The sequence below is a fragment of the Rhinoraja longicauda genome, chromosome 29 (assembly GCF_053455715.1).
Source record: "Rhinoraja longicauda isolate Sanriku21f chromosome 29, sRhiLon1.1, whole genome shotgun sequence".
NCBI classification, from domain to species: Eukaryota; Metazoa; Chordata; class Chondrichthyes; order Rajiformes; family Arhynchobatidae; genus Rhinoraja; species Rhinoraja longicauda.
In genome coordinates, this window is record NC_135981.1 from 23,810,814 (window position 1) to 23,882,902 (window position 72,089).

Here is a 72,089-nt window from a genome sequence, read left to right on the forward strand (position 1 = left end):
ACTTCGGTCCACATCGTCTGCTCCTTAATCTCAAGGCATAAACTTTTTCCTGGATCTTATTCTTAAGGCCTGCCATTGTTGTGCTGTTCTCAACAAGAAATCAGCACTTTTCTGGATAACGTTCGATAACTTGAGGATCTGGCTTTTCATTGACATAGTAACAATGAGGAGCTCCACAGAAAAGAAAAAACAAATTCAAATCTGCACTATGTTCCAAGGAACAATCGTACCTAGAAACATTTGGAAAATCATTTTCTGCTTCCATTTTAACAGCTGAAGAGCAATTTTTGAGCCATTGGCGTTTTCTTGTTCCCATTTTATCTGGTTTGGTCTGTATCATTATTGAACTTTTATTGTGAGCAATTTAACTTTATCTTTAATTTTTCTCATCGCTTTGAATGGTTTTAACAACTTACAATATACATTAATGACTGGATGAAGGGATGAAAAGTAACATTAGCAAATTTGCAGATGACACAAAGCTGGGGGGCAGTGTCAAATGTGAGGAAGATGCTATGAGGTTGCAAGGTGACTTGGACAGGTTGTGTGAGTGGGTGGATGCTTGGCAGATGCAGTTTAATGTGGATAAATGTGAGGTTATCCACTTTGGTGGTAAAAATAGGAAGGCAGATTATTATCGGAATGGTGTCAAGTCAGGAAAAGGGGAAGTACAACGAGATCTGGGTTCATCAGTCACTGAAAGTAAGCATGCAGGTACAGCAGGCAGTGAAGAAAGCCAATGGAATGTTGGCCTTCATAACAAGAGGAGTTAAGTATAGGAGCAAAGAGGTCCCTCTGCAGTTGTACAGGGCCCTAGTGAGACCACACCTGGAGTATTGTGTGCAGTTTTGGTCTCCAAATTTGAGGAAGGACATTCTTGCTATTGATGGAGTGCAGTGTAGGTTCACAAGGTTAATTCCCGGAATGGCGGGACTGTCGTACGTTGAACGACTGGAGCGACTGGGCTTGTATACACTGGAATTTAGAAAGATGAGAGGGGATCTTATTGAAACATATAAGATTATTAAGGGATTGGACACGCTAGAGGCAGGAAACATGTTCCCGATGTTGGGGGAGTCCAGAACCAGGGGCCACAGTTTAAGAATAAGGGGTAGGCCATTTAGAGATCTAAATGCCTGACCCGCAGAGTTACTCCAGCATTTTGTGTCTATCTCTGGAGAACATGAATAGGTGACATTTCAGGATGGGACCCTTCCTCAGGGGGTGGAAGAAAGTTGAAAAGAGGAGAGGGAGGACAAAGTGGGGTAGGTAATAGATCAACACAGGGAATAAAGACTAAAGCAACAGCACCATCATGTGGTTAGAATTGTTTAGGGCACATGCTGTGGTGATCCTAACTACCACAACTACTGTTGTTTGCTTGCTTCTAGCAGTCTGTGTTGGACGTCCATTACCAACTACGTATGTCTTAAATTGAAAACATCCATTTGTGTGGGTATAAAATAGATTGAAAAAAACAGTATACTAGAGGTATGCTGGTGAGGAGGAACTGGTGTAGGGCAGGGGGGGCACCTTGAGGGAGGGGAAAGAACAATGGGGACCTGGCGTGGGGGGAGGGGGAAGAACAATGGACAATGGGGACCCAGTGTGGGGGACTGCCATGAAGGAGGGGGGATGGGGGGAGAACAAAAGGGGACCTGGCGAGTGGAATTTCTAACTTTGTAAGCGCCCTTTAAGGGGGACGCACGCAAAGGATTTCACTGTAACTTGTCACATGTGACAAAGTATTCAATTCGATTCAATTCAATTCGAGAAGAGGTTGAAAGGATTTTGTGCTTGGATGGAAACCTTGATTTGATGTTGCAGTCAGATCAGTCATGATATTACGAAACGACAGAGCAGGTTAAAGAGGCCAACTTCTAATTCGTGTGCTTCAGAAAATCATCGTTTCATAAATATTGGAAACTGCAGGCAAAAACTGAATAGCTGAGATTAATTGAGCGCATATCTTTATTTAGAAAAAGACAATCCAGTCTGAAAGAGTAATCACATCATAAGCAATCATCGAAAATTATTTATTATCGAGGTGATGTCTACATCTCCATTGTAAATTTCCCCGGTGTGAGACGAATAAAGGAATATATTTTTATTATCCCATTACATTTCAGAAAATGTACACAATATTTGAATATAAAAGGGAAAATGATTAACTGTACAATTTCACCAGAGCTTGTCCACATATAGAACAATTCTAAATGAACCTTTTCAAAAAGGCATATTGTCTTTTGTTTTTATTATGCTTTTCTTTCATTGTATGAACAGTCTAAAAGTGCCCAATCCAAGTCCAGGAAGTAATTCCTGCCTTACCTATAATCGAATAAGTGGTGAAAATTGTAATAACTCAATTAAAATGTAAATGTGTCAAAATATGGATATTTAAAAACGTGGGATGTATCATCAAAGCAATTTAATGGAATGGAATCGATGCTAAAATTGAGCAGTGTAAGCACGTCACAAAATAAGACACACACAAAAGATTCAGGCACCTTCACTCATAATTATTGTTATTAAAAGATCATATTTCCCTTGGTTAAAATTCTCGAGAGAACAAGAAATTGCATTAATTTTGAACTCAGCCACTTATATAAAACATAAATCAGCATTTCAATGTAAAGGAAAAGCCTCTTAAAGTCTGAAGGATAGAGTCTCTGAAGCATCTTGTAATGAAATGGTTGCTAACCACTCAGAATTATATTGATGGAGGGGTGGTGGGAGAGGTTGGCCCTTTTCACAATGGACAGGCGAGGATTGGAAAGCTTGAGACACCAGACCCTCACCTGTTGAGAATATGAGAGTTTTAGTTTTAAGGAAATTTGGGAACATCCAGAATCCCACTCTGAAGAGGAAAGTCCCAATCTCCAAAAAGTACATAGAGCTCTGTTTCATAATAAGTCATATATGTCATAGGAGCAGATTTGGTCATTCTGCCCATCGAGTTTACCCTGTCATTCATTCAAGGGTGGCACGGTAGCGCAGCGGTAGAGTTGCTGCTTTACAGCGAATGCAGCGCCGGAGACTCAGGTTCGATCCTGACTATGGGTGCTGCACTGTAAGGAGTTTGTACGTTCTCCCCGTGACCTGCGTGGGTTTTCTCCGAGATCTTCGGTTTCCTCCCACACTCCAAAAGACGTACAGGTATGTAGGTTAATTGGCTGGGTAAATGTAAAAAAAAAATAAAAAAATTGTCCCTAGTGGGTGTAGGTTAGTGTTAATGTTACGGGGATCGCTGGGCGGCACGGACTTGGTGGGCCGAAAAGGCCTGTTTCCGGCTGTATATATATGATATGATGATATCTATCTTTCTCTCTCAACCCCATTCTCCTGGCCTCTCCCCATCACCCTGACACCCTTGCTAATCAAGAAACTGTCAATCTTCACCTTAAAAATACCCACCTCCATCCAAGGACCCAAACAATCTTTCCAGGTGAGGCAGAGGTTAACCTGCACCTCCTCCAACCTCATCTATTGTATTGCTGTTCCAGATGTCAACTTCTCTACATCGGCGAAACCAAACGCAGGCTCGGCGATCGTTTCCCTCAACACTTTCGCTCAGGCTGCCTTAACCAACCAGATCTCCCGGTGGCTGAGCACTTCAACTGCCCCTCCCACTCCCAGTCTGACCATTCTGTCATGGGCCTCCTCCATTGTCATAGTGAGGCCCATCGCAAATTGGAGGAACAGCATCTCATATTTCACTTGGGCAGTTTACACCCCAGCGGTACATTGATTTCTCTAACTTCAGATAGTTCCTCTGTCCCTCTCTTTCCCCTCCCCTTCCCAGTTCTCCCACTGTCTTCCTGTCTCCAACTACATCCTATCTTTGTCCCACCCCCTCCCCTGACATCAGTCTGAAGAAGGGTCTCGACCCGAAATGTCACCCATTCCTTCTCTCCTGAGATGCTGCCTGACCCGCTGTGTTACTCCAGTATTTTGTGATACCTTCGAGCTGCCAGAGGGGGTAGTTGAGGCAGTTATTATAACATTTAAAAGAGGGATATGGGCCAAACGTGGGCAGGTGGAACTAGTGTAGATAGGGTACCTTGGTCGGCATGGTCAAGTTGGGCCGAAGGGCTCGTTTACATGCTGTAATACTCTACGACCCTATGACTAACCTACAATAATTCACATTTCCTCCTCATCTCTTCTGTTACCTGGTTTGATCTCTTTTCCCCCTCCCACTGCCTTTACTTTACTTTAGAGATACAGCACGGAAACAGGCCCTTCAGCCCGCCGAGACCGCACCGACTAGCGATCACCCCGTACACCCGCACTATCCTGCACACTCGGGACAATTTTCAATTTTACCAAAACCAATTAACGTCGTTGGAGTGTGGGGGGAAGCCGGATCACCCGGAGTAAACCTACAGGGTCACGGGGAGAACATTCGAACATTAGAGACAGCGCCCATAGTGAGGATCGGAACGGGATCTCTGGCGCTGTAAGGCAGCAACTCTACCGCTGCGCCACTGTGCTGTCCCATTGCATTCAGATAACATGATCGACCTGCAGCTTCACACATAAATATTCATGTCATTCTGTATTGTTGTTTCTTGGTGTTATTGTTTGCTATGTGCAGTGACCACAGGTATGAAACAGAGCAAAATGGAAAAAGAAATTCAACAGTACTCCCATCTCCTGACTTTGTAGTTTGTTCGCTCACCTCTGACCCGCCAGAAATACTCACTCCACTATCACGTCCACTCCCTACAAATATTAGGGCGCAGGAAAAAAACCATATTAGCTCACGTAAAAACAAAATAATAGTTTGCAGGGATGTAATTAGTTTGAGAGGAAAGGTTAGTAATGTGACAGCAATGCTCCCATGGAGACAACTGCAGACGCATGGAGCAAACTGCAGATGCTGGTGTCTGCAGCAAAAGCAGATTGCAGGAGGGACTCAGTGGAACAGTCAGCATCCGTGAAAAGAAATGGACAGATGACATTTTGAGTCAGGACCCATCTTCAATCTCATGAAGGGTTTCCAACTTGAAACGTCGTCTGTCCATTTCCTCCACACACTGTATGCCGTCTGATCTGCTGAGTTGCTCCCACAATCTGTTTTTCGTTCATGATCGCTGTTGGTTTAGTTAGTTGCAGCTAGAGTACTACTATCATAGAAAATGGAATCAGAATGGGCAACGAGATTTTAAATGTGTTAAATGGAACAAACGATGAATGTCTCACTAGTATAACATTCTGGGATCTTGGGCAGAGAGTGTAAAGTTGTACTATTGTCATCCAGTCTATTATCTTTTACTTAAACATGGGTACGTCAGTCTGTATTTTGATAAATATGTTGCCATGGCAACGGCGTGACTTCATTTAGTCCCTGGTACTGGGATGTTATTGTGTGTTGACAATTGTACAACTTTGAAACTCACTACCCCTCCCTTTTGGCTTTCACCAAATCACAAAGGAACATAAGTAGGACAACGTTGACAGGTTTTGTTGTTTCTTAAGTTGTAATGAGTTAATGGTTATGTCCTGAATTAGTTTGGGGTCCTTAGGATGGCATTGGTATCTCATCATAAACGTCCTTCCCACTCTGCTCATCAAATGTAGCTTCCACTTCGTCGCTATCCAGCTTCATAACAAAAATAAAAACATTGTTACTTCACTGCATTTCTGAACCTGTATAAACCCCACCAGCTTGGTGATGGTGGTAAATTGGAGGTATCATAGAACATCGCACGGTACAGCACAGGAGCAGGCCCTTCAGCCCACAACGTCTGTGCCGAACATGACCCCACGTTAAACTAGTCTCCTCAGTCTGCACGTGATCCATATCCCACCGTTCTCTGCAAACAAAATCGGTACTGATAGTACAGCGGGAAGAAATCTAATCTTCCAGACTGTGAAAATTGGGGGCTCTGTGAAAAGCAGGGCTCCAGGGAAGATACAGGAGAGTATAGGATGGGGAAGAATAGACTGGGAGATGGCATTAGACCCATTGCACACGTCAATAATAGGCCAACAACACATGTGAGGATTCTCCCCAGTTGTTGTAAGACTATCAGAACTAGTTGTATTCTGGAAAATACTTGCAATTTAGAATGTACATGGGACATTGTTGATTGCTTTGTATTTTTCTTCAGCTAACAGTTGCATCCTGAATAAGTTTGAAGTCCTTACGATATCATTGGTATCTCATCGTAAACATCTTGTCTTTTCTTCATGTGTAAAGGGACAATTGAAGTTGTCATCAAAAATAAATTATCAATTAATGTTTACCTAGATGTAAAGCTAGAAGGAACATGTTGTCCATGTGCTTATTGGTGGGAAACTTCTACTAGAGTGGCAACCTTCACCCCAAAATCACCTTTTCACTCTTTTCCATCAGAGTTGAACCGAATGGGAAAAGGGAGAAGAGAAAATGGCGATGTCTTCTCAATCTCAGCACTGAAAGAACAATCCTTTATTTTGAAACAGTGATTCCCGATTCTAGACACCTCAGTCAGGAGAAATTTATGTTTAAGCCATTTTAAGAATTTTGAGTGTATCAATGAAATCATCTCTCATTCCTCTAAATTCTAGGCAGCTGAGGCTTCTGATAGATTCTAACATGGTATTATAAGAAAATAACTGCAGATGCTGATACAAATCGAAGGTATTTATTCACAAAATGCTGGAGTAACTCAGCAGGTCAGGCAGCATCTCAGGAGAGAAGGAATGGGTGACGTTTCGGGTCGAGACCCTTCTTCCGACTGAAGAAGGGTCTCGACCCGAAACATCACCCATTCCTTCTCTCCTGAGATGCTGCCTGACCTGCTGAGTTACTCCAGCATTTTGTGAATAAATGCCTTCGATTCTAACATGGTGCACGGTTCCAAATAGAAATGCAGCAGACTTTGTTTAGCTAAGTAGAGAAATCTTGTCTGTCAATGAAACAGCTTTTTCTCCATCTCTTATACTTCTATAACTAACAGTCAAAGTTCAAAGATAACTGACATTTTAATGCCCTATTCTTTTTCCCTTGGTTATTCAAAGCAGAATACTTTAATACCTATAATAATTTAACTCCTCAGATGTCTAAGGAAATTCAGCAATAACTCTTACCGATAAGTCTTACCAATGTCTACAGATGCACTCGGGAAAGCTCCTTATTGGGATGCATCACAGCTTGGTTTAGCAACTAGTCTGTACGAGGCCATAAGTTGTGAATTTATCAGTCAATCGCACAAACCAACCTCACCCCCCCCCATCCACCAATTGACTTCATCTGCACTTCACGATGCCTCAGGAAAGCAGCCAACATCATCAAGGGCCACTCACACCCAGCCATTCCCTCTCCTCCCCTCTCCCATTGAGCAGAAGATACAGCAGTATAGCATATATCACCAGATTAGAGAACAGCATCTTCCCTGCTGTTATCAGACTGTTGAATGGCCCTGTTAGAAGATGCTGGATTCCAAGTCCACCAACCTACCTTGTTGTGGTCTACACTTTTAAAATATCTGCACTTTCTCTCCAGCTGTCGCACAGTATTTTGCATTCTATTTCCTTCATCATATTGCGCCACATACAGTTTGATTGTATGTATGATTTGATTTGCCTGGATTCACGAAGCAAAGATTTTCACTGTATCTCCAGACACGTGATAATAATCACCCAATACCAATAATGGCGGTTGAGGATCATACCCTGGTCTGGATAACAAAGTGCCTTCACCATAGAGATTAGCATGGAAATCAACATCTTTTAAAGAAGAAAAGTTTGGAAATATTTCTTCCTCGCGCATTTGGATACTTACACTTTTCATCTCCACTGGTGAGAAAATCATGCGCAGTGCAAACATTCTGAGGGGGACGGTAAGAATGAGCAAGAAGGGAAAAGCCAGTGAGAGCCTAGATTTGTTGACCACCCACAGAATCACAATGCAGAGTAGCTGGATTACCGTAAAGATGTGCATGCGTCGGGTGCGCACCTAGGTAAAAGAGAGACACAGAAACATTCAAAAATTGTGATTTGGAATGATGAAAGAAACATACAATCCCGAAAGAAATAATCCAACATAACATTGTGACGGCATAGTGGCACAGCGGTAGATTTGCTGTCTTAAAGCGGCAGAGACCCGGCTTTGATCCTGACTACGAATGCTGTCTGTACAGTGTTTGTACATTTCCCCCTGACCGCGTGCGTTTTCTCTGGGTGCTCCGGTTTCCTCCCACCCTCCAAAGGTTTACAGGTTAATTGTCTTCGGTAAATATTGTAAACTTGTCTCGAGTGTGTAGAACAATGCTAGTGGAGGGGGCTGGCTGTTCGGTGCAGACTCGGTGGGCCCACTTTTGAAGTAATTTAAAATATTAAAGCAAACACAATTAAACAGTTATAACTTGCATTGTTGTTCCTTTCTACCCGGCAGCTGTACACTCTTCATTCAAATGCAAGAGCTTGTAGATCCTGGGCCAAGATCCCAGAACGATTCCCCATTGCAAGCGTCAGGAAGTTTCAGTCTGCTCTTGTTCCACTGTTGGTTTTCATGCCCAGTCCAATGGCAGAATGTAGCCAAGGAACATTCAGAACCATTTAAAACTTGACCGCTCAATCAGGTGTCAGCAGCTTTTGGGGCAGTGTTGGAGAGCAATTTCTTTCCCATTGCATTCAATGCAGCTTTGCCACTGCAGTGCATCCTACCAGTTGGCCTTCAGAGTGCATTGAGCCCACAGCCCTTCCTCACCCACATTTGGTAAGATGGGGCAAAAGGTGATAGCGTGCCTCAATTGTAGACAGTGAACCCTGGAGCGACTAGGAGCGACTAGGACAGACTGGAGCGACTAGGCCTATATACACTGGAATTTAGAAGGATGAGAGGGGATCTTATCGAAACGTATAAGATTATTAAGGGGTTGGACACGTTAGAGGCAGGAAACATGTTCCCAATGTTGGGGGAGTCCAGAACCAGGGGCCACAGTTTAAGAGTAAGGGGTAGGCCATTTAGAACGGAGATGAGGAAAAACTTTTTCAGTCAGAGAGTTGTGAATCTGTGGAATTCGCTGCCTCAGAAGGCAGTGGAGGCCAATTCTCTGAATGCATTCAAGAGAGAGCTAGATAGAGCTCTTATGGATAGCGGAGTCAGGGGGTATGGGGAGAAGGCAGGAACGGGGTACTGATTGAGAATGATCAGCCATGATCACATTGAATGGCGGTGCTGGCTCGAAGGGCCGAATGGCCTACTCCTGCACCTATTGTTTATTGTCTATAACCCGTGGAAGCGAAATCTGGGCTAATGTAGATTTCAAGCAAATAATACACAGAAATTGAAACAAAATGAGAGAAAAAAATAAATTTTAAAAAGAAATGGAGATAAGGGACTGAAAGACAGAATAAAAAGAATTGCAGCTACTTTTTCAAAGTCTTCATTATTACCATCAGAAGGAATGAAGTTCATTTTCATTTCACTACACATTTATGTGTATGTGACAAATAAATGACTATCGACTATTGACTATTGATAACGTGAAGGTTAATTTTCAGTGTTGGAGAGGTTTTATGGCAATAAGTAAAGCTTTACAGCATTAAAAAAAATTGTAGCAGTGGAATGAACAGGCCCTTGCATTTAATGATGCTTCTATTAAATATCTATCACCTCCTTATGTTATATAATGCCAGCCCCATGTTTTTCAGCTGAGCTTTTTGGTAAGATGCTTTTAGCCCAACATCTAAAGAGTAAGGCATCTTGGATCAGAAAGTCCTAATTTCTGCATGTTAGTGCATAAGTGCAGTTGCTGCCCAATGCAGTCTTTAATACTGATAAACACTGAAAGTATTTGTACTTTGGCTAGACAATAATCTGTCCCATTGTGAATAGTAACAGACATATTTAAGACAAGCACTTACCTTGCGTACATAGCCAAGGTCTGGGTGATACTTAGGTGGAATGAAAAACAGTAGCAAACGATCAAACAGCTGGATTCCATTCAAAGATGTCACTCCCATGTACAAAAAGATTCCAAACAGGACAGCGAGCGGGATATTGCGGAGGACATTTCCAATCAGAATGGACAGACCTGGAAAAGGAATCCATTTACAACATTGAGTTCCAGCGGCTGACTAGCAGTCTGTCCGTCTTTTTTTTGTTGAGTGTCGGTGTTGGGATGATTTTTATATATATTTTTTTGGTTGTGTATGTGTGGGAGGGGGTGGTGGTGTGTGGGTGGGTGGGTGTGGGGAACTTTTCTCTTCCTCACGGCGCGGGGTGCGGCTCGGCTGCGGGGCCTAACATCCCCCGGTGCGGCTCGGCCGCTGGACTTTACATCCCGGTGCGGCTTGGCCGCTGGACTTTACATCCCGGTGCGGCTTGGCCGCTGGACTTACATCGCCCGGTGCAGCTCGGCTGCGGGGCTTAACACCGCCCGGTGCAACTCGGCTGCGGGACTTTACATCGCCCGGTGCAGCTCGGCTGCGGGGCTTAACACCGCCCGGTGCAACTCGGCTGTGGGGCTTAACACCGCCCGGTGCAACTCGGCTGCGGGACTTTACATCGCCCGGTGCAGCTCGGCTGCGGGGCTTAACACCGCCCGGTGCAGCTCGGCTGTGGGGCTTAACACCGCCCGGTGCAACTCGGCTGCGGGACTTAACACCGCCCGGTGCGGCTCGGCTGCGGGACTTTTCACCGCTGGTGCGGCTCGGCTGCGGGACTTAACACCGCCCGGTGCGGCTCGGCTGCGGGACTTTTCACCTGGTGCGGCTCGGCTGCGGGACTTAGCTGCGCAAGGCTTGGTCGCGGGGCCTTTCATCGCCCGGTTCGGCCGCGAGACGTTTCAGCGCCCGGTGCGGGGACTGTGCGGGTCGGTCGGGGACGAGCTGTCTGTCCGTGGGCGTGGGGAAGAGAGGGGAAGTTTTGTTGCCTCCATCACAGTGAGGGGGTGTTTGGAGTCACTGTGATGGACGTTTGTGTTGGGGTCATGTGTCTTGTGTTCTTTTTTTTTTCTATGACTGCTATGTAGTTTCGTTCGGTACTTCGGTACCGAACGACAAATAAAGCTCTGTTATACTGTTATACTGTTATATATTGACACCCTGCACTCATAATATGTTTCCATGAATACCTCAGATCGGATTATTTTTACGCTTTCCATGTAGTGTTCCAAGTGTAGACATAGAGTCACCTGCTCAAGGGCAACTAGGATGGCAAACAAAGTTAACTAAGCTAGTGAAGAAGACACAAGGGTTAGAGTAACAGCAGGCCAGGTAGCATCACTGGAGAACATGGATGGGTGACGTTTCGGGGTGAGACCCTGCTTCGGACTCACCACGCTGGTAATGCCAAGACCTGACGAGGTTTAATGTATTAGCCACATATTTTATAGGAAGGAAGAGTAACTAAATATCCATTTCAATTCTGCCAACCTTTCCATTTTTGCTCACCGATTAGAATGGCAACAATAAATCCAGTTATCCTTTGTTCCTTAACTTCTTGAATCTGGGGCTTGTGGCCTGGGGGAACAGATTTGCTCATCACAGTCAGGGCATTGCAGTGAGTGACAGTCCTCACAGTGGCAGCACTCAGGCAAGGCACTCCGAAAAGAGCAGCAATTCCACCCATCAGCACAATCAGTAGCAAGTCCAAGTGAAACCCAGAGCCTTTCACCATTTTTCGATCCGGCTTACTAACAATGAGCCTGTGAGAAACAAAGAACAGATGAGATTGATAGCAACGTCAACACAAAGTCATTATTTGCTGCATTGTTTTCCTTATATTAAACTTTAACTTAGAAAACAGATGCAAGGTGGCGTAGTGGTAGAGTTGCTGCCTTACAGTGCCAGGGAACCAGGTTCAATCCCGACTTATGGGTGCTGTCTGTAATGAGTTTGTACATTCTTCCCGTGTCCTGCATGGGTTTCTCTGAATTTTTTTTTAGTTTAGTTTAGAGATACAGTGCGGAAACAGGCCCTTTGGCCCACTGGGTCTGCGCCGACCAACGATCCCCGCACATTAACACTATCCTACACCCACGAGGAACCATTTTTACATTTACCAAGCCAATTAACCTACAGGTTTGCAGGTTAATTGGCTTGGTATAAATGTAAATTGTCCTCTGTGTGTGTAGGATGGAGTTAATGTCTGGGGAACGTTGGTCGTTGCATACCTTGATGGGCCGAAGGGCCTGTTTCCGCACTGTATCTCTAAACTACAAAAACACAAATCCCTTGGTGCTCAGTTAAAACCTTATCTTGGCCAAAGATAGATTCTAAGACAAAGTGAAATGGGTTCAAAAGCTTCTTCAACTAAGTTAGATTCTGAAAACTCCTTATATTGTGAGGAGAAAGTGATCAAAGGATTTAATGAGCAAATTCCACATGATGGTGCCTGGATTACTGAAGACCATTAATTCCTTGGCTCATAGCTTTCCTTGTGATGGTGTCTGCTGGTACGGTTATACCGGCACCTCTAACGAGTTTCAAACTGGATTTTCAATTTAAAAATTTTTTTTAATATGACAAGAGGATTACTAAAGTTTAAAAAATGAAATGTATTAATTAACTTTAAGTGGTCAGGCCCTTCAAGAGCCTAAGCATCTTCAAGGACAACAATCCACTGTGGACACCCATAGCAAGGAACAATATGAGTACCAGCACCTTTTTATTTACAGAGAAAACTGCATAGACTTTAGACTTTAGCCTTTAGAGATACAGCACAGAAACAAGCCCTCCACCCCATCGAGTCCGCGCCGACCAGCGATCGCCTTTGTACACCAGCACTATCCTACACACCAGGGACAATTTACACTTTTTATCAAAGCCATTTATCCTACAAATCTGTATGTCTTTGGAGTGTGAGAGGAAACTGGAGCAGCCGAGAAAACCCATGCAGTCACAGAGAGAACGTACAAACACCATACAGACAACACCCATAGTCAGGATTGAACCCGGGTCTCCGGCGCTGTAAGGCAGATATCTACCGCTACATGACTGCGTTGCCTCATAGGATAGAGGGTGGAGGGGGTGTTGGGGTGAGGGTGCAAGGTGTTGCAGATGGAACAGAGGCAAAGGAGCAGAGATTGCAGGGCTGGGCATGATTAAATCTCTGGGGCCTTGCAGAGGTGGACGAAGTACAAGACAATGAGGGAGTTTAAACAGGTTAAGTTTATAAAGGGTAGAGAATGAAAGACCAGACAAACACTTTCACAAATACTGTCGAAATTACTGAGCGTTTCCAACAGATTCTACTTTTAGTTCAGATTTCGAGCTCCTGCAGTTGTTGTAATTTTCATTTACAAGAGATTTAGTTTAGTGTATTGCCACATGTACCGAGGTACAGTGAAAAGCTTTTTGTTGCGTGCTAACCAGTCAGCGGAAAGACCAGACATGATTACAATCAGTGCGCCATCTTGACGTTCGGTCAGGAAATAACAAAAGGATGGATGAGAGAACGTAAATTTATAACAGCAATGGGGAATAGCTGGATAACAATATATGCTCCATTGATTACGAACTTCAATCTAAATTACCAATCAATAAAATCAGTATTGACCAATAAATAATATAGTGACACAAGAAACTGCTGATGCTGGAACTTGAACAAAACACAAAGGAGCTCTCAATGGACCAGACAGCATCTGGGGAGGGACAACAAATAAAATCTTTGAATTTCTGACCTCTACATGTAATTCTACAAACAGTTGGGAGGATAAGCAAAACTCACAAAGCAACCCTTAAGGTGTTCAAATAAGAAGTTTGAAAGTTAACTAATTTCTTGAATAGATTGATGAATTCATTAAATGCTGGAGTAACTCAGCGGGACAGGCAGTATCACTGGAGAGAAGAAATGGGCGACGTTTCAGGTCAAAAGCCTTCTTCAGACCCTTCTTCAGATGTTTCCTGAATAATTGCACTTCTCTGTGTGGCTTTCAGTCAGAGAAAACGCTCCAATGCATTTGACGGCGATATTTTAGGCTGGGATTCAGCATTACTTCCCAGTCCCTCAGGCCTCAGATATTTTGATGAAAACACTTACGTTGTGATCTGAGATTCCATGAAGATAAGGATGATAATTAGCATGGCGGGAACAACTGAGGCGGGCATCATCCAATAGGGAACTCCTTTAAGAGGGTGGATAAACCAAGTTCTATTTTGGTAGTTTGTCACCTGAAGACCATCTGGAACGTTGAGTTTCTATAATGAAAAGAGTTAGGTTGCATGTAATGAGAGTACACTAACCACCATTATTGACTACGTAGACACAAACAGCTGGAGTAACTCAATGGGTCGGACAGCATCTATGGAGAAAAGGAATAGGTGACGTTTCGTATCGAGACCCTTCTTCAAACTGAGAGTCAGGGAAACTAGAGATACAGACAGTGATTTCGAGAGAATTAGAACAAATGAATGAAAGATATGCAAAAAAGTAACAATGATAAAGGGAACAGGTCATTTGTCGCTGCGGGCTAGGTGAAAACGAGTTACAGATAATGAAACTCACCAGGATGACAGTGAAACTAGTACAATGACTAGGGTGGAGGAGGGACTGAGAGAGAGGGTTGCAAGGGTTACTTGAAGTTAGAGAAATCAATATTCATACCGCTGGATTGTAAGCTGCCCAAGCAAAATATGAGGTGCCATTCCTCCAATTGGCATTTGACCTCACTCTGACAATGGAGGAGGCCCAAGACGGAAAGGTCAGTGTGGGAATGGGAAGGGGAATTAAAGTGTTTGCCAACCAGGAGATCAGGTAGGTTTAGGCGGACTGAGCGAAGGTGTTCAGCGAAACGGTCGCCCAGTCTACAGCTGGTCTCGCCGATGTATAAGAGTCCACACCTGGAACAACGGATACAGTAGATGAGGTTGGAGGAGGTGCAAGTGAACCTCTGCCTAACCTTAAAGGACTGTTGGGGTCTAACTGGACAGAGTTGAGGGAGGAGGCATAGGGACAGATGTTGCATCTCCTGCAGTAGCAGGGGAAGGTACCTGGGGAGAGGGGGGTTTGGGTGGGAAGGGATGAGTTAATTAGGGAGTTGCGGAGGGAACGGCCTCTGCAGAAGGCAGAAAGGGGTGGAGGTGGGAAGATGTGGCTAGTGGGGGGATCCCATTGGAGGTGGCAAAAACGTCAGAGGCTGTTGGGGTGGAAGGTAAGGACTGGGGGACTCTGTCCCTGTTGCGACTAGGGGGAGGGGGAGCAAGGGCAGAGCTGTGGGGTACTGCGGAGCCACGTGTGAGGGCCTCATCTATGATAGAAGAGGGGAACCCCTGTTCCCTAAAGAATGAGGACATCTCAGATGTCCTGGTATGGAACACCTCATCTTGGGCGCAGATGCAGCGTAGACAGAGGAATAAAGTCTTTGCTCGAGGCAGGGAGGGAAGAAGTGTAGTCTAAATAGTTGTGGGAATCAGTGGGTTCATAATAAACCAAAAGACTATTTTCAGTTTAGTTTAGTTTAGTGTGGTTTAGTTTAGTGTGGTTTAGTTTAGTGTGGTTTAGTTTAGTGTGGTTTAGTTTAGTGTGGTTTAGTTTAGTGTGGTTTAGTTTAGTGTAGTTTAGTTTACAGATAGAGCACAGAAACAGGCCCTTGGGCTCACGGAGTCCGGGCCAACTACTAACACTATCCTACACACACTAGGGACAATTTAGAATTATACTTAGCCAATTAACCTACAAACCTGTATGTCTTCGGAGTGTGGGAGGAAACCGGAGCACGCCAAGAAAACCCACAGGGAGAATCGTACAAACAGCACCCATACTCAGGATCAAACCCGGGTCTCTGGCACTGTAAGGCAGCACCTCTACCGCCTGGCTACTGTGCTGCCCGACAGGAAGGAAGGTGGAGGGGGTGTTGGGGTGAGGGTGCAAGGTGCTACAAATGGAACAGAGGCAAAGGAGCAGAGATTGCAGGGCTGGGCATGTTTAAATCTCTGGGACTTTGCAGAGGTGGACGAAGTACAAGACAATGAGGGAGTTTAAACAGGTTAAGTTTATAAAGGGTAGAGAATGAAAGACCAGACAAACACTTTCACAAATACTGTCGGAATTGCTGAGTGTTTCCAGCAGTTTCTGTTTTTAGTTCAGATTCCGATCATCTGCAGTCATTTTGATTATCATTTGCATGAGATAGGTGGAATAGTTTTGGTTTTGAGTTTTAGTTTGGCACATTGTCACCTGTACCGAGGTACAGCGAAAAGCTGGTGAGCTGCATGGGAGCACGGGAACTGGGGTCCTGGCGAATTGGATGGGGGAGGACGAACTGGGGTCTTGGTGAGTGGAATAGGAGGGGGGGTCTGGGTTCTGGCAGGTTGGGAGGCAGCACTGGAACCTAATCCCAAGTCAGAAGGTCCGGCAGAAATGGGGCCCCACAGGTGAATGGATGCGTGTGAGTTCGGAAGGGAGCGCTGCAAATATTACCTGGTGAGTCACGCGCCCTACTATTGGGATGTCTGATCGTGAGTTATCGGAATTATAACACAGCTGCCTCAATAGAGCTGACTGTAAATTTTTCCATGTAAGTACAAAGAAATGATGAAGAGTAACTAAGATTCTGAGCTTTAAACTGCTAATTCGGCTGGGTAAATTCTAATATCGAGACCAATCATATTTGTTGATCCAGCTGAGAAGGCCGCAGCCACCTGCCATGAATCTAACCTTCCAATTGGTGCCAATTGACATCAAATCTGATCAGTCACGTATACCAGAGTTTTGTCAGTGTTCCTGCTATCTGAAGGCTTTACAGAACCAAGCTAGCATTCACTCCAATGAGACATTTTGGAGATGACGACTCCAGAAACACTTGCTTATTGCTACTCCCCAAAAGAACCACATTCTTCTCCCCCCCCCCCCCCAACCTGACACTTCATTTAAGCAAGAGAACCTTTATCAAGTGGATGATTATCAGTGAGTCTATTAACCTGGGTATAGGTCTCCTTCAAGAGGTAGTCCACCGACACCATGGTCAGGATGGCAATGGGAACGCCAAAATCACCGATCATACGGCGGAACTGAAAGAAGGAAAAGAGAGGTGCATTAACAATAAAACTTAAACCAATGATAAAATGCCAGGTAAGCAAGCAATTGGCTAGGTGTTGTCTGAGTTTTGGTTGCAGATATGGGATTAGTTTAGTTTAGTTTAGAGATACAGCGTGGAAACAGGCCCTTTGGCCCACGGAGTCCACGCCGACCAGCGATGAGCATTATCCTACACACCAGGCCAATTTACCTACAAGTCTGCACGTCTTTGAAATTTGGGAGCAAACCGGAGCACCTGGAGAAAACCCAATAGGGTCACAGGGAGAACGTACAAACTCCTTACAGACAGCACCCATAGTCAGGATCGAACTCGGGTCTCCAGCGCTGTAAGTCAGCAACTCTACTGCTGTACCACTGTGCTGCCCCCTCAACCAAAGTTGCTCAATCAAAGTTTTCTCAATGAACTGTTAAAGGCTGGGGAGATGGCCGGTCCTTACCAAACTTAGGCAGTAAAGAAGTAATTAATGAATAACCTGAATCTTCATTCTATCAATGCAAAGCAAAACTACTATGTAGCAAAGTTCTCATCATCTGCTATTGGAGCAAATATTTCTATTAATTCCATAGTCATATGTAAACACACAGTCTCTTGCTCTGGAGTAGGGGAATCAAGAACCAAAGGACATAGGTTTAAGGTGAGAGGGGAAAGACTTAATAGGAACCTGAGGGGTAACTTTTTTACACAAAGTATGGTGGGTGTATGGAACGAGCTGCCAGAGGAGATAGTTTGAGTTGTTTGAGTTGGCCCAGAGAGGATTATTTGGCTGGTTGGGTTTGAGGAGATCTGGAAGACTGATCAACAAAAATAAATGTTGCGTATCTGATCTGCTTGGGATGGAGCAGCAAGGCTCATGAGATGGGTGATGTTGGACGTCAAGGCCTGGAGAGATGGTTTAGGTTAAGAAGCCTGGACATATGATTGGGGGAAGGGCAATCTTTATGTGTGTGAAGCACCAAAGAAATACAAAATTTAAAGATTTTCTGTTAATATGGATGATATTCATCAGCATCTCATTTGAACAAACATGATTTGTCTGGTTTTACTGACTATTTCAACAGACCTTGACCATAGAACTGCACAGTGGCGCAGCGGTAGAGTTGCTGCCTCATAGCGCCAGAGACCTCAGTTAGGTCCTGACTACGGGTGCTATCTGTACAGAGTTTATACATTCTCCCCATGACCTGCGTGTGTTTTCTCCAGGTGCTCCGGTTTCCTCCCACACTCCAAAGACGTATGGGTTTATCGGTTAATTGGCTTGGTAACATTGTAAATTATCACTAGTATGTGTAGGAAAGCGTTAATGTGCGGGGATCGCTGGTCGGCGCGGACTCAGTGGGCCGAAGGACGTGTTTCCATGCTGTATCTCTAAAACTAAAAACTCACATTTCGGAGGACCTAACAAGGTCCAATAACACTGCTGCGCTGGTCAAGAAGGCACAGCAATGACTGTTCTACCTAAGAACACTGAAAAAGTCTGGTCTACCCCAACAGCTGCTGACGACCTTCTACCGCTGCACCATAGAGAGCATCCTAACACATGGCATCCCTGTGTGGTACCTCAGCTGCACGGAGGCAGAAAGGAAAGCTCTTCAGCGGGTAGTCCATAGAGCTCAGAGGACCATCGGAACACAGCTACCAGCCTTGGAGGGCATCTACAACACACAATGCCTCAGAATAGCCACCAACATCCGCAAAGACTCTTCGCTCCCCTGCAACAGTCTGTTCGAACTCCTTCCATCGGGCAGACGATACAAGGCCTTCTACGCCCGCACCTCCAGACTCAGGAACAGCTTCATCCCCAGGGCCATAGCTGCTATGAACCGGTCCTGCTGAGCCGGATGGTCACATCGCACAGTGATCCGGCACAGATCTACTTGCACTTTATTTTGTCTTAAAACTGTTACAATTTGTTTCTTTGGGTTGTTGTTGTTTAAATTAATTAAATTATTGCATCGTATGGGAGGCGCATTCCCAATCTCGTTGTACCCCTGTACAATGACAATAAAGATATATTGTATTGTATTGTATTGTATTAAAACTGATATACGGACACAAACCGTTCATGAAACATTCGTGGCATGTTCAGCAAGTACCATTTTAACATTCTCAGCAGTAGAATTACTCACCACTCCTGGAAGAAACTGACTGTTTTTCAACTGCCTTAGGAAAATGGCAATGAAGAAGGTTCCGAACATCAGCACAAGGGACAGCAGCGCTGTGTTGGGATGTGGTGGCAGGTCAGCGTCTGCAGTTGGACCACTCGTACTTGTGTTGTAATGCTCAATCAGAGGGTGAGCTTTGAAAATCTGGGTTTGAAAATAAAATTGCAGCAGTGAGTGAAGAAAAGCTGGCGGCCATGTTGCTTCTTTCCTGAACGAAAACTGAGCCACCAATTCACTAACTTTTCATATCAACTGCTGAAAAGAGGACGGGCAGATCATTTGTGTAGGAAACATAGAAACATAGAAACATAAAAAATAGGTGCAGGAGTAGGCCATTCGGCCCTTCGAGCCTGCACCGCCATTCAATATGATCATGGCTGATCATCCAGCTCAGTAACCTGTACCCTGCCTCTCCATACCCCCTGATCCCTTTAGCCACAAGGGCCACATCTAACTCCCTCTTAAATATAGCCAATGAACTGGTCTCAACTACCTTCTGTGGCAGAGAATTCCACAGACTCACCACTCTCTGTGTGAAGAAATGTTTTCTCATCTCGGTCCTAAAAAACTTCCCCCTTATCCTTAAGCTGTGACCCCTGGTTCTGGACTTCCCCTACATCGGGAACAATCTTCCTGCATCTAGCCTCTCCAACCCCTTAAGAATTTTATATGTTTCTATAAGATCCCCCTTCAGTCTTCTAAATTCCAGCGAGTATAAGCCTAGTCTATCCAGTCTTTCTTCATATGAAAGTCCTGCCATCCCAGGGATCAATCTGGTGAACCTTCTCTGTACTCCCTCTAAGGCTAGAATGTCTTTCCTCAGATTAGGAGACCAAAACTGTACACAATACTCCAGGTGTGGTCTCACCAAGGCCCTGTACAACTGCAGCGGAACCTCCCTGCTCCTATACTCAAATCCTCTTGCTATGAATGGTAACATACCATTCGCGGTATGTTAGATGCTGGTTTAAACTGAAGATAGACACAAAATGCTGGAGTAACTCAGCGGGACAGGCAACATCTCTGGAGAGAAGGAATGGGTAACGTTTCAGGTCAGAAACCTTCTTCTTTCTGAAGAAGGGTCTTGACCCAAAACGTCACCCATTCCTTCTCTCCATAGATGCTGCCTGTCCCTCTGAGTTACTCCAGCATTTTGTGTCTATGAGCAGATCATTTGCTGATTTATTTCCTCTGCATCTTTGGGCTCCCTCCTTGCCATTGTCCCTCTAAGGCTCACTGTGCCTGGCTCACTGTTGTCTCACACGATAGAGTTTGTATGTACCCACCTTAAATAGCTTGTTGAAGGTTTCGTAGATGAAAATGAGGGAGATTAAGATGGAGAATATTTCCTGTGTAAAACGAGAAATGAATCGAACCAGGAAGCTGCCTTCAAAGGCGACAAGAAGAATCACAATAATAATCATCCAGAATCCAACCCATACGCGGGTACCCAGGTAGTCCACTTCGATCAATTCACAGAACTGTAAAACAAAAGGGTGACGTTAAAGATTTATTCAAAATCTTGCATGACAGTAGCCTCTTATAATCTGCTCCATTATAATCTGTATTTTGTTTTTTGGACATCTTTGGTGATACTCCATGTTGCATTCATGTGGAGTGCAGGAGGACTCCTGCTTTAGGAGCTTTTTTTTAAAGATACAGCATGGAAAGAGGCCCTTCAGCCCATCAAGCCCACGCTGACCATCGACCATCCATTCACACTAATTCCATGCTTTCCACTTTTTCATCCACGCTTTACACACTTGGGGCAATTTACAGAGACCAATTAACTCCAAAACCTGCACATCTTCGGGATGTGGGAAGAAACCTGAGCACCCGATGAAATCCATGTGGTCACTCATGAGGGAGAACGTGCAAACTCCACGCCGACAGCACCAGAGGTCAGGATTGAAGCAGCGTCTCTGGTGCTCGGCCAGCTCCCGCACAGTGCCATCCTTATTAACAATTTTCTTATTAACAATTCTTCATGCTGTGATGATCTTGGAGTAACACGTATTGACCGTAACATCTGTTAAATTCAGTGACTTTGTGATGAAGACTCATTCTCCTGTAACATCGATACTTTATGTAATTTGTCAGCAACACTTCCTCAGTTTTTATGGTGAATGCAAATCGGTGCAAATTTTGCTCAAGTGGTTTTGATATTTAAGTATTTACTGGACCAAGTGGACCCGTTGGGCCCAAACCTCTCCTCCATTGGTGCAGCACCCTCTCCTACCCCCCCCCCCTCCCCTCCCCCTCCCCTCCCCACTTCCCCTTCCCCCTCAACCCCCTCCCTCCCCCCCACCTCCCTCCCCCCACCTCCCCCCCCACCTCCCTCCCCCTCCCTCCCCCTCCCTCCCCCTCCCTCCCTCCCCCCCCCACCTCCCTCCCTCCATAGGAGATAGATTTAAACTTTAAAATGTGAATAACAAAAAATATAACACGGATTTCAATAAAACTACTTGCTTTACCATTAAAGTGACAACGGTGAGTAAGGTGGGCCTGAAATTGTCACGCTATCGTATTTTGGCTGTAGTTCGATCACAAATAAACAAATAAACAAACAAACGAGAGTTTTAGTATATAGATTGCGCTCTGCTGGGGCTTATAAATTAAAGCATTACATGTCAGAGAGGTGGTTGATACTGTGTAGGTAAGAACTGCAGATGCTGGTTTAAACTGAAGATAGACACAAAATGCTGGAGTAACTCAGTGGGACAGACAGCATCTCTGTTTAGAAGGAACGGGTGACGTTTCAGGTTGAGATCATTCTGCAGACTGAAGAAGGGTCTTGACCAGAAACGTCACCCGTTCCTTCTAACCAGAGATGCTGCCTGTCCCGCTGAGTTACTCCAGCATTTTGTGTCAATCTTAGGTGGCTGATACTGTCAGGAGCAACCAGTTTGCATATATCTGCACTGTGCAACAATCTAAGCCACAATGAAGTTTAAAATTCAACCTTTATAGTGGCGCTTCCAATGTGCATTCATCTGGATCTTTGGTCCGACATATAGTTGGTGGGTAGTAACAGGGAACTGCAAGTGCTGGTTTATACCAATAAAGACACAAAGCGCTGGAGTAACTCCCCAAAGATAGACACAAAATGCTGCAAGGTCAGGCAGCATCTCTGGAGAAAAGGAACATGTGACGTTTCAGATTGAGACCCTTCTTCAGACTGAGTAACTCAGTGGGTCAGGCAGTATCTCTGGAGACATCTATAGGTGACGTTTCGTGTCAGGACCCTTCTTCAGACATTCAATCTGAGGAAGGTCTGGACCCGTAATGTCATTTGTTCACAGAGTTGGTTGGGATCTGATGCTCACGATTAATCGAACTAAGTTATTAATGTTGTCCCATGGTCCTACAACACTGGGCAGCTGACAACGTACAGTTCAGAAGGTTCGATCTGGCTGTGACACTCAAACCTGTTCATAAACTGGGCTTGAATCTTACAGAAATAAATACTCTTACACTTACCTCAAAGTAGGCTTCCTCAAACACCAAGAGTGGACCAGTGAAACCCAAAATAAGCAAGGGTTGAGCACCAATTAGGCAGAAGATGAATCCTTGAATTGCTGTTGAAACAATCAGCTCCGAAACCCCCATACTACCTCTGGTCTTCTCCTCTGCAATCAAGATGATGATCAGTTAGGCATCGGCACATTGAGAGAGTGCAAACCAAAATTGTATTATCCAACTTCTGAAGATGGTGTCAACACAAGTAGATATCACCAAAGATCTTAAGTGATAGGAGTAGAATTAGGCCATTCGGACCATCAAGTCTACTCTGGCATTCAATCATGGCTGATCTATCTCTCCTTCCTAACCCCATTCTCCTGCCGTCTCCCCATAATTGTGATAATAGCTTCATACCGAGGAGCCCTCCAAAGGTGATGGCGGGGGTCAAGGCAGCAAAATAAATGAAGATGACTGCAGCCAGACATTGAGTGTTCAGGGCGTCCTTGATGTCACTCAGGTATCTGGGGTAGCGACGCTTGATATCTCGAATAAAACCTCCAAACGGTCTCCCTGTTCTTTTGAGGGGGTCATCGTCTTCGGGGGTTGTTGTTTTCCCTGGGGCTGGAATGACAGAAACATTTTTTTAGGAAAGAACTGCAGATGCTGGTTTAAATTGAAGATCGACACAAAATGCTGGCGTAACTCAGCGGGACAGGCAGCATCTCTGGAGGGAAGGAATGGGTGACGTTTCAGGTCGAGGCCCCTTCTTCAGTGTGAAGAAGGCTCTCGACCCGAAACGTCATCCGTTCCTTCTCTCCAGAGATGCTGCCTGTCCCGCTGAGTTACTCCAGCATTTTGTGTCGACCCATGATAGAAACATTGTCATCCCCTAAACTGGACATGATACCTCAGTCAACCTGCAGATGAGATTATTTTGATGAGCTCTTGGGGTCAACTATAATTTTAACGCTGGTCTTTTTCTTCCAGTTTACATTTAATCAGAGTTTGATCGTAACCCCTGATGCACAGTTTATTTTGTCTCTCACTTTTGAAGGGTTACTTTCCCTTGTTTCCTGGTGAAAGCTCACTTCACTGACGGTCATTTGCACCAGTGCTGCTAGAGCCGCTACCTCACAGCACCAGAGGCCTGGGTTCAATCCTGACTTTGGGTGCTGTCTGCGTGGAGCTTGCACATTCTCCCCGTGATCACGTGGGTTTCCTCTGGGTGCTCCAGATTCCTCCGACATCCCAAAGACGTGCGGGTTTGTAGCTTAATTAAAGTTAGATGGAGCTCCAGGGGCTAGTGAAATCAAGGGATATGGGGAGAAGGCAGGCACAAAATACTGATTGTGGATGATCAGCCATGATCACAATGAATGGCGGTGCTGGCTCGAAGGGCCAAATGGCCTCCTCCTGCACCTATTTTCTATGTTTCTATGTTTCAATGTTTAATCGGCGCTGTCAATTGCACCTGGTATGTAGGGTTGAGAAAGTAGGATAACATAGAACTAGTGTTAACGGGTGAGCAATGGTCAGCGTGGACTCGATGGGCCGAAGGGCCTGTTTCCATCTGTTTCTCTGAACTAAACCAAACTGGACTAAGCTATCCACAAATAAAAAGTCACCATCCTGTTATTCACAACTCTTTGTCATGACAATTTTTTGTTCATATCAGGCTAAAAGAAATGACTTTTTCCACATTTGTATTATCATTTACTTGGCATTATTTACAGAGCTTAGTTTGCCAGTATCCATTTCACCTGATTGTCATGCTATTTGGTATTTTCGATGACTGATCCTTCCATTTTCTAATACTTATAACAGCCGCCAGTCATTATTAAATGGCCGATATTGAGTATTTCAAATTCTTTTTGGCAAATATATAAAGAATCACAGAAAGTTCACAGTAACTGTGAAAAGGCAGGAATGTCATAAAAGCCCATCTGGTCATTGGTTCAGGGAAAGAGGTCAGTCATTCATAGCCAGTTTGCTCCATCAGTTACTTCAGACCCACTGAGATTGTTGACTCTTATCTGTCCCCTCAGTTCAAGGGTAATTGGGGAAGTTTAATAAAAGCCACCATGGCCAGAGCCTGCTTTCACCTAAATACGTTAATGTAAAGGGATGTGCAAGAAGGAGCTGCAGATGCTGGTTTACACTGAAGATAGACACAAAATGCTGGAGTAAGTCAACGGTTCAGGCAGCATCTCTGGAGAAAAGGAATAGGTGACGAAACGTCAGGTGAATAGGTTGCAAAAAGGCAGAGATTCTGCCTGACCCCGCTGAATTACTCCAGCATTTTGTGTCTATCTTTAATGTAAAGGGTGCCTGACTTACCGATTTGTAATGGTGCAGGTGTCTTTCCCGAATTTTTATCGATCTTTTTCTTCCTCTCCAACAGCATTTCATGCTGGAATGGGATGACAGTCCGCAGTAGTTCCTCATCATGAACTTCCGTTGGGGAAATGACAATGCTGTAGTCGAGAACCTCACGGATACCAGTCAGCAGATCGCAGGGACTGTTTGCTTCATATGCCACCTGGTGGAAAACCTGGGAAAAAAGAACATCATTAAACCTCCTCATTTAGATTTCAGAATATATATACAATGCTGTATATGGGTGTCAGGGGCTATGGGGAGAAGGCAGGAGAATGAGGTTAAGATAGATAAGCCATGATTGAATGTAGAGTATGAGTGATGGGCCAAATGGCCTGATTCTGTTCCTATCACTTATGAACTTACAGTATGATTGCCTTTCTCCGGACATCCTCAGTATTAAGCAGTGTGTGGGAGGGATCTGCAGATGCTGGTTTTAACCGAAGATAGACACAAAACGCTGGAGTAACTCAGCGGGACAGGCAGCATCTCTCATCCCGAAACGTCACCCATTCCTTCTCTCCATAGATGCTGCCTGACCCGCTGAGTTGCTCCAGCATTTTGTGTCTATTCTCAATATTAAGTAGCTGAGAGGGCCACTAGGGATGGGAATGGCAGACCTATTCAGTTCAAATATGTGATTACTATCTATAAGCATCTACAACGTTTAATATGAGGTTTTAGTGGCAGCCAAGGTTCTCAATGTTATCATCTGGGGATTGAATTATGAAACTAGACTTTTGACATGCACAGTGACTATTTGTGATTTCAGTACATCAAATGATGTTTAATCTTGTCAAGCAAATTCCAAGGAGTCAGTAGGAACAGTAGATAGAGCAAAGCTGAAAATTCCCATTTGCATGAAAGCTTTTACGGCACAATTCTTAATCCAGAAGATGCAGGATCAGTTCAGTCCAAATAGGAAGAAAGATTCTAAAGGGAGTAAGAGGCAACCGTGGCTGACAAGGGAAGTTAGAGTTGCAATAAAACTAAAAGAAAAGATGTATAAGATAGCAAAGAGTAGTGGAAAGAACAACAGAAGATAGCAAAAGGGGCAATACGGGCTGAAAAAAAAGAGGTACGAAGCGAAGCTGACCAAGAATATGAAGGACAGTAAAAGCTTCTTTACGTGTGTTAAGAGAAAACGATTAGTGAAGACAAATGTGGATCCCTTGAAGGCAGAAACGGGTGAAATTATTATGGGTAACAAGGAAATGGCAGAAGAGTTGAACAGGTACTTCACTAAGGAAGACACAAACAATTTCCCAGATGTACTAGTGGACAGAGGATCAAGGGAGACAGAGGAACTGAAAGAAATTTGCATTGGCGAGAAATAGTCTTGGGTAGACTGATGGGACTGAAGGCTGATAAATCCCCAGGGCCTGATGGTCTGCATCCCAAGGTACTCAAGGAGGTGGCTCAAGAAATCGTGGATGCATTGGTGATCATTTTCCATTGTTCAATAGATTCCAGATCAGTTCCTGTAGATTGGAGGGTAGGTAATGTTATCCCACTTTTCAAAAAAGGAGCGAGAGAGAAAACGGGGAATTATAGACCAGTTAGCCTGACATCAGTGGTGGGGAAGATGCTGGAGTCAATTATTAAAGAGGTAATAACGGCACATTTGGAGAGTAGTAAAAGGATTGGTCCAAGTCAGCATGGATTTATGAAGGGGAAATCCTGCTTGACTAATCTTCTGGAATTTTTTTAGCATGTGACAAGTAAAATGGATGAAGGGGAGCCAGTGGATGTAATGTATCTAGACTTTCAGAAAACCTTTGATAAGGTACCACATGGGAGATTAGTGAGCAAAATTAGAGCACATGGTATTGGGGTAGGGTATTGACATGGATTGAGAATTGGTTGGCAGAGAGGAAGCAAAGAGTAGGAATAAATTGGTCCTTTTCCGAATGGCAGGCAGTGGAGAGTAGAGTGTCGCAAGGCTCGGTGTTGGGGCCACAACTATTTACAATGATTTGGATGATGGAATTAGAAGTAACACTAGCAAGTTTGCGGATGACACAAAGCTGGGTGGCAGTGTGAACTGCGAAGAGGATGTTAGGAGGTTACATGGTGACTTGGACAGGTTGAGTGAGTGGGCAGATGCATGGTAGATGCAGTATAATGTGGATAAATGTGAGGTTATCCACTTTGGCGGCAAAAAAAAGGAGGGCAGATTAATTTCTCAATGGCGTTGGATTAGGTAAAGGGGAAGTGCAACGAGACCTGGGTGTCCTTGTACACCAGTCACTGAAAGTAAGCATGCAGGTACAGCAGGCAGAGAAGAAAGCTAATGGCATGTTGGCCTTCATAACGTGAGGATTTGAGTACAGGAGCAAAGAAGTCCTTATGCAGTTGTATACGGCCCTGGTGAGACCACATCTGGAGTATTGTGTGCAGTTTTGGTCTCCTAATTTGAGGAAGGACATCCTTGCTATTGAGGCAGTGCAGCGTAGGTTCACTAGGTTAATCCCTTGGATGGAGGGACTGTAGTATGAGGAAAGATTGGAAAGACTGGTCTTGTATTCACTGGAGTTTAAAAGGATGGGAGGGGATCTTATAGAGACGTATAAAATCATAAAAGGACTAGACAAGTTAGATGTAGGAAAACTGTTCCCAATGTTGGTGGAGTCCAGAACCAGGGGACACAGTCTAAGAATAAAGGGGAGGCCATTTAAAACTGAGGTGAGAAGAAACTTTTTCACCCAGAGAGTTGTGAATTTGTGCAATTCTCTGCCATAGAAGGCAGTGGAGGCAAATTCACTGGATGAATTTAAAAGAGAGTTAGATAGAGCTCTAGGGGCTAGTGGAATCAAGAGATATGGGGAGAAGGCAGGCACAGGTTACTGATTGTAGATGATGGCTCGAAGAGCCAAATGGCCTCCTCCTGCACCTATTTTCTATGTTTCTGTGTTTCTACGTGACAACTTTTGATTCGGGGGAAGCCCCATTATTGTGAATAAATGAGTTTCTATATAATGGAACATCCATCCAGCGAAGAAATGCTTTGCCAAGTTCCGGGTGTTTAATGCAGTGTGAGAATTCAATGTGTAGAGTTTATCAAAGTTCCACAAAGGTTCCTTACCTTGTCTGACATTAAAGTTGAAAGTGAGCGTCCGATTTCATGGTAGTTCAGGTTAGGGGTGCTGGGTCCTAGGAATACAGCTATAAATCTGGTGGGGATGGGAATCCCGAGCACTGACTCCAAATACACAGCCCGTTCCAATCGCACAAAGGCCATTGCTGGAAAAGCCATTGACTCCACACAACCTACAAGGGAAGGCATTGAGGTTTCACATTTGGCATCACATTCACATCTACTTTTGTGTTCATAATTTAAGATAAATCGTGGCAATGTCGGATCCGAGAATAAAGCCTTCAAATTATTCAGTTCAATCATTTATACTACAACGCCAACATAACTTAATGGTATGTATGTATATCTTTCTTCATTAAATACGTCTTTTTTAAAAATAAGTTCCTACCAATTCTTATGGAATTGAGAAAATGAGTAACAACAGTGAATGGTTTACAGAGTCATGGAGTCATACAGCACGAAAACAGGCCCTTTGGTCCAATTTGCCGATGCCAACCAAGATGCCCCATCTATGCTAGTCCCTCCTGCCCGCATTTGTCCCATATCCATCTAAATCTTTTCTATCCATATACCTGTCGAAATGTCTTTTAAATTTTGTTATTGTACCTGCTTCGACTACCCCCTCTTCCAATATCTTACTTCTCTTTGAATGGTACCCACTTAATTTAGTTTTTAGTTTAGAGATACAGCGCAGAAACAGGCCCTTCGGCCCACTGAGTCCATGCCGACCAGCAATCCCAGCACATAAAAACACTATCCTTCACTCGGGACATTTTACATTTTGTATTAAGCCAATTAGCCTACAAACCTGTGCACCTTTGGAGTGTGGGAGGAAATCGAAGAACTCGGAGAAAACCCACGCAGGTCATGGGGAGAACGTACAAACTCCGCACAGACAACACAGATCGAACCAGGATGTAAGGCAGCAACTCTACCACTGCACCATCCAATGTTCATCCAAAGCCACAGATAACCGAAAGGCACCCACCAGCAAACTAAGACATGGCATGAGCATAATCTGCATTTTAGACAATAGACAATAGACAATAGACAATAGGTGCAGGAGTAGGCCATTCGGCCCTTCGAGGCAGCACCGCCATTCACCGTGATCATGGCTGATCATGCACAATCAATACCCCGTTCCTGCCTTCTCTCCATAATCCCTTGACTCAGGGCCATTTTTACAGCATTATGGGCCCCCGGGCAAAGCAGTGTACTGGGGCCCCTACCGTTACTCTCCCCCACCCCCCTTTCCCTACCAGCCCCCCCCTATCGTGCCGGCGAAAAGCACTTACCGAAAAGCACTTAGCGATGGACTTAGGGTGCTACATTGTTGCGAAAAGCACTTACAGATCGCTGTGAGAAGCACTTAGTGACCGAAAATGTTGCGAAAAAACCACTTATTGAACCTACATTTTTAAAGTAGTATTTATTTATTGCAAGTCACTTAACATACACAGATCAGCATGGGGCCCCTATGCTCGTGGGCCCCCGGGCAAGTGCCCATCAGGCCCATGCGTTAAGACGGCCCTGCCTTGACTCCGCTATCATTAAGAGCTCTATTAAGAGCTCCTGACTGCAGGAGAAGACGGCAGGAGAAGGGAAAGACCTTGTGGCCTTCCATCACAGTGAGGAGAGGACTGGAGGAGACTCACTGTGATGGATGTTTCTTTTTTTGTGTGTTTTTGGGGTTGTGTAATTTTAATGCCTATTTAATGCTTTTATTGTTGGACTGTGGGTGACTGAATTTCGTCCAATTTGGATGACAAATAAAGCTATCTTGAATCTTGAATCTTGAATCTTGATAAAGTTTGTTACTTTATCAAGATGTTTCTACAGTTTCCTCCTTTCCAGCTTCCTGCATCTGGCCGATGTGAGTCACAGTGAAACCAGCCAAACTAACCCACCTACATTTCCCACCTTCACCACAAATGCCCCGCAAGGACAGAAGAGTGTTCTAGTTCGAACTATCATTTTTGTTTCCACTTTCATTCCAAAGCACAAAGGGGGCATGCCACACTTACCAACAAGAACCAGGGTGGCTTCTGTGTCTTCTGGAACTTTGTCCATTATTTCCGAGTGACGCCTGGTCTCGTGCCCCTTTCCACAAATAACAAAACATTGTAATTTACTGAAATGCAAACATTTTTTTGCAAACCCCTTTTAAATAACACAGGGTGGAATAATTACGAATGGATGCTTGCTGACAAATTTTACTCAATGTAGGAATGTAGGATGTGAGTGGAATAGAAAGAAAGCTAACAAAGTACAACAAGAAAGCTCATGCTTTGAAGAACAACCAAAGGAAAGCTTGTAGAGCTTTGTGCCAAACGTTTGATTCCAGTTAAATTGCAAGTTCCTTGCGTACTCCTTTTGTCGTTTAAACTTGTTGAACTAAGTATCGTGTATCCATTTATGGGAAAGAATGGGCAAACAGAAGGTAAACCTGTGCGATTTACTGAGTGGCTTGGATTAGAACCTTTGCTATTTGTGCTGTGAAATAGGACTGATCAAAACAAAGTCATTAAGTGAGATTTCATTTTCCACACATTTTGGTGAGTTTCTGGTGAGAAAGGAATGAGCATGCTCGGATTTGAACAAGTTTCAATGACAGGTGCCCAGTGGCAGAATCAAGCACTCTCACGCTTAATACTGAAATGAATTTAGTCCCATTTCAGGCTGAAGTATACAAATGGATGGCAAGAAGTGATTGTTACCTGCGCTTATTTTCCCAAACTGCCTCAGGCATGCAAGGCTTTGTCCAAGGCTGATAATGTCCAGTCTTATTTTGCACAGATATGACTTTGACAACACAATAAAGCTATTATGTACAATTAGCATAATAACACAATCTTCATCTTGTTGATGAAGATTACTCCTCATTAGGAGGCAGTACACATTTCCAACACAACTGCTGAATTGTTGACTTACCTCTTTAAGCTTTGTTTCAATATCCCGATGAAAGCTATCATCTTCATCAAATTGGTGCCTGTAGTGAATAAAAATACAGATTGTTGACTCTATATTTATGTATGACACTGCATTGAAGGAAGAGAACATTCCCTGAATTGATGCATCTGTAATTGTTCAGCTATTCCTGTTTTCTGTTAGTGTATTATGGTAGATAAATTCACTGGATCTGATCAAGTGTATCCAAGGATATGGTGGGAAGCTAGTGAAGTGGGGGTCTCTGGCAGAGATATGTGTGTCATCTCTGGGCTGGATGGGGGTCTAATGCTGTGCCTCTATTGAATTTAGTTTAGAGATACAGCATGGAAACGGGCCATTCAGCCCATGAGTCCAGGCCGACCATCAATCCCATTCCTTCTAGATCTATGTTTCCCCACTTTCAGATCCACTCTCTACAGATTAGGGGGCAATTTGCAGAGGTGAAGTAACCTACAAACCCACACGTTTTGGGGATGTGGGAGAAAACCTGGAGGAAACTTATGCAATCACATGAAGAATGTGCAAACTCCACACAGACAGCACCTGAGGTCAGGATTGAACCCGGATCTCTGGTGCTGTGAGACAGTGGCTCTACCAGCTGCGCCACTGTGAAAATCTTGAGAAAGGCTGCAAAGAAAAACCTGTGAATTACAGGCTGATGAACCTTTATATTGGGTTTTGTAGGTTATTGGAGTGAATTCTGGTAAATAGGATCTACATGCATTTGGAAAGGCAAGGACTGATTAGGAAAAGCTCAAGGGTCTGCGATTGTCTCATGAATTTGATTGATTTTGGTGACCACAAAGATTGATGAGGGTAGTGTGGTAGACATTATCTACATGGACTTTCTCAAAGCTTTAGACAAGGTACCTCTTGGTTGGCTGGTCTAGAAATTCTCACATGTGATGTAGAGAATTTGGAGGTGTATTGGCCAACATTTTAGCGGTTAGGCCAATTGGATATTAAAAAAATTGGTTTGGTGGAAGGAGGCAAAGAGTGGTGATAGAGGGTTATTTTTTCAGACTGGAGGCTGTACCACAGGGGACTGATACTGGGTCCACTGTTATTGATTATTGATTATTGATTTATTAAAGGTTTGGATGTGAATGTAGGTGCCACGGTTAGAAGGTTTGTGGATGACATTAAAATTGGTGGTACAGTTACAATGATGAAGATCATCTATAGTAACATTGGGATCTTAATCAATTGGGCGATAGCCCAAGGAATGGCAGATGGATTTTAATTCAATTGTTATACTTTGCTTGGACAAAACCAGGCAGTACTTGCATAGTAAATGGTAGGGCCCTGGGAGTGCTGTAGAACAGAGAAACCTAGGGATGCAGATACATTGTTCCATGAAGGAGGTTAGGTCACCTTAGATAATCCTACATGATATCACATAGAGAGTGATAGAGTCATACAACACAGAAATAGTCCCTTCGGCCCAACTAGCCCATGCTGACCAAAATGCCCCATCTACACTAGAGTCCCACCTGCCCCCATTTGGGTCGCATCCCTCTAAACCTTTCCAATCCATGTACCTGTCCAAATGTATTTTAAATCATAAGAGATTTTCAGGCAAAGTTACCCAATGAAGAGGTTTTTATCGAAGAGACCCTTATCATTCCTATAGGATTTTGCAAAAATGGGTCCACCAGCAATTTCCTGTGCCAAACATATGACTGTCTGAAGGAACTTTAAATCAGCTGTGAAGTGATGGCCATTTTACCTGTGTTTTAAGAGCAAGGTATTCAATATGGTGATTCTCATTTGTGCTCTGATCAGATCTTTGGCGATCATCTCTTCGACAATGTGAACACTAATCGCAGACATCGTGGTTTCCTTCAAGTCAAACAGGACAGCACCTGAGAGAGAAAAATAAATCTGTTTTTAACCGCCATTTGTAAACAGGTTTAGTTTAGTTTAGTTTAGTTTAGTTGAGATTAGTTTAGGGATACAGCTTGGAAACAGACCTTCAGACCCACCAAATCCATGCCGACCATTGATCACCTGTTCACACAAGTTTGATGTTATCCCACTTTCTCAAGCATTCCACACGAGGGGCAATTTCACAGATGCCTACAAACCTGCACGTGCTTGGGATGTGAGAGGAAACCAGAGCACCCGAAGGAACCCCAGGCGGTTACAGGGAGAACGTGCAAACTCCACATTGACCAGCGCCCGAGGTCAGGATCGAACCCGGGTCTCCGGCGCTGTGAGGCAGCAACTCTACCAGCTGTGCCACTGTTGCATCGAGTAAATTCATCAGAAATGCATTACTTTTACATATTGAGGTTGGACTCAGGGAAACTATTTGCAGCAGCACATTTTGAGAAGGGTTAAAACAGATAACAGATGCAATAGCAAGAAACTGCAGATGCTGGTTTATACCAAAGATAGATACAAAGAGTTGGAGTAACTCAACAGGTCAGGCAGCATCCCTGAAGAACATGGATGGGTGACGTTTTGGGTCGGGACCCTTCTTCAGGCTGACTCTAGATATTTTCAGTAGACACTATACGTACCATTGTTGATGGCCCTTTGTACTTCCAGCAGACACCTGAAGCTGAGACAAGGGACATGTGGTTTACTCCAGCGGTCTGTCTCCTCCACGAGATTCTCCTCATACATTATCCATCGCGCACGTTCCTTCCAGTAAGATTTCTCCCCATCCTTCGTGAGTTCATTCATTTCAACAAATACCTGAGGCAAGGCCTAGAAGAAGGAGATAAAATGACTGTACAATCTATAGAATTTAACATTAAAATGTATTAATCACAACAATAAAACTAGCAGTAACTATATAATAATAATGCACTTCTACACACAATTTTTAAATAGTGTGAGTAAAACCAAATATGGAGGTTCGAATTTGAAAATAAAGGATTTTGAAATCACCTCACCAAGACTCTCGATGTGAGGTAAAAAATAAATTACATTCAACACTGTTGACTTGTGGCTTTCATGGGGAAATAAATAGAACAAAGTAATGCTTTCCCAGAAGTTTAAGTAGAAGTCCCTTGGACTGTTTTATACTTCACTCCACACTTGTGAAGATCTGAAGGTCTGGTGAACACCTCAGGCAAAACCACCTTAAGCTGATGGAACTCTTTAATCTTTGCAACACTTTTCAGAAACAAGCTTAAGAAACAGCGAATTACTGTGATTAAGTCACTGATGTTAAATTAAGTTAGTTATCAAATAATTAATAGTTGCTTGGAAGTCAATGTCCTCCATCTTCCATTCCTCAAGTACTTTTATCACACATTTGAATTCAATTTTTAGAGCAGTTATGACGAGACTTTATGTTCCCATAACTGTAAAACTGTACCTTATGGAAAGTATCCTCTCCAAAGTTTTTGTGATATGTGTCAGACTGAAGTGGGAGAATTCCTGGGCGACCTATTCACAAACAGAATGATTTTTGGTAGAACAACTTCAAACACATTTATTATTACTGGAATAATATTATAATTTTTAATTTACATTTTATTTCCGCATTGATAGCCAGACCTCTGGCCACACTGTCCTCTTCATAACATGACTGTGTTGCCAAAAATGATTTTTATATCATTATCTACCCCATAATACACCACAGTCCACACTGGGAGGTGATTCAGGTTAGGGTTCAGGTGATAGTAGACGCCATCATTTGGATCGGAAAAACTAGAAATAATTCAACTTTCAGGGTCGGCACAGTGGCGCAGCGGTATAATTGCTGCCTTACAGCACTTGCAGCACCAGAGACCCGGGTTCGATCCCGACTACGGGTGTCGTCTGTACGGAGTTTGTACGTTCTCCCCGTGACCGTGTGGGTTTTCTCCGACGTCTTTGCTTTCCTCCCACACTCCAAAGACGCACAGGTTTGTGAGTTAATTGGCTTGGTATAAATGTAAATTGTCCCTTGTGTGCGTTAGTGTGCGGGGATCGCTGGCTGGTGAGGACTCGGTGGGCCGAAGGGCCAGTTTATGCGCTGTATCTCTAAACTAAACTAAACTAAACTAAACTAAACTAAACTAAACTAAACTAAACTAAACTAAACTAAACTAAACTAAACTAAACTAAACTAAACTAAACTAAACTAAACTAAACTACTGGATAATCAGTTAAATTATAAAGTGCTTTTTTGTTATTGGGCATCTAATATGAATGGAGCCAATGGGTGAAGTGATTTGTTCCTGTTCCTATAATTCATTTATTCTTAAAACATTTCTTACAATTATTAGGTATTCCATGTATGTCTGTGTTTCCAGCTCCATTGCTATCTATTTAAAGTATTCTAAATGGATTATTTTAAAACACAATCCTCCTTTAATCATATTCTCCCAGATGTAAGTTGCCAATCTGCATTTCCTCAATTACAAACACTGCAATCTTTAACGTTTTTAGTCCAGTTTATATCTTTCCTCATAATTTGTTATCTTTCTCACCAGCTAGCTACTGGGGTTGCTTTCTCTTATTTTGAGATCCTCCTTGGATTTTTCTGTATTCTTTTCACTAATAAATCATCTGCCCGCTCTACATTAACCGCCAATGGCAAGGCCTTTAACAGCATTGATGTGCAGAGGGATCTTGGGGTCCAAGTCCATAACTCCATGTAAGTGTCAGCACAAATAGAGAGAGTGGTAAAGAGAGCATATGGTATGCTTGCCTTCATTAGTTGTGGTATTGAGTATGGGGCAGGAATTCACGATGCAGCTTTATCGGACTTTAGTTCGGCTGCATTTGGAGCATTCCGTGCAGTTCTGGTCCCCCATTACAAGAAGGATGTGGAGGCTTTTGAAAGGGTGCGGAGGAGCTTTACCGGAATAGACAATAGACAATAGGTGCAGGAGGAGGCCATTCGGCCCTTCGAGCCAGCACCGCCATTCAATGTGATCATGGCTGATCATTCTCAATCAGTACCCCATTCCTGCCTTCTCCCCATACCCCCTGCAATAATGCATGTGTTAGGGGGTATTAGCTACAGGGAGAGGTTGGACAGGTTTTGATTTTTTTTCTTCTGGAATCCAGAGGTTGAGGGGAGACCTGATAGAAGTGCATCAAATTATTAGAAACATAGATAGGGGTAGACGCTCAGAACCTTTATCCCAGGTAGAACTATCTAATATTAGAGGGCTTAACTTTTAGGTGAGCGTGGCAACATTTAAGAGAGATGTGCAGGGCAAGTTTTTTTACACAGAGGGAGATGGGTGCCTGAACGTGCCGCCTGGAGTAATGGTGGAGGTAGATACAAAAGTGGTGTTTAAGAAGCTTTTGAATAGGCACATGGATATATGCAAGGCATGCAGGGGTATGGCTCAGGTGCAGGCAGTCAAGAGTTGGTCTCGGCATCACGTTCGGCACAGAAATTGTGAGCTGATGGACCTATTCCTGTGCTGTACTGTTCTGTACTCTGTGTCATCTCCAATAAATTACCAGTACTAATCTTAAGTATCACAAAATGCTGGAGTAACTCAATGGGTCAGGCAGCATCTCAGTGGAGAAGGAATGGGTGACGTTTTGGGTCGAGACCCTTCTTCAGTCCGAAGAAGGGTCTCTACCCGAAATGTCACACATTCCTTCTCTCCTGAGATGCCGCCTGACCCGTTGAGTTACTCTAGCATTTGTGATACCTTCGATTTGAACCAGCATCTGCATTATTTTCCTAGCACTAATCTTGTTACTTAAAAATCTCTAAGTCTATAAGAAATCTGGCTTTAAATTGTACAGTGAACACATCCTTGATTCTCAAGATCTGTCAAAGATCAATATTTCAAATCAACTCTTAGACAAGCTTTTACTAACTTTATTTTACAATTCTGATGACATTACCTATCACCTCTTTTATAAAAAGCCTCAGCATGGCGGTGAAAAGTTACTTTTTGGTGCTTTATCGGCAAGAACATTTGAAGTGATTGACTTGTTACTAACTTTAGATATAAACATTTGAGATGACCTACTTACTCTTTTGGAAAATCATTTTGCCTTTGCTACAAAACAAAAGTAAAAACAGCATTAGAATACAGCTTTGGGTATAATACAAATCTTATACAGTCCAAAGGCGAGGAACTCTCTCAAGAGAGGAATAGATCAGGTAGACGCATAGAGTCTCTTATAGACAATAGACAATAGACAATAGGTGCAGGAGGAGGTCATTCGTCCCTTCGAGCCAGCACCGCTATTCAATGTGATCATGGCTGATCATTCTCAATCAGTACCCCGTTCCTGCCTTCTCCCCATACCCCCTGACTCCGCTATCCTTAAGAGCTCTATCCAGCTCTCTCTTGAATGCATTCATGCACTCTCTTGACCAGAGTAGGGGAATCGAGAACCAGACATAGGTTTAAGGTGAGGGGAGGGGTGGGGGGAAATTTAATAGGAAGCTGAGGAACAACTTTTTCACACAGATATTGTTTGAGCTACTTTCACTTTCAAGCATTGGATTTCTTGAATTGTTCATGTATCTAAAGGAATTTGCAAAATACAAGAATTATATTAAATCAATCAGATGATTGTGCAGGAGGTTAACTTTCACTGTTGGATGCGTGAACCAAACTCAAGCCATGTCTACTTGTAATGAGCAGACCATGCAGTGTGAACAGACAAAATGGTGAGGCATGAAAAGACCAGTTGGTCGATCAATCACACGCCACCCTTGTATGGTGTGGAGAATGGTGGGTAATCATGGCCAGAGAATTCTCACTCCCCCTCTCATCCTCACGCATGGGGGTTAAAAAACGCCTGGTCCATAAGGGAGAAAATCCAGTTGTAAGAAAGCCCCAAACTGACATCTACCCACAACTTCTCATTACGCTCAGGTAAAGACGCTTTGAGGTGTCACGTACCTGGGGTCTGCAGCTTCCGGTATGAACCTCGAGTGAGGCTTGGGACTCTCCTCACCTAGAGCCAGCTGAATAGAGAAAGAAAATTGGGGGGAAAAATGACAACTTATCAATTCTGACAGAATTGGTACAAACTATTTACGAGTTACAGGTACCACAGCCCCAATTACCAAGTGGTCACCAATCCAAGGTATCAAGATCACATGAACCTCTTTACTCCCATGGTTTTACAACCTGTTTTTGTATATTGAACAGATTGATTCATTTAGCCACAAAAGGACCCGTCCCATTACCACCACCACCATTGGTAATCCATTTCTCTTAAAGGAAATACTAATGTATACACCATTAAAAACACACACACATATATATCCTCCCATAGTAGGATGCCACTATATATCAACCAACAATCAAATAATATACTCATTACTTAACACTAACTATAAATTCATTGAATCTCAAAGCAGACCATTTAACATGTAAGCTTAGGTAGACACAAAATGCTGGAGTAACTCAGCGGGACAGACTGAAGAAGGTTCTCGACCTGAAATGTTACCCATTCCTTCTCTCTCAGCCTGTCCCGCTGTTACTCCAGCATTTTGTGTCTATCTTCGATTTAAACCAGCATCTGCAGTTCTTTCCGACACATAACATGTAAGCTAAGCCAGGTCATTAGATTTTTTTTATAGCCCTTGTAAAACCTTTGTATTTATCCACAGGACAAGCACCACCAATCCTGCCTCTGCAAAGTCCTCCAAATTCAGAGGAAGGAAAGGTATCCTCTCTCAGGCCAATATGCCAGGTATTGATGACCCAGTAAGACTTGGTCAGCTACATTGGGCAGGACATGCCATTCAAACAGTCAACACCAGACGTCTGAAACAGACACTCTATTCTGAGCGCCGCCATGGTGAGACAGTGTACATGGACAGTGTACAAGGATTCAAGGACGGGCTCAAAGTCCCCTTGAAGAACTGCAACATCCCACTGACTCCTGGGGACCTCTAGCTCATGACCATTCAACGTGGTGTAGGAGCATTCAGGTGGAAGTGAGAACTGCAAGTCCATGCTTCAAGAGCATACCTGAAGTCCTGCAGAAGAAGTGCCCCACCTCAAAAACTATCCAACCATCTGCTCCATCAGCCACCATCAGCTCACCTACTGAAGAGTCTACAGTACCCACATTGCCCTCCTTAACCACCTCAGAACCCACAAAACTGGAGTGGATATTAATCACTCTTGATCTTGAGAGATTGCCTGAGGGGAGAAGAAGAAGATACATGTATTAATTAATAACGCATCATTGCTACCCAAGTGTTTTTGGGAGATTAGTTGAAGAAGGTTCTATCAATCTGCGTTCATTAGCTATGCATCCAACTCTTTTTACTTCTGCACTTAGTGTGACAAATGACCGTATTTTCTTCAGATGCTCAATGTCTCCACTTTGTCTTGGACGATGCAAACCTTGGTGACTTTGCATGGACCAGTCGCGATACCTTTGCCCGGAGATTACTTATCAAAAGTATGCTGTTTGGTAACAGAGTCACCAGGAGAACCAGCAAATGCTCCCTCACTTTACTGCAGTATGTAGTCATGGATCATGATATTGTCATGGTAAAGGTGGATGGTTAATGGACGGAGACAGCGTGACTGTGTGAGAAAATGTAGAAAGGGTCTGAATGAGGTTAACATTGTAAGTAGGTTGGACTGGGTGGGTGAGATTTAGTTTAGTTTATTATTGTCACGTGTACCGAGCGAGGTGCAGTGAAATGTTGAGTGTTATCCAGCCCGCGAAAAGACTATACATGATGACAATGAAGCCGCCCACAGTGTACAGATACAGGACAAAGGAAATAATGTTTAATTACGTAAAATTGGAGAATTCGATGTTCGTACGGTTTGTTTGTAAGCTACCCAAGCAAAATATGAGGATCTATTCCTCAAAATTGCAGTGGAGGACCGAACAGGACAGAAAGGTCAGTACGTGAATGGGGAGGGGAGTTGAAATGGTTGGCAACTGGGAGATCCACTAGGCCTTGGCCAAGCGTTAGTGTTCAGCGAAACGGTCGGTGAGTCTACTCTTGGTTTCACTTCTGTACAGAAGCTCACATCTGGAACACCTGGATACTGTAGATGAGGTTTGAAGAGGTGCATGTGAATCTCTGCCTCACCTGGAAGGACCATTGGGGTCCCTGGATGGAGTAGAGGGTTTAAGGACAGGTGTTGCATCTTCTGTGGTTGCAGAAGAAAGTACCCTGGTGAGGGAGGGGGGGGGGTATCACAGCAGGGCATGTTGTTTCAATGCAGAATAATTTAATGATAAAATCATTGCTGAGATGCAGCCTGACTCGTTGAGTTATTCCAGCACTTTGAGTATTTTTCTGTAAACCAGTATCTGCAGTTCCTTCATCCAAATAACTTAACGAGGTAGGTTGAGTGGGAATGAAGATAAGTGTGCACACCACACCCTGATGAACATGTCACCTCAACCTTCTCAATCCTACTCCAGCACATCGCTCCCAAACAGCGCCCACCCCATCCTCGTAAGTACCTAGGTCCCCTGCAGGACCTATACATCAGGAGGTGCAGATCCAGAGCCAGCAACGTTATGGGGGACCCCTGCCACCCCAGCAACGGACTGTTCCAGCTGCTACAGTCAGGCAAACGCCTCCGCTGTCACGCTGTGAAAACTGAGGAAGAGACGGAGTTTCTTCCCACAGGCCATCAGGACTGTTAACTCTCATATCACCAGGGACTAATTTAATTTACCGTATTCATTTATTTTTTGTGTTAAAATTTTTTTCTATTCTGTTTTGTAGTTTAGCACAATCTGCAGGCATTGCCACTTTCATTTCACTGCACATCTTGTATATGTATGTGACAAATAAAGTTGACTTGACTTGACTTGACTTCCTCAAATCCTCATTTGCTCATCCGACATTGACATTCACCCGTACACAACGTCACGCCTCTCTCTCACACGTCAACTCAACATTTGCTTCCCATCCATCCAGCGCAGTTACTCACATCTCTCTTCCTTCCCCTCCAGAGAACAAGGTGAAGGAGTAAAGAAGTAGAGGGGGGTCTCCATTGATTAGCTGTGGAGGACTTCAATAGACCCTCAATATGCTTGGCCTTTAGATTTTAGATTTTTAGAGACACAGCGCGGAAACAGGCCCTTCGGCCCACCGGGTCCGCACCGCCCAGCGATCCCCGCACATTAACACTATCCTACACACACTAGGGACAATTTATTTTTACATTTGCCCAGCCAATTAACCTACATACCTGTACGTCTTTGGAGTGTGGGAGGAAACCGAAGATCTCGGAGAAAACCCACGCAGGTCACGGGGAGAACGTACAAACTCCGTACAGACGGCGCCCGTAGTCAGGATCGAACCTGAGTCTCCGGCGCTGCATTCGCTGTAAGGCAGCAACTCTACCGCTGCGCCACCATGCCACCGTTACAAGTGGGGGCTGTGGACATTCAGTGACAGAATGTTTAGTTTAGGTTTTTTTAAAAACTAATGAAATACATGAGCCCACGACTAAACTGCAAAGGTCACGTCACTGCCACTAATTGATTTTGAAATTGACAATCAACAAAAAGTGGTCAAATTGATGAACTGGAAGAGTATAAATTCCTCTGCTTCTAACCCCTCCAGCCCAAACCCACACGGTTTTGCAGCTTAAAATTATATTCCAGTCATTCAACTCGTACAAGATGCTTACAAATAAATCTAGTAAGAAAGTAAGAAGATAGACCTGAGTTTGGAAAGTGGCTGAAGTGGATGCATCTACCGCAATGGTTGGTTGAGGCGTAAGGCTTGTATATTTTCAAAAGGAGCTGGGGCAACAGATATACCTTGAAGGGTCTTGACCTGAAACGTCACCCATTCCTTCTCTCCAGAGATGCTGTCTGTCCTACTGAGTTACTCCAACATTTTGTGTCTACTTTGGGCAACAGATAAGCAGGTAAGTCTGGAGGACAGGGAACAGAAAGATGCTTAGAGACTAGCACAGTTGAGCAGCAGTAGAGTTGCTGCCTTACAGTGCCGGAGACCCGAGTTCGATCCTGATTAACTGGTGATGTCTGTATGGAGTTTGTACATGCTCCCTGTAACCACGTGGGTTTTCTCCGGGTGCTCCGGTTTACTCCCACATTCCAAAGATCTGCAGGTTTGTAGATCAATCGGCCTCAGTAAATTGTCCGTCGTGTGTAAGATAGAACTAGTTTATGGGTGATCATTGACTTAGTGAGCTGATGGGCCTGTTTCCACACAGTACCTCTAAACTAATCTAAACTAAACAAAACTAAAGAAACAAAACAGATTAAGGTAAAGTAATACAAAGTGATTTTTAAATTTATTTTTTAGAGATACAGCGCAGAAACAGGCCCTTCGGCCCACCGGGTCCGCGCCGCCCAGCGATCCCCGCACATTAACTCTATCCTACACCCACTAGGGACAATTTTTACATTTGCCCAGCCAATTAACCTACATACCTGTACGTCTTTGGAACGAACAAGAGAACCTTTTGAATTTAGAGATAAGAATAAGAATATAGAGAATTAAATAATGACTGGTCACACCACAGGTAGAACATGTTGAAGATCTCAGCAGGACTGGTTCCAACTGGTCTGCTGAGTTGTTTCCAGCATTTGCTGTTTCTATTTCAGATTTCCTGCATCTGCAGTTTAAAAAAAAAATCATGAACTATCTGGATTACATCTTCTAAAAGGTACATATGATCTTTCTATAATATTACAGATTTTCTCACATTTATTTATCCCCTTTGATAAATTTCTGTGAATACTGCCCAAGTTTAATCAGGTGGAAGTTGAGACTAATTGATCTATCTTTCTACTCTTGTTCCGAATTCCACTTATGTTGACCCAAAGTGCCATGCCATAATATCTGTTGAGATATTTGGTCAGAACATTCAGTCTTGTTCCTTGCCATTTTTTTGGCAGTGTGTGAAATCATTTAAAATGAGGATGGAGTATTAAGGGAAGGAAAAAAACCCCCCTAAGAACTAATGTTCATCTTAATTGCTTGACACTGCTCTCAAAGAAGTGATCTTTGGAAAGAAACATTTTTCTCTCTAAGAGCGCACAGTACACAGCTACCTGGAACCATTTGATTACTTGCTAACCTTAGTTTCGTCATAAAATAACTTTGGTTCTGTTTCGTGTAGGAAGGAACTGCAGATGCTAGTTTAAATCGAAGATAGACACAAAAAGCTGGAGTAACTCAACGGGTCAGGCAGCATCTCTGAAGAGAAGGAATGGGTGACGTTTCGGGCCCAGACCCTCTTCAGACTGAAGAAAGGCCTTGACCCGAAACATCACTCATTCCTCCTCTTCAGAGATGCTGCCTGTCCCCCTGAGTTACCCCAGCTTTTTGTGTCTAACTTTGGTTCTGTTTCTCTTGAATTCCGTGATTTGTGAGATTTTGACTAATCATGGTGTTTGCTTCGTTGCATGCACCAAAGGTAAACCGACACTTTTGCAGCAGGTAAATGCAGTCCGTGCTGTCCAGGTATATTGAGAACAAGTGGAAGTAGGGCAGTGGCAGAGAGGTGATGAATCAGCCAAGAACACACTCTGGGACACAGAGCAGCCAAGCTCTTTACCTGATCCCCGCGTTCTGTCTTCTCTTCCTGACTATTGGAGGAGGGCGCGTGGGGACTGCGGGCAAATGAATCGCTGAGGTCTGCGAGAGATTGTTTGAAAGGAACATTAACAAGGATGCACTAAATTGTGTTGTTCAATTAACCTCATCAATGTAAATTCCGAGAAACCTATTTTAATTGACTTCTTTGAGACTATTTTTATAAATGTAACTGCATGGAACCAAGGAGAACATTGTTGGTTACGATTAGAGCTTAGATAAAAGGTCATTAGATATTTGTCTATCAATGCCTCAGGGTCAAACTTCCAGATCGTGGAGTGTAAAGGTTTCTCCATCTTGCAATTTGTTGTTCTCACCTCTCTCCTGGATTCTGTGACTATCAATGCTTTTCCAAATTTCTCTGTACCTTAGTCTGGAATCAGAATTTCCTGAATCCTCAGAAATAGACAACACTGATATAGACAACTCAGTTTCTCGAGTTTGCTGCACTTTTCAGCAAAATTACACCTGATTTTCCTTAATATTTCAAGTCCACTTTCCCATTCTAGCCTTATAATTCTCTGATTCCATTAGAATCCACAAATCCAGGGATTTCAGGCTTAGGTATCCAGAGTCTCCAGAGAAGACGGTTCCAAAGAAACATAGTCCTCAGAATGAAGACATTTCATTTTGTCTTGGTAACAAACATTAATTTCTTCTCCAGAGACTACACCTCCAGCTTCCAGGGCCGTTGACCAAAGGCAACAAGCCCTCAGTGAATAAATCCACCAAGCAGACTCATATCTGCTTTTACTCTTTTAAACCCCAACAAGTTATGGACATAGAAACATAGAAACATAGAAAATAGGTGCAGAGTAGGCCATTCGGCCCTTCGAGCCTGCACCGCCATTCAATATGATCATGGCTGATCATCCAGCTCAGTAACCTGTACCTGCCTTCTCTCCATACCCCCTGATCCCTTTAGCAAAAAGGGCCACATCTAACTCCCTCTTAAATATAGCCAATGAACTGGCCTCAACTACCTTCTGTGGCAGAGAATTCCACAGACTCACCACTCTCTGTGTGAAGAAATGTTTTCTCATCTCGGTCCTAAAAGACTTCCCCCTTATCCTTAAGCTGTAACCCCTAGTTCTGGACTCCCCCAACATCGGGAACAATCTTCCCGCATCTAGCCTCTCCAACCCCTTAAGAATTTTATATGTTTCTGGACAACCCTCTGCGATTTCTCTTCATCTAATAACCTTTTTCTTCCCAGGAACAAGTCCAGTTGAGTCCTTGTTCAGTCAAATATATATTGTTTTTTGCTAAGATAAGGAGAACAAAACTGTATGCAATACTCCAGGCGTGCCGGAACCATAGCCTGACATATTTGCAGCAAAAACTTCTTCTTTCTGAAATCTAGCTAACTTGCAATAGCTTTAGGGTCAGAATCAATCAACTCTTCGCTCTTAGACTCATTGAGTGACTGCAATTGAACCTGCTACACCCTTACTGCTGATATCTAAAGTCAATGACTTGGAATTATTCCTAATTATTCTTGGCATTTAACTCTTTGATCCTTACTCCTGGACTCTGAGCTCATCAACCTTCATTCCTGAAGTCTCAATTCATGGAACCGTCACTGAATTCTCAAGCCTGGAGTCTGAACTCAATAACCTTTCAAGCCTGGAGTCTGAACTCAATAACCTTTCAACCCTGGAGTCTGAACTCAATAACCTTTCAATCCTGGAGTCTGAACTCAATAACCTTTCAACCCTGGAGTCTAAACTCATTGAACTCTCACACCTGGAGTCTGAACTGACGGAAATGAAATCTCACGCCTACAATTTGAACTCGGGGAATCCTCAGTCCTGAAGTCAGAACTCAGTGACCCTCATTTTTAGATCTGAAATCTTTGAGCCTTCACTCCCTGAATCCAAACTCATTGCACTGTCTTCCCTGCAGTCTGAACCCAGTGACCCTGTCTATCAGAGCTTGAACTTGTAAATGACAGCAACTACTGGATGTGGGCAAGACTTTCAGCTGAAAGAGACCGTTTTTCCAACATTCTTATTAATCATCTATTGGCTTTGGGGAAAGGTTTGACCAACATGTTGTTGCTTTCTTCTGAATACATAACATTTGCTTCATCTTTTATTCAATTTTATTGAAATTTTTCTCCTATCTGTATCAACTAGTGGTAACATTATCTTTTTGTGTTAAGTGTTAACAAATTGGATTGAGCCCATTATTTTGTACTTTGAAAATGATTTAATAGATTTTTGTATTTCTACTCACAATTAAAATTATCATCATTCAATTTAGTCTCTTCCGTTTCAAAGTCAACATCCTCATAACTCGTCACATCCAGAGATCTGTTCAAGTCATCTGCCTCTTCATCACTGAAGTAACCCTGAATGCCTCTGTGTGAGGAAGGGTCCTCTTTGGCCTTAAGTGAAACAACGAACATCTCTTATTGTACAGAGTGGCAGAGGTGGAGAGACATTGGGCATTGAAGATCGGATGAGTGAAGAGTGAAGAAGTTCATTATCCATCAACAATCCCCCAACAAAAGAAAATAGTTTGCCTCGTGCATTAAATACATCAAGAGAGATTTTGATATTCTCGTTCCGTCCGCAAGAAATTGGACCAGGTTACTTGCTTCTAGCATCTAATCTCACTCCTCTAATAGTGGAGCTTCAGTTCAATAATTCATCAAAAAACATTGATATTAGCCTTGTTTTATTTTACAGACGATTTACAGTTTGGTTGACAGGTTAATTATTTTAATAACTTGTTCCTTCTACATGTAATTCCCTTTAGCCTGTATCTGTACACTGTGATTGTAATCATGTGTAGTCTTTTCGCTGACAGGATTGCACACACCAAGAAAAGCTTTTCTCGGTACAGGCGACAATAGTAAACTAAACTAAACTAATATCCCAAAGTGGTGGTTTGTGGTAATTTGATGTCATCATACATGATTCAATTTTCCTCAGTAATGATGACATAATCAGCATAGTGGTAAGACCATTATTAAAGGTTTGTTTTAGTCGGACATCTTATAAATCTGCAGAGTTGAAGGCTTGAAATATTAAGGCAACCATCGAGGGAATAGTTCTTCTCAGCCACTCGTGATCAGCAACACTAAACTTTGGAAGCAGAGCTCAGAAAGGTCGCGCTCCCACGCTGAAATATTCTGATTTTCACCTTTCTTGCGCTCTTGTGAATGTTACATATTGGTGTAATTTGTACAAGTGGCCAGTTATCTCATGTGAGGTGTGCCTATTTGAACCTAACACCTGTGGGTTGACAATGCCTACAAAGCTGGTTCCAAAAGCTGGCAGGAAAGCACAGTCCATTTTGAGGAGGGAAGGATTTGAATGAATGAATGAATGAATGAATGAATGAATGAATGAATGAATGAATGAATAAGTTTATTGGCCAAGTGTGTATTTGGATATCCCCATTTGGGAGAGGGGTTCACAGTGAACAATTTTGCCACTGATACAATGGAATGGCTTCACAACACCGTCTGTGCTAACTGTGCAGTTTATTGACTGGATGTGTCAAGAGTGGAGCAATATCAGGAACGGCCAATACCATTTAGAGCCAGGCAGGACCTGGACTCTGGTCATGCACGGATTGATTGAGTCTAACCTTGGGGAGGCACGGTAGAGCTGCTGCCTTACAGCGCCAGAGACCTGGGTTCGATCCCGACTACCTATACAGAGTTTACATGTTCTTTGACTGTCTGTACGGAGTTTGCACGTTCTCCCCCTAACCACATGGGTTTCCCCGGGTGCTCCGGTTTCCTCCCACATTCCAAAGATGTGTATATTTGAAGGTTAATTGGTAAAGATTGTAAATTATCCCTAGTGTGTGATATAGTGTTTGTGTACGGGGTGATCGCTGATCGGCACGGACTCGATGGGCTGAAGGAGCCTGTTTCCATGCTGTATCTGTAAACTAAGCTCAAAAAACTAAACCTGGGAAACAATGAGGTGCAGTACAACACAGGAGGGAATGGATTCCCATATTCTTGGATAATGCGGTGGTGGTGGGAGGGGGGGGGGGGGGGGGTTGGGGGGTGGGATCGGAATCAGGGAAGTGGAAAGAAGGACGTATACTGTGTCTGCAGGCGGTACAGAAAGTTTCCAGATATAAGACTATGTGGTCGACACAGAATGCTGGAGTAACTCAGCGGGACAGGCAGCACCTCTGGAGAGGAATGGGTGATGTTTCGGGGCGAGACCCTTCTTCAGACTGAATGCGCAGTGGGAGTAAATAGACAGTGAGATCTGTGCTACAAATCAAGCATCAAGGATATGAGACTTTGCAAGGTTTAATGACCTTACCAGGGCAGGCGAGGTCAGTGAATGTATTCTTCTATATGCGGCATTAGCCTCAGTCACATCTGAATTCACCACACCACCACTGCTCAATCACTGACACTCTCCATCAGTTAAGGGTCATGCCTAACATTCATACACTCTTCCACACCACTGTTTCACCAGTCACACAAGCTGAGCACACTGGGGGCTTTCCAACCGTGCCGACTGCATGGTTCAAACAGGCTCCACATCTCTCACTGATGGACCTCCTACACACTGAGATGGTGCACGTCATGATGGCCAGGCAGTAACCAGAGGGGACGGGTGTGCTTGTTGTGATCACCGTGAAGGAGACAATGTTGGCCATTATTGTAATACAGTAAACCCTTGTTTTACTGGACCCCTTTATAACGGATATTGGTTATAACGGACGGACCTGCTGAGCCACGCCGGCTCGCACCATCTACCCAGCCGATGCCTCTGACACCACGTCGGGTTGCAAGGTCCACCAGTGAGCCCTTCTTCACCCGCCACAGGATCCAGTTCACGTGACTGTCGTTGCGGCTCACGTTGTAGCCCCGGGGGGGGGGGGCAGCGCTTTCTTCAGGCCGCTGCCACCAACGGGACGGGCATTGCAGCCACCATGGGGCTCGCTCCCCTCTCACAGGCTGCCGCGTTGTCCACTCGGCCTCTGCCCCACTCCAGTGCCGCCTCCTCCCCCTCCACAGTGGAAGATGCCACCGACTGCGGGGGGGAAGGAGGGGAAGCCAGCGGGGGAGCGGACAGAGTGATGGGTGGGACAGAGCGAGTCCACAGCGTCTAAACATGTCCCGTCAATGGCGGTGGCCTGAAGAAAGTGCAACTTGTTGGGGGCTACAACGTGAGCTGCAACAACAGCCTCATCGACCAGTGAAGAAAGGATCGCTGGTGCAGACCAATGGCATCGCTGCCGGGTTTATCAGGTGAAACGACACAAAGTGCTGGAGTAACTCAGCAAACTGAATCAGTCTGAAGAAGGGTCCTGACATCATTGATCCATGTTCTCCGAAGATGTTGCCCAACCCATTGAGTTGCTCCAACACTTTTGTGTCCTTTTGTGTATTAACCATCATCTGCCTTTCTTTGTTACAAACAATGATAATACCTTACTCAGTTATAGTGGACAATCGACAATAATGGACACCATTCCCCCTCCATGGCCCATTGTAAAGAGGACTTACTGTATGGTCGTGGAGCTGACAGTCAGTGGCTCGGCTGAAACCATAGAGGTTGAGGCATGGTCCAACCTTATCCCCCTCACATCTCTCCTCCTCCTCAACATATCCTCTAGTCCAGCATGTGGCAGGGACATGTGCAGGACATTACCTTAGATATTGGTCCTCAGTAGAATGCAAACTGCATGGAAGAAGTTCTCAGGTGTTTCTTTAAAGACACTTGGTCATTCTCATTTCAAATGCCAGATCATTGCATCTTATTTTTGTGAATGTCTTGAATGTGCCTTTTATTAGACTGATCAATCCTGCATTTACTTACCACCTGGAGATCGTAGGATCTACTGTGTGCCATGTTGCTCGCTTCCTAAACGTACACCAACTTATTATCGTTATCCTTCTGCACTCTTATACAGAGTTCGATGACATGTCCTAAAATATAAATATGTAAAAGTGAATATACTCTGATTATAGTAACATCTCACATTTGTAATCATGCCTTCAACACAGTAAACTACTGCAGGAATGTCATCAAATAAAATTTGTACCTCTCAGACTGGAAGGTCTGAGCTATAGGGAGAGGTTGAGTAGGCTGGGACTCTATTCCTTGGAGCGCATGAGGATCGCATTTAGAGTATTGTGTTCGGTACTGGGCTCCATGTTATAGGAAAGATGTTGTCAAGCTGGAAAGGGTACAGAGAAGATTTATGAGGATGTTGCCAGGATTAGAGGGTCTGAGGTATAGGGAAAGGTTGAGTAGGCTGGGTCTCTATTCCATGGAGCACAGGAGGATGAGGGGGTGATCTTATAATAGATCGGGTAGATGCACAGAGTCTCTTGCCCAGAATAGGCGAATCGAGGACCAGAGGACATAGGTTTAAGCTGAAGTGGAAAAGATTTAATAGGAATATGAGGGGTAACTTTTTCACACAAAGGGTGGTGGGTGGGTGGAACGAGCTGCCAGAGGATATAGTTGAGGCAGGGACTATCCCAACATTTAAGAAACAGTTAGACAGGCACATGGACAGGTTTGGTGGGATATGGACCAAACTCGGGCTGGTGGGACTAGGGTAGCTGGGACATTGTTGGCCGGTGTGGGCAAGTTGGACTGAAGGGCCTGTTTCCACACTGTATCACTCTATGACTTCATGTCATGGGGAACAATTGGGAACAGATTGAAAGGTGATGTAAGGTATGTTTTAAATGAAGGGAGGGATGTTGAGAGATGGGTGAAGTTCCAACTCTACACCAGTGGTGTGTATCAGAGCACAAACTGCCATTAAATGTTTTTGTCCAACACTGAACTTAAACCAGATGTGAACCTACTTGCAATCAATGACAGTAAAATACAGCAAATGGGTTTGAAGAAGGGTCCCAACCCAAAGGTCATGTTCTCCAGCGATCTTTTCATTAACCAGGACCAAGTTTGCGAAAGTATATTGAAAAGCCTGCAACCTGCGATAACTTGGCACAGGTAACTACAGTAGCACCTCATACTCTCCCAATACCCCCAAACCTGAGGTGATGTTTATTAGAATCAGCTCAGCTAATATTTCCATAACTGTGCCCTTCATAATCAGGCACAGTTATCAAATCAGTGGATGTTTAATCAACTGAAGTGACTCAGGATTAAACAAGGAAGCTAGATTTCATCTTTAACTCTTCCACATGGTGTCAAGCAGCCACTATCAATCCTTTTTGATGTTCCCCAAAGATAATCATCGCAAGTCGGATGTACTTTGTAAATATTTCCATTCTTGGTTTATGGGGATCATTGGAAGGGGTGGCATTTGGTTTCCCTGTAGAAGGTGAAGCAGGTCATTTCTTTGAGCCTCTGTGGCCATTGTGTTGAGGATATCCTACAGCAGTGCCCAATAAATAGGTTCAGCACCTGATGCAGTGACACTGAAGCTAGGGGGATGTGTATCAAGCTCAGAAGGGTGTGCGGATTGTCAGGGAACTTGAACGTTCCTGTCCAAATTCAGTCCTTCCAGATGGCAAAAGTTGTGGATTTGGGAGGTTCGATGAAAGAAGCCTTGAATATCTACTGCAGTGTCTAACTTGACCCAATTAACCCGCTTCAGCTGAGTAAACCCAGCTACATCCTCCCAGCTCAGCCAGAACCAGATTTGTGGAGCCTACCAATAAAAAGGAAAACTTCCTTCTCGCCAGTTGGGAGGTCATGTTGCAGTTGTATAAGACGTTGGTGACGTTGGCACATTCAGAGCATTGTGTTCAATTTTGGTCACTGTGTTACAGGAAAGATGTTGACGAGCTTGAAAGGGTCCAGAGAAGATTTGCCAAGTTGTTGCCAGGATTCGAGGGACCGAGCTATAAGGAGAGGTTGAGCAGGCTCGGGTTTTGCTCCTTGGAGCGCAGGAGGACAAGCGGCTTTTTTCCCAACCCGAAACATCGTCTGCCCATTCCCCTCCCAGCCTGACCCGCTGAGTTCCTCCAGTAGTTGGAGTTTACCTTTTAACTAAGTCAGACAGAATGCCCTATGTTGTATTATGATACCAGGTTTCTTGGGAAATATTAACTCATGCCAATTACATGTTATTTAGCTTTTCCAAAATGATGGTAGATCTTTTTTTTCTTGAGGCAGGTTTTTGAAACTAAATGTCTTAAGAACAAGAGGTCCCTCACCAATTGCCCTGATACAGACGGGCCCTGACCTAGAGTACAAAGGTCCAATGTCTGTTGCTCTCTGCCCATATTTTGTTATCAAGATGACAAGTTCCCTGATGTTCTGTGACCTTTATCATGTTCCATGTTTCAGATTATCTGGACATACAATGTACTGCAGTGTCCCCTGTCTGGTAGATGCTCTTTGCAGCACTGCAGAGTGTCGGCAGTGGTATAGTGTCATGTTTTCAGTCTGAACGCTCCACTATATTATGCTGGTGTGTGGTTTACCTATCGTTAGGAGGGAGAGATCAATCAGCCATGTTTGAATGGTGGAGTAGACTTGATGGGCCGAATGGCCTAATTCTACTCCTATCACTTATGAGCTTCTGACCTTATATTCTCCAAGTATTCCCAGAGATGAGATGTTCCAATTTAAAAGGCCACAAGATTATGAATTGGCCACAGCGGGTAGAGCCGCTGCATCACAGAGCCAGAGGCCGAGGTTCAATCCTGACCTCGGATGCTGCATGTGTGGAGTTTGCACGTTCTCCCTTGGGTTTACTTCGGGAGCTCGGGTTTTGTCCCACATCCCAAAGACGTGCAGGTTTATAGGTTAATTGGCTTCTGTAAATTGTGTGGAGTGGATGAGAAAGTGGGATAACATAGAACGGATAATCGATGGTTGGCTAGATGGGCTGAAGGGCCTGTTTCCATGCTGTGTGACTCCATGGATGGATCAATGGATCTAATGCTGAATATCCTGATAAATCACGCTTATGCTAGTGACCCATTGTAGTGTGTCTCATGCGCATCTAAAGTTTTGTGTTTTAGTTCACAGTACACCAAGTTGATTTGCTCCAAAACAGAATGTTTTGATGATGAATAAATGAAATAATGTGTTGCTAAATTAAATATCTTTATGAATCATCATCCAAATTTGTAAAGCGATTTTAATTGATTTCAAAGATTCATTACTGAATATTCAGAAACAAAAAAACATGTATTTCTTTTCAGAAACTTTCTTCCCCAAGGAAGCATTTGAACCATATTGTCAGATTTAGTATTCTGAAACTTTAGTTCATTTTAGATTCACTGCATGGAAACAGCCCTTTGGCCCACTGAGGTCACCGTTCACACTCGTTCTCAGTTATCCCACTTTTTCATCCACTCCCTGCACACGAGGGACAATTTACAGGGGCCAATTAACCTACAAACCCTGGACATGGGAGTAGACCCACGTGGTCACAGCGAGAACGTGTAAACTCCGCACAGACAGCATCGGAGATCAGGATAGAACCCAGGTCTCTGGCACTGTGAGGCAGCAGCTCTACCCGCTACCAGTATGGTACAATATTAATGGTTAATTCAGCAACAAACAACCTCAATAATTTTGACGGGTGATGTTCACATTGAATCCTTGGATTTTGCTACAATATGCTTACACTTTTGCACAAGTCAGAAGATTATGAGTCTCTGAATCTCTGTCCTTGAAGGGCAGTGGAAGTAGTCTTCAAGTATTTTTTTCCATCAGAATCAAAATGATTCTTGACAAGCAGTGTGGTGTAAGATTACCAGAGGTAGATGGAAATTTAGTTGAGGTCAGATCCTATTGAAGGATAGAGGTAGCTCGAGGGGCAGAGTGGCCTACATTTGTGCTTCTGAGTCAAATGCACAATTGTGTCATTAGGTAAATACAGGAAGGAAGGAATGTTGCAGTAAAATGCAGTCTATTTCGATTCAGACACCTTCAACAATAAACACACCTCTTTCAAGTGATTATTAAACAATTCAAATATAATTTTTTTTTCTTTGCTGTAAATTCTAACACCATGAAAATATGTTCTGCACTCTGGAATTTTTCTCATTGCACTACCTGTTGTATTTGTGCATAGCTTGATAGCACTCATGATTTGACTGGGTATCACGCAGTTTTTCACAGAATGTTGGTACACATGACAATAATGAATCAATATCAATATAGATGTGATTAGTTTATCTGGACATCATGTTTGGCACAGACATTGAGGGCCAAAGGGCCTATTCCTGTTCTACGTTCAATATTTTATGTTCTAATACCAAGATCAATACTAGTTTCATAAATCTTGTGAAGCATACACGCTGTCTCTCCCCCATCCAAATTTGTTGATAATGGTCACTAAAGTACAAAACTAGTGCAAATTCTTTAACTGTTAAGAATGCAAGTTTAGGGCAATGTTACTAATCACTCCAAATGCCTGTCTGGCAGTAACAGATTGCAGACTTGAATCTGTTCATAGCCTGGCCACAGGAGGGCAGTGTGGTACCAGGAATGGTCAGACCAGGCCCCAACAGAGACACAACTCAAATATCAATGTGGCAAAATTATTCCAAAACAATGCTGTTTATGTGGACAGAAAGGAGCCGATATGCTTGTAACAGTTCACGCTTTGGTTTCGGCTGGTTTACATCAATCTAGATTTTAACTTTTGAGAAGATCCAGAACGCCCTACTGGTCACAAATAAAGCACTGCTCCAAAACATATTGAAAGCTGTATTTCACTGCAACTTTCCTCCTTTCCTGTGTTTAGATAACAGCACAATTGTGCCTTTGAATTAGAAGCAGGTGTAGCCATTCTGTCCCCCTTGCCTGCTTCACAATTCAATAAGATCATGTGAAAATCTTCATCTTGTAGAATAGGATTTAAAAAATGTCTCTTCGAGATCGTTGGCAGCACAGTGGTTTAGCGGTGGAGTTGTACAGGTTTGTAGGTTAATTGGCTTGGTACAATTGTAACTTGTCACCTAGTGTGTGTAGGATAGTGTTAGTGTGCGGTGATCGCTGGTCGGTGCGGACTCAGTGGGCCGAAGGGCCTGCTTCCGCGCTGTATCTCTAAAACTAAACTAAACTAATCTGGGCAGACTGGTCGAGTCAGTATTTATTGCCCATTACTAATTATCTTTGAGAAACATGTGGTGAGCTGGCCTTCTGCGCAGCGGCATAATGTGTCTGGTGAAGGCAGATGTTGGTCAGCGAACTCTGAGCCCTGTGGAAGGACGGGCCTTATGTTCACGCAACAGAGCGGCGCGTGAGTCGAAGGGGAACCTGCAGGTGGCGGTGCTCCCAACGCATCTCTTGGCGACAGAGGTCACGTGCTTGGGAGATGCTGTTGGAGGAGCCACGGTGAGTATTTGCAGCACAACGCATCAGATCACTGCAATCAAAGAATTGGTGGCGCAGCGGTAGAGTTGCTGCCTCACAGCGCCAGAGACCCGGGTTCGATCCTGACTACGGGTGCTGTCTGTGCGGAGTTTGTACGTTCTCCCCGTGGCCTGCGTGGGTTTTCTCCAGGTGCTCCGGTTTCCTCCCGCACTCCAAAGACATACAAGTTTGTAGGATAATAGGCTCTTGTAAAAATTGTAACTTGTCCCTAGTGCGTGTAGGATAGTGTTAGTATGCAGGGACCGCTGGTCAGTGTGGACGCAGTGGGCAAAAGTGCCTGTTTCTCTAAACTAAACTAAACTAAACTAAACTTTGCTGGTGCAGTGAGACTCGCCCTTCAAATACTTAAATGTCAGGTAGATTCAGAAATTAGCACTGGCAATATTAGTGGGCACATGCTCAATGCCATTTGCAGGCTGATACTTGAAATTAATGATTATAAAATCATCGCATGTTGAAGGTCATGCAGCCATTGTGCCAGTTCGGGTAAAACCATCCCATTTATCCCACTCGTCTGTTTTGTTCATTGGAGGCACCAGGAACTGCAAATGCTGGAATCGTGAGCAAAACACAAAGTACTGGAGGAACTCTGCAAGTCAGGCAGCACCTTCCAGACCACAGCATCCCACCCCTCACACTGCATTCTCCTCCTTCCCATATTCATCTCCCATCTCTGAGCCTCCCATGTTCCTTAATCCCCCCCCCCCACTGTGATGTTTGACGGTGGGGTGGGAGGACCCGTTGCCCCTCCTGTGCAGCGCCACCTGCTGCACGGGAGGAGCAACGGGTCCTCCCATCCCACACAGTCCATCAAACATCACACTCCCCCTTTCCAGTTTGAACGTCTCTATTCCTGAATGAGTCACATCAAATATCACACCCACCCCACATCCTCTGTGCCCTTCTACCTTTATCCCTCCCTCCAGCTTTACATTTCACTCCACTTCTCTCCTCATCTCCCTTCTCCTTTACACCTTCAGCCTTTGCCACTTACTCAACCCACCCGTGAATCAACTCCCTTCACCCGTATCCATCTATCACTTGCCAGACTTTGTCCCGCCCTCACCTCTCTTTTCCTGCTTTGTAACCTCCCACCCCCCCCCCCCCCCCGCACTCTCCCTCCGTAACGACAAGCACCCGTAGTCAGGATCGATGGGACTCCGGCGCTGCAAGGCAGCTAATCTACCGCTGCGTCACCTTGCCTCCCTAAGGGCTGCACAACTTCAATTTCCACCATTGTGGACGGTAGCAAATGTAAAAGAGATAACAAATACAAAGGTAAAACTTCCAAGAAGATAACCTTTCCCTTTCAGGACTATGGCCCATTAGAAATGACTTGGGAAGTCTCCAGTATTTCAGTCAGCTGTTACAATGTACACTATACAATTCCACAGACTTCCCCATAGGAGCAGGGGGTGTGGGCTCCCTGGAATATTCAATAATCAGTTCAACCTTCTTCCATTTTCATCTCCAAATGACTCCATCTCCTTTTGCAGTGGTTCGTTGTATATTGGTTTTGATAGAAATTGAACTACAGAGACCTCCTCTACTGTGTGAGGAAAAACAATTCTCACAATCTGTAAACCCTCTTGAGCCTTGTTCAATTTTTTACTGCACTGAAGTGCCCATAGTTTGAACCCATTATGGTGTCCACTTGTATTAGCCTACATTAGGTTTGCAATCATCACTCCTTCATTACAATAACATTAAACATCAGTAAAACACAATCTGAAGAAGAGTCTTGAACCGAAATGTCACCTATTCCTTTTCTCCAGAGATGCTGTCTGACCAGCTGAGTTACTCCAGCTTTTTGTGTCTATCTTCTGTACCAACTCTTTGAGTTTTGCACAAGATTCCAGCATCTGCAGACTCTTGTGACTGCATGTTAACATTAAACTTTGTGTGTCTTTCAATAAATGTGTGATGAAACGATTGTAATTGTTCTTTCAGATCACACTGTAACTGTTTATACAAAGTTAAACAAATATATTTTAATTCAGATGCCTTCGAGACACATTCCACTATCCCTGGTTAGAACATTACAATGAGAGGATAATTAGTAAATTGTCAGTCCACCCCCTCTGTCAGTAACTGGAAGCCTGGTCAGAAGATATCGGTTTATGTCCCATTTTGGATTAGTTAGGTTGGTTACTTAGTTAACAGGTTAACTAGTTGGTTAGTTAGTTCGTTGGTTCACTAGCTGATTAGTTAGTTAGTTGGTTAGTTGGTTAGTTTGTTGGTTAGTTAGTTAGTTCGTTCATTAGTTAGTTAAGTTTAGTTTATTGTCACATGTACCGAGGTACAGTGAAAAGCTGTTGTTGCGTGCTAACCAGTCAGCGGAAACACAATACATGATTACAATCAAACCATTCAAAGTGCACAGATACATGATAAAGGGAATTTAAGTTTAGTGGAAGATAACTAGAAGTCCAGTAAAGTCCAATTAAAGATAGTCTAAGGGTCTCCAATGAGGTAGATGTTAGCTCAGGATTGCTTTCTAGTTGGCGATAGGATGGTTCAGTTGCCTGAAAACAGCTGGGAAGAAACTGTCCCTGAATCTGGAGGTGCGAGTTTTCACACATCTATACCTCTTGCCTGATGGGAGAGGGGAGAAGAGGGATTGACATTATCCACATGATTTGATACTCTGTAAATGTAATAGACTTGAATTCAGAGTTATGTTGAATAAAGGTCTGTGTGGATCTCACGGCACTCTGCCGAGATGGCTGGTTCTTTGGAGACTACGTCTGGGTGATTGGGAGCAGTCTTTAGGTAATGGTGTACAGGATATGAATAAGTTGAGGGAAGAACAGAAAAGATTAACTGGGAGCAGTTGTGTTCTTCGGATGTGTTTTTTTATCGAGGGAAAGAGATCGCGAAGGGGTGTGATTGATAACTATTGATGGAGCAAAGTAAAATACAAGGAATGCAGGTTGACTCACTAGAGTGTCCTAGACTCAGTCACTGAGCCTCCGGCAAGCATTTAACGCCCCCTACCCACCCAACCTTATCTCCCTCTCACACCTCACACATAATTCTTGGAACATGTTTCCAGTAGAAGAGTTGTGTTGGATAACATCTGCCATCAGGGGTCCCAAAGACGTCTTGCAAGAAATGAAGAATGAAGGAGGGTGAGCATTTGGGTTGACACCTTTCTTCGCCTTGAGAAGGAAGTTCATAGCAGATAAATGAGATGCTTCAATATACCCTAAAGATTGACGCAATTAGCATAACGCTTACCTTCGGGAACAAATTCACGCTCCCAGACGTCCAAGAGCACCTTCCAGTCTCCAATGCTCCAATTGCAGTTGCAAAGAGATCTGTTGGTGGTAGAACCTCAAGCCGTTCCAAGCCCAGAGCCTCTCGTGTGGTGGCCTTCCACAAGTAATGTGAGTCAGCTGAAATCTACCCCACAACCTCTCGCCTCCAGGGATCTGAGTCACTGCGATATTCATAATCTCTACCTGGCTTGTTCCCCCAATTGCTCCCTGCCTACTGGCTGGCCAAGATTAGGAGTCAGGCCCTCCATAGTACGCAAGAAGCAACTTTATCTGAGTGAAACATTTCAGGGCTCTGAACCTTTTCTTCGTCAGCAAGGCATCCCCACCCTTGCTCAGCTCTCCTATTAACCTGGCTGCAGTGTCATTGCATGATGCAAGTTTGTAAACACATTAAGCTATTGCCAATTGAAAAAGAGGAATGATGCAGTTGCCATTCATGTTATACTCTACGCTCCTCCATAAACTTACCAATTGCAAATGATGACTTACTGAATGAACAACATTGAATTTTGTTTTGGAGGAACTGTATGGAAACAGGCCTTTTGACCCACCAAGTCCATGCTGACCATCGGTCATCCGTTTACACTAGTTCAATGTTATCCCACTATCTCATCCACTCCCTATGGCTGTGGAGGCTGTTATTGGGCACCTGGGGAACATTTACAGAGGCCAATTGACTTACACACCCTCTTTGGGATGTGGGAGGAAACTGGAGCACCCGTAGGAAACCCACGTGGTCACAGGGAGAACTTGCAAACCCCACACAGACAGCACCCGAGGTCAGGATCGAACCTGGGACTCTGGCACTGTGAGGCAGCAGCTCGACCAGCTGCGTGACTGTGCCGCCCTTAAAGGTTATGGATTTGCCTCTCACTCTGGATGCTTTTGCGATCCAGGTTTAGCTTTAGCACAGCAGTCCAGATGAACACATCAACCTGATACCGGGTGGATATTAGGACTGGATCAAGGAGAAGGTTTTGCACCTATAAAAGAATGAAGTCACCATTCATTTGGATCAAATTTCTGTTGTATTAACACATCAACAGCAAAATAAAACAGCAAAGTTAAAAATATAGCCCTTGTGTTGACAGGAAACAGTCCACGAAGACAAATGAGGCAGCATTAGTTTATGCCTTAACACAAAGATAAACAGGAAGGTAGCCATTTGTGCATGACACCAAGACATATTTGCATCTTCCTGATGCAGAGCCGGTGGAATGGCTTGACCACACTGACTTGTACAGATAGTTTTGCACTTTAACAAAGTGTCCTAAACAGCAGCTTCTAAACATCTGAATTCACTCGCCTGCTTACATATCACTGCTGCAGAAAACACTTCTTTAAAAAATGTATGTACCGTAGGAAGGAACTGCAGATGCTGGCTTAAACCGAAGATAGACATAAAAAGCTGGAGTAACCCAGCCAGTCAGGCAGCATCTCTGAAGAAAAGGAATAGGTGACTTTTTGGGTCGAGGGCCTTCTTCAGACTGAGAGTCTCGTTCTCTCGTTTCCCTCTCTCCTGTCACTCGGTCTGAAGAAGGGTCTCGACCGGAAACGTCACCTAGTCCCTTTCTCCAGAGATGCTGCCTGACCCGCTGAGTTACCTGCAGCTTTTTTGGTGTGTGTCTTTGAAAAATAACACAGGGAACTTAAGGTTGTGCAGCAGAATGGGGTTTCTGGTTGTACAGTAGGGATTCATTCAGTGAGACGGCCGACGTTGGCGTAGGGGTGAATACATGTCTTGTATTAGTCTAGTGCACAAACCTAGGTCCATCCCATCTACAACTTGGCAAGTAGAGTCCTAGCTGATTTTCTGTAAGAAATGTCACTCATTTCTGACAGATATTTTGCCAACGTTCAACACATCTCTGCAGGACGATTACATATAAGGGGCCGCGAATGCAAGTTTAAGGATAATTTCTTTACACCACATTTCAACGTGTCTTATCAAAAAAATCCGCTCAGCCCATCTGAAGCTGTATCTAACCTACCACGTCGCTAATGTTCAAACAATTTACGTGCGTTATTGTAAACATAATTGTAAAAATAACCGTACAATCATTTTGTGGTGTTTTGCATCATATTTGTGGCAGTACCTATTGATGGTTCATTCACTTAACTGGATTCAAATGTAAACAGACACCTCACATTCACTCAGCAACGTTAAAAAATCAATGTTGTTGCTTACATCATTCACGTAACATTCACACTGAGTTAAGTATTCACGTTATATCTGTCAGGACTAGATGTCCTGAGCGTGTAGAACATTGAGAAGAAAATGGAGTTGGTGATGCATCGTACTTGCAAAAAGATAATTTTGAGAAAGGCACTGTTGAGAAAGATATTTTATGTTTGAATAAGGGGTAAAAAAAATTACAATGGAATATTAAAAGTTATTGGAGTCAAATTGATGCAACATCCTACAGCAGCTGGGTTCCACTGCAAAGGGTTCTGCCAACAATGAGCAGAATGTGAGAAAATATTTGAGTCTCTAAAATGAAAGAATGTAAAACCAGAGGCAGAAATATTCTTTTTCCAGAATGTAGATTCAGCAACTCCACGCAACAACTGTAGGGCGGCACGGTGGCGCAGCGGTAGAGTTGCTGCCTTACAGCGAATGCAGCGCCGGAGACTCAGGTTCGATCCTGACTACGGGCGCCGTCTGTACGGAGTTTGTACGTTCTCCCCGTGACCTGCGTGGGTTTTCTCCGAGATCTTCGGTTTCCTCCCACACTCCAAAGACGTACAGGTATGTAGGTTAATTGGCTGGGCAAATGTAAAAATTGTCCCTAGCGTGTGTAGAATAGTGTTAATGTGCGGGGATCGCTGGGCGGCGCGGACTCGGTGGGCCGAAGGGCCTGTTTCTGCGCTGTATCTCTAAATCTAAAAAAAAAATCTAAAATATTTTCAGAGAAGGCAGACTTACTGTTTTTTTTTCCTATATGTAAATAAACTCTATTTTGTGTAGTTGTGTGACGTTTGTGGCACGCAGAGTTTATGCGTTTTGCTGCACATTTTCATGATGTAATTCACACCACTCAATAGTAAATGATTTCCCATTACAGATAACATTAACCGATGGCAGTACATTCAACTAGATGGGCTAGAGCTGATACAAACAAGTCCAAAGTCAGAAGCCAATAGTCAAGAGTGTTTTATTGTCATATGTCCCGAAACGGAACAATGAAATCCTTACTTACAGCAGCACAACAGATATGTAAAGATAGTACTCTGTAAAGCCCATAATAAACAACAACAAACGTTCAGTGCACACACACACACACACGCATATATAAACACCTTCTTCCTGATGGTAGGAGTGAAATGAGAGCATGTGAGAGTGGTGTGGGTCTCTGATGTTGCTGGCTGCCTTGTTGAGGTAGTGACTCTGTAGATCCTTTGATGGTGGGGAGACCAGTACCTGTGATGGGCTGGGCAGTGTTCACCACTTTTTTCAAACTTCTTCGTTCCTGGGCTTTCGAGTTGCCGAACCAGGCCATGAAGCAACCAATCAATATGCTGTCTGCTGTACACCTGTTAAAGTCCAAATCCCCCACTCTTCACGGGAAGTAGAGGCATTTAACCTGCAAACCAAGGCAATGCCAAAGTTGCCAGAAGACAGATTGTTAACATTTTGCCTTCTCCCCTCCCAGTAAATCTGTCCCAATTCATACCAAAAAACCAATTTCTGAATACAGACTGAATATTCTCTCATTTCCATCATATACCTTTTGGTGCGGTGTGCAGATAAACAGTTAACTTCACTGAACCCAGATGAACAGTTAACTTTACTCCACAAAATGCTGGAGTAACTCAGCAGGTCAGGCAGCACATCGAGAGAACATGGATAGGTGACGTTTCGGGTTGGGACCCTTCTGCAGATTTTGTGCCTTTCTTTGGGATAAACCAGCATCTGCAGCTCCTGGTGAAAACCTTTTTTTTAGAGTCTGTTGCAAATCGGTGGGATTTCACCATGATATCTTGTGCTCTCTGAAAGGCAAGCAATAATATGGCATTAGGTGGTAGGGTACATACTTGATAGCATTTCGCCAGTTGTGAAATTTTCCAGATAATTAAAACATGGAAGCAAACTTAAATAAGTTCAAAACAAAAACGAAATGACAATTGGGTCCAAAAGTGTGCGTCACGGTGGCGCAGCGGTAGAGTTGCTGCCTCACAGCGCCAGAGACCCAGCTTCAATCCTGACCACAGGTGCTTGTCTGTAAGGAATTTGTGTTTTCCCCCCGTGACCCGCGTGGGTTTTCTTCGGGTGCGCCGGTTTCCTCCCACACTCCAAAGACGTACAGGCTTGTAGGTTAATTGGCTTGGTATAAATGTAAATTGTCCCTAGTGTGTGTAGGATAGTGTTAGTGTGCAGGGATCGCTGGTCAGTGTGGACTCGATTGGGCCGAAGAGCGTGTTCCTGTGATGTATCTCTATACTAAACTAAACTAAATTAAATTCTATCAATGGTAGTTAGCAGTGAAGCTTCAGTGCTTACTCTGCCCTCCATGTCAGCGACATACAAGGATCCAATGATTTCTCTAGCACAGATTCACCCTTGTGGCGATACACCAATCCAAAGGGTTCTCTGGTTCAAAGAGGCCACACGAGTGCCATTGTTGCTTTGTGTACAAAATGAATTAACTTAATGACACTGTGAATGTACTGATTTGACAACTGAATATATAGATTGGACAACCCCATGAATATAAAGACAGACATGTACTATTTCCATTTATAAGTTCATAAGTTGTAGGAGCAGAATTAGGCCATTCGGTGAACCCGAATGAACTGTTAACTTTACTGAGAAGAACACAAAACGCTGGAGTAACTCAGCAGGTCAGCCAGCACATTGAGAGTACATCAAGTAGTGTAGGAAAATAACTGCAGATGCTGGTACAAATCGAAGGTATCACAAAATGCTGGAGTAACTCAGCAGGTCAGGCAGCATCTAGGAGAGAAGGAATGGGTGACGTTTCGGGTCGAGACCCTTCTTCAGTCTGAAGAGACCCTTCTTCAGTCTGAAGAGACCCTTCTTCAGTCGAGACCCTTCTTCAGTCTGAAGAAGGGTCTTGACCCGAAACGTCACCCATTCCTTCTCTCCTAGATGCTGCCGGATCTGCTGAGTTACTCCAGCATTTTGTGATGCCTTTGAGAGAATATCAAGTCTACTCTGCCATTCAATGATGGCTGATCTATCTTTCCCTCTCAAACCCCATTCTCCTGCCTTCTCCCCATAAACCTTGACATCCTTGCTAATCAAGAACTTATCAATCTCCACCTTAAAAATATCCACTGACTTGGCCTCCCCAGGCTTCTGTGGTATATATTTTTATGAGTAAAGTTTATTGTTTAAGTAAAAAAATATTCAGATGTTTTCCTGGCGTGTAGCATTGTAGTGTCGTCAGGTTGGCTGGCTGGACAATCATGATCTCAGAGCTTCTCAATACGTATGGAGACCACATGTTACTAAGTTACATTACCAAACAAGCCACCTGAGATATTTGACGAGTTGACTGAAAGTGCGTACAATATTGTTTGATTCCTCATATAGACTGACCTCCAAAACACCTGAAGGTGCACTATATATGGTGAACGATGAACTCAAAAGATTCTGTTTTATTTTTCACCATGCAGATTGTGAGGGAAGTGTATGGTTCAATAATAATAATAATAATGCATTACATTTATATAGCGCTTTTCTAAACACTCAAAGACGCTTTACAGGGTTTACTAAAACATAGAAAATAAAATAAATAGATAAATAAGTAAACGAACAGAAAAGGAAAAAGAAGGTGAGGTGACGGTCAGTGGTTGAAGGCAGTGCTGAACAGGTGAGACTTCAGTGATGTTTTGAATGTGGTGAGTGAGGAGGAGTCTCTGACGGTTTGGGGTAGTGAGTTCCAGAGTGTGGGAGCAGCGATGGAGAAAGCCTTGTCCCCCCAGGATCTGAGTTTGGTCCGGATGGGGGGGGACAGGAGGTTGGCAGCAGCAGAGCGGAGGGTACGGGTTGGAGTGTGTCTGTGGAGGAGGTCAGTCAGGTAGGATGGGGCCAGGTTATGGAGGGCTTTGTAGGTCATGAGGAGGATTTTGTACTGGATTCTCTGGGGGATGGGGAGCCAGTGGAGCTTATAAAGGATGGGGGTGATATGGTCACGGATCGGGGAGTGGGTGGGTAGACGGGCAGCGGAGTTCTGGATGTATTGGAGTTTATTGATGATTTTTGAGGGTGAACCATAGAGGAGGCTGTTGCAGTAGTCCAGACGGGAGGTGATGAAGGCGTGGATGAGGGTTTCAGCAGCTGTGGAGGAGAGGGATGGACGGAGACGCGCGATGTTTTTGAGGTGGAAGAAGGCTGTCTTGGTGATGTGTTTGATGTGTTTGTCGAAGGAGAGAGTTTGATCAAAGATGATTCCAAGATTCCGGATGTGAGGGGAGGTGGATACTGGGAAACCATCAATATTGAGGGTGAAGTTGTGGGTGGATTTGGTGAGCGTTTTTGGTCCAATGATGATGATTTCAGATTTGTCGCAGTTGAGTTTGAGGAAATTGAATTGAAGCCAAGATTTTATTTCAGTGATGCAGTTTGTCAGGGTAGAGTGTGTGGTGGTGGAGATTGACTTGGTGGAGATGAGGAGCTGGATGTCATCGGCGAAGCAGTGGAACTTGAGACCATGACGGCGGATTAATTGACCAAGGGTTCAATAGTTCTTCATTACCACAGGTGCCGAGGTACGGTGAGATTGCTTTTTTAGCACGCAGGTCAGTAAATTACTACAATACCTAAACACAATTCCAGATTGAGCACAAAGTGTATAGAAATAGTCCACTGAGACCATATACAAGAGTCGCCAGGTTGTGGTGCCATTTTCATAGTCCAAGTTGCATGTCAAAGTGCAGCTGGCCATTTAAAGGCCTGTTGTCTGGCTCATTATTTTCTGCAATATGTTCTTCATTCCATAATATTGACATGATCATATAGTACTTTTAAGGTGGGGAAATATACCAAGATGCTTTTGGGAAGTAATTTCAAGCAAATCTTGACATCAAGATGCGTGAGGAGATTATGGTCTATATTTTAAACCTACCTCAGTGTCTGAACTTGGTGCCTGTCCAACAGCACTGACCAGTTCTTCAATGCAGAGGGCATTCTCTTTGTCCTTGAGTCGTTTACCATTAAGCAGAGCAGGCTCCTTACTGCAAGCAAGCTTCAGCCACCACATCTTGCGGCCCAGTCCTAAGAACAACCAGGTGGTCTTTGACACTGAGCTGCCATCAACAAACTTTGGAATTGTTAAATGTCTCTGATTTTAAAAAAGGTACAAAAATATATTTAATTATAAGAACGTTAAAACCTCAGCAGATAATCATTGACATTTTTTAAATCTTAAAATTTGACGAAGTAATAAACCTTCAGCCTTTTAATAAAGTTGTTAATCCTTTTCAAATAAATGTGGTTGCTGTTCTGTATGTTCGCCAAACTTCCACGATGTTGAACTACAGATTGGAAATAGTTGGCATTTCTTATGGAAATATCAGCTAACGTTTAGCTCAATCTGAGCCATTAGCACAAATGAACTTCGAGGGAACATATTATGAGTGGGTGGAGAAATAGAGGGAGTTAGGTAGTGAATTACAGAACTTAGACATTTTGAATTGAAAACATATCTAACTGGTAGTGGAGCAATTACATCTGGACATGTAAAAGCAAACATTTTTTTAATACGAGATTCAATTGTGACTGGTAGGCCCTGCTCTATTCCCTATGCTTTAGCATTTCACAGGCCAATTAAACTATCTGAAATTTTTTTTTTTAAAGGGAAAGATATAAATGAAAGAGGGTGATGCCTTGGTGGGATGTTGTGAGTGAGATTTTAGTTTGATTTTACTTAAAAGATAGAGCATGGAAATAGGCCCTTCAGCCCACTGAGACCATGTTGATCATTGATCGCCCGTTCACACTAGTTCTGCGTAATCCCACTTTCTCATCCACCTCTACATACGAGGGGCAGTTTTTACAGAGGCCCATTAACCCACCAACACTACGGAGCACCAGAAGGAAACTAATACAGTCACAGCGAGAATGCGCAAACTCTACAAAGACAGCACCCCAGGTCAGGATCGAACCCGGGTCCCTGGTGCAGTGAGGCAGCAGCTCTACCAGCTGTGCCACTATGCTGCCTCAGGTGGCTGTAAAGATTTGCAACAACCACAGTGCCTGCAGTGCTCCCTCTAAGTGGAGGTCAGAACCACCATCGCTTTCAGAAATCATGCCTTAGAGTCTTTGCAGGCTGCCTCTACTGATAAATGCCAAATAAGTCAATTTGCTGCTCAGGTTTTAAACAGAACTGCAGAAGTCAGGAAACGCTCTACTGGTGAAATGGGGAGCCTATTTTTTGATAAATACCACTTCTCATCCACTCAAATATAATAGGGGCAGACACAAAATGCTGGGGTAACTCAGCGGGCCAGGTAACATCACATTTTGAGGGAGGGTCCCGGCCTGAAATGTCACCACCGATGGCACGGTGGCGCAGCGGTAGAATTGCTGCCTTCCAGCACCAGAGACCCGGGTTCCATCCTGACCACGGGTGCTGCCTGTACGGAGTTTGTACGCTTTACACGTGACCGCGTGCGTTTTCCCCGGGTGCTCCGATTTCCTCGCATCCTTCAAAGACGTACAGGTTTGCAGGTTAATTAGCTTTGGTAAGAATTGCAACTTGTTCCGGGGATAGTGTTAGTCGAGGGGTGATCACTGGTCGGCGTGAATGTGGTGGGCCGAAGGTCTGTTTTCGTGCTGTATCTCTAAACTAAACTAAGCTATCCATGGGTCACCAGAGATGCCGCCTGCCCTGCTATGTTACAGTAGCATTTTATGTCTTTCTTTGGTATAAACCAGCATCGGCTGTTTTTTGTTATTACATTCAAACATGATAGGAGCTTTTGGCTGTTGTTGCAAGGCTTCCCAAAATGCTCGCATTGATAAGGACACTTACGTCCTGGCAGCATCTTCTCTGCCACTATCTGACATCCACTGGAGGTTGGCTGTCAGCCTCATGCATTGTCCTCCAGAAGTCAATGCAGGCTCTTCTGCTACACCTCCCTTCACCTTCACAGACTCTGAGACCCTTCATCGCGTTACTGTGTAGGAAGGAACTGCAGATGCTGGTTTAAACTGAAGATAGACACAAAAAGCTGGAGTAACTCAGGCAGCATCTCTGGAGAGAAGGAATGGGTGACGTTTCGAGTCTAGACCCTTCTTCATTACTGTGCTAGGAGCTCATTCCTTTCCACCTCTCTCCATGGGGCTGACACAACACTGGTTGTGTTGTGATAATTTCCTTCTAAAGTCAGAGCAGTGAAGGAAGCTGCTGCTCATACTGGAAACTCAACCACTAACGCCTGAATTACTGAAACAAGGTCTTGTTACACAATGGAGCTCGTTAGCATTGTTTTGGATTTGCTTGTTATTGATTTTTTGCTTTTTGTTACAGCTTCCTGAAATGAAGAATCTCACCATTTAAAATGATCACTTTTTAAGGTGAAATCTCACCTTTTTAAGGTGAGGGGGGGGGGGGAAGATTTAATAGCAACCTGAGGGGCAACGTTTTGGTGGTTGGTGTCTGGAACGAGCTGCTGGAGGAGGTAGTTGAGGCAGGTAGTATCGCAACATTTAAGAAACATTTAGATGTGTACATGGATAGGATAGGTTTAGAAGGATATGGGCCGAACACAGGCAGGTGGGACTGATGTGGATGGGACAGGCTGGTCGGCATGGGCAAGTTGGACTAAAGGGCCTGTTTCCACGTTGTATGACTCTATGACACTAAGAAACCTGTGCCGTTTTAATGCAGGAAAAATGACACCAATAAGTTCTTAGGTCCACCTGTTACAATTTTTGCTTGCAGTTCACTGACAGTGACTTTTTAAATTTTATAAGCAGAAAAGTCAGCTAATTCTTTCTCTTGTTGTGCAGCCACCGAGATAAGGAGACATTTGCAAGCGCTGTGGACGTAAGTATAAGACAAAAACAAATACAGCATTTTCAGTTTTAATGTAACATACATCAAATGTTACAGTTTTAAACTAATATTCAATTTCTCTGAATTTCAATTGGTAGATATGCTCCCAGCAAATACAAGTTATTTCTGAAACTTTGCTGCCTTTGAAATGATGGCAGAACTGCTGTTTCCTTGCACTGGAATAAATGGTACAGTTAGAAAGTTTTATTGGAACGAAACTGCACCTTCCAAATAAATTAAATTTCTAATCCATTCCTCGTGTACATAACCCTGCCTGAAAATGGTCGACAATGCACTGAACCAAACAAATTCCAAGTCTTAGGAGAAAACGGGTCAAAAGAAACAATGCTTGATGAACAAGGTTTCCAAAGAGATGTTTTAAACCTGAGATTTTCAGCAAGGTATTTCCAAGGAGCTGTTGAGAATGAAACCGTAGCTTCCATGGTGGTTATGAATTAAGTATACGAGGGGAGAAAGCTTTGGTTTGCGACTGGGTGGGGCAACGGTAGAGCAGCTGCCTTAAAGCACCAGAGACCCGGGTTCGATCCTGACTACGGGTGCTGTCTGTATGGAGTTTGTACGTTCTCCCCGTGACCTGCTTGGGTTTTCTCCAGGATCCCCAGTTTTCTCCCACACACATAGGTTAATTGACTTGGTATAAATGTACATTGTCCCTAGTATGTGTAGGATCGTGTTAGTGTGCGGGGATCGCTGGTTGGCACAGACTCGGTGCACTGAAGGGCCTGTTTCCGCGCTGTATCTGTAAACTAAACTAAACTAAATTAAACTAGACTGATGGTGGAAATTTTTTATGGCAAGAATGAAATTCAGAAATGTTTAGAATTTGAAGATGTACAAATACGTATGCAAACATCAGTCAATCAGTAAAAGTCAGGAGAGCAGCAGCAGGAGCAAGGTCGACCGTTGGCTGAAAGAAAGTAAGTGTGAATTACAGGTAAAAGTCCGTTTAAAAAAGAGCGCAAAGAGATGCTAGCAGGCATTCAGTGAAGCGCATACCTCCAAGCTCGTCAGAGGGAGGCAGGATAGGAGTGAGCGCGGGGATTGGCTGAGCAATTAAATTAGAAGTTTGGTAAATTGGCCAATTAGTCAATTTAGTGACTGATATAAACAAGGCTTGCACAAGGGGTGCGGCCCTGTCGAGGGAAGTGCCCTGTGAGAAAAGTGCGAGTCTGATGGGACTGTCGTATGTTGAAAGACTGGAGCGACTAGGCTTGTATACACTGGAATTTAGAAGGATGAGAGGGGATCCTATTGAAACATATAAGATTATTAAGGGGTTGGACACGTTAGAGGCAGGAAACATGTTCCCAATGTTGGGGGAGTCCAGAACCAGGGGCCACAGTTTAAGAATAAGGGGTAGGCCATTTAGAACTGAGATGAGGAAGAACTTTTTCAGTCAGAGAGTTGTAATTCTGTGGAATTCTCTGCCTCAGAAGGCAGTGGAGCCCAGTTCTCTGAATGCTTTCAAGAGAGAGCTAGATAGAGCTCTTAAGGATAGCGGAGTCAGGGGGTATGGGGAGAAGGCAGGAACAGAGTACTGATTGAGAATGATCAGCCATGATCACATTGAATGGTGGTGCTGGCTCGAAGGGCCAAATGGCCTACTCCTGCACCTATATAGCATTTATAATAAATTATTCTGTGAATGGTTGGGTGATGAATATTCATGTCCAGGTTTTGTTTGTTTGTTTGTAAGGCAAGATCACCAATTGCAACTTTGAGTGTGATCGGCCATGCTGCGTGCTGGATCATACCTGATAGTTGGGTAATCGCTATCTAGCAGCCACAGCCACACTGTTCCTACAGTTGAAACTGGCTCCTCCCTGGAGCAAACAAGTCACAGGGTGATCTGGCATTTACATTCAACTAATTCTTTGTGGGCAGAATTCCTTACCATCAATAAGACAGGTACTGCTACACGTAGACACAAGGGACTGCAGATGCTGATATCTTGAGCAAAAAAACAAAGTGCTGGAGCAACTCAGCAGGTCAGGCAGCATCTGTGGAGGGATTTAACAGATGACGTTTCAGAACAGGACCTTTCTTCAGTCAGAATAAGGGTCCCGACCCAAAATGTTGTTTGAACATCCCCTCCACAGATGCTGCCTGGCCAGCTAAGTTCTTCCAGCACTTTGATTTTTACTGATACATGTAGTCAGCCTTAAGTCAGGGTCTCTCTGAACATCCCCACTCCAGCTCAATGCCACAATGGCATTGCCATTGCCATAATCCTGCCACTCATAATCTGCGATTACAAGAAGTAAAGATGGTTAATAACTGTGATGTAATTGTCCACACTCACAGGCAAGACCTCCCTGCTCAGACTCCAACATCTGTACCTTTGGACTTTAGACTTTAGAGATACAATGTGGAAACAGGCCCTTCAGCCCACTGAGTCTGCACCGACCACCAATCATCCCGTATACTAGCACTATCCTGCACACACTGGGGACAATTTACAATTTTACAGAACCCAATTGACTTACAAATCTGTATGTCTTTGGAGTGTGGGAGAAAAGGACCTAGAAAAAAACCCACGCGGTCACGGGGAGAACGTACAAACTCCGCACAGACAGCACCCATAGTCAGAATAGAACCCAGGTTTCTGGGATCGTAAGGCAGCAACTCTACCGCTGCGCCACAATGCTGCCCAGTATTTCAAAATGCATCAGAAATATAACTCTGCAATAGCTTTGTCATACAATTGAGAGGAATAAGCAATAACTCTGGAAATAAGCAGTAAAGAGTCTTATCAAAAATATTTCACTTCCAGCGATGCTGTTTTATTTATCTTTTAGGTGGCAGCACCAACAACAGCAACAGATTGAATCTCTGGAGCTAATTGGATATTTCAAATTTAAAGCCTCCAATTACAAGTATATGTTTTATCTCTAGATTCCTTACAAGCGAGTTCAAAATTAAACAGTCAAGTGTCACGAATGCATCTCAGCCTTATTTGAATTTTAAATCTCTCTGTTATTGCAGATCAAGTTTATTATTTACAGGCTTTGCAGTTTGTTTTTTGGGTCGGAATGATCATTGTGTTGCTTCATAATTCACAGTGGGAGGTACTCACGGAATAAAATATCTCTGGACATTTATTTGACTCGCTTTCCTCTGAATACGTTCAAGATAAGACAGTTTTTTGCAGCCTCTGAAAACACCTTCATGGCACCTCCTGGAAGAAAATAATCTCCATTAGGTATTCCTGTCTCCTGAGATGAGAAAACATTTCTTCACACAGAGAGTGGTGAGTCTGTGGAATTCTCTGCCACAGAAGGTAGTTGAGGCCAGTTCATTGGCTATATTTAAGAGGGAGTTAGATGTGGCCCTTATGGCTAAAGGGATCAGGGGGTATGGAGAGAAGGCAGGTACGGGATACTGAGCTGGATGATCAGCCATGATCATATTGAATGGTGGTGCAGGCTCGAAGGGCCGAATGGCCTACTCCTGCACCTATTTTCTATGTTTCTGTTTCTATGTTTCTGCTTCCAGCAGATTGTATCGCTGTAGAATACAGACACCAGTGAGAGAGAGGATAAATTAAACATAGTCAGTCCATTTGGGACACTCTGTGACCAAACACAATATACTTTAAAATATATATTTAAATCTTTAATTCTCGCATAAGTCTTTGATATTATAAGCTTTTAGTTGTTCTTTTTACCTTCTTTGTTTTGGTGGAGAAAAAAAGAGAACTTTAAACCTGTTGGTTAGCTGTCCACATGAATTTGGCTGTTTTGAGCAGAAATTTTACACGTTTGCAACATTAATAATAATAATATCACAAATATTTCACAGACCAAGTATTATTTTTTTCAAGATGAATGAAAACTGCTAGATACTAAAGATATGAAATAATAGTGCTGGCTCAAAGGGCCAAATGGCCTCCTCCTACACATATTTTCTATGTTTCTTATTTAGGAACAGTG

At 43.8% G+C, this 72,089-nt stretch overlaps 1 protein-coding gene across 2 annotated transcripts; it reads right to left on the reverse strand.

The window, feature by feature from the left end:
- Nucleotides 1-1,966: 1,966 nt before the first annotated feature.
- LOC144607774 (anion exchange protein 2-like) lies at nucleotides 1,967-58,315 on the reverse strand. Of its 2 annotated transcripts, XM_078424833.1 has the most exons (23): nucleotides 58,071-58,315; nucleotides 49,326-49,435; nucleotides 45,757-45,907; nucleotides 43,481-43,560; nucleotides 37,850-37,914; nucleotides 36,969-36,994; nucleotides 34,354-34,424; nucleotides 33,548-33,737; nucleotides 32,752-32,887; nucleotides 31,005-31,062; nucleotides 30,098-30,173; nucleotides 28,062-28,246; nucleotides 24,938-25,151; nucleotides 23,015-23,221; nucleotides 22,619-22,767; nucleotides 20,425-20,619; nucleotides 19,103-19,282; nucleotides 16,858-16,947; nucleotides 13,979-14,136; nucleotides 11,389-11,642; nucleotides 9,859-10,028; nucleotides 7,772-7,945; nucleotides 1,967-5,605 (listed from the first exon to the last, which is right to left on the reverse strand). In XM_078424833.1, exons 2-23 carry the CDS (start codon nucleotides 49,356-49,358, stop codon nucleotides 5,525-5,527), a joined length of 2,943 nt encoding a protein of 980 aa, XP_078280959.1. In that variant the 5' UTR covers nucleotides 49,359-49,435; nucleotides 58,071-58,315; the 3' UTR covers nucleotides 1,967-5,524. The 2 variants fall into 2 exon arrangements, with proteins under 2 accessions (XP_078280959.1, XP_078280960.1); XM_078424834.1 differs by lacking the exons at nucleotides 43,481-43,560; nucleotides 45,757-45,907.
- Nucleotides 58,316-72,089: the final 13,774 nt, after the last annotated feature.

What these genes read in the sequence shown, in the direction of transcription:
- LOC144607774 (XM_078424833.1), bottom strand. Translation starts at nt 49,358, where the DNA reads ATGGCACACAGTAGATCCTACGATCTCCAGGTG. An exon ending in AGACAGAACGCGGGGATCAG is followed by an intron (nt 37,915 to 43,480) that starts GTAAAGAGCTTG and finishes TTCTCTATTCAG; the next exon opens with CTGGCTCTAGGTGAGGAGAG. An exon ending in CAAAATGATTTTCCAAAAGA is followed by an intron (nt 34,425 to 36,968) that starts GTAAGTAGGTCA and finishes GTTTGTGAATAG; the next exon opens with GTCGCCCAGGAATTCTCCCA.